Genomic DNA, 68,445 nt, shown 5'->3' on the forward strand with positions numbered 1-68,445 from the left:
GAGAAAAGAAAAAGAGAGAGAGTTAGAGAGAGAGAGAGAGAGGGGGGGGCAGCTCTCTCTTGTTCTCATGCTGCCGTCATCCTGCCAAGGTAACTTGGAAGACGACTGCTTCTATTCTTAGCAACATTAGATAGCAAGGACCTCACACACATACAGTATGCACACTCACACACACAGACGTTACACACAGTCACACCCATCCACCCTGACTCTCTCATACACACCCACACAGAGACACAGACACACACGCACACACACACACACACACACACACACACGCACACGCACACGCACACGCACACACACACACACACATAGAGACACACACGGACACGCACACAGAGACACACACACACACACACACACACACACACACACACACGCACACACTTACTTCTTGGCAGGGCAGTGATTTGCGGAGCGGTGACTATAAACAGCATGGTCAGCTGTTTCACACACACACACACACACACACACACACACACACACACACACACACACACACACACACACACACACACACAGGTCTCTCATTAGGTGGGGTTGCAGATTGCTTCTATTTATAGAGCCCAGCAGGCAGCAGTAGCATGCTGCTGTTTCAAGTAGCTCAAGTCTCCAGTGGGTCTCTTCTAACTAGATGCATCCAGAGCTGCAGCCATCAATCTCATCACGGGGGGACGGTGATGGCTCGCCACGGCTGGGATTGAACTTGGGATTGCCTTTGTGCTCCTGTCGTGTTCAATGGGAATATGTAATGTTCTCACACACACACACACACACACACACACACACACACACACACACACACACACACACACACACACACGGTATAGGCTCTACGGTTCTGGACAACCACCTATCCTCGACATGTGTGAACTACAGACACACACGGACAGAGATTTTGCGCTATTCATCTACCGTACCTGTAAATGCATGGAATCTTCAAACTTGGTATGTTGTGTATTGCCGAGGACCAGGGGGAGAGATGTGCCGAGTGGGGATAAGCGGTTGTCAAGAAATATCTATGGATGCATAAATCCCTGTCTGTCTGCTTGTCTGTCTGTCTATCATGCACATACTGTATAAGGAGATCCCTGATCAATATGACATCATAGTACTGATGCCATTAGACTGGCCTCAAGTACCATTATAATGGGTACTTGCACTAAGTACTCTGACAATGGGTATGGAATGTTCTTACGTTATGAGCTGTTATTGTCTCCGCCAGGCCGAAGGCATGGCGAGAGAGTATGTTTTACCCTCCGTCCGTCCGTCCGTGTGTGTGTCCGTGTGTCCGTGTGTCCGTCCGTGTGTCCGTCCTGTCTGTGTGTTACCAGCTAATCTCCGGCACCGTTGGCCCGTTGGCTCCGAAACTGTGCACACACACTCCCTGGATGCCAATTCAGAACCTCTGCCCCAATTTTTTCACATGGGCCTGTTATAGCGCCACCAGGAGGCTGATTTGTGCAAAACACATTTTTTTACATTACTCCTACAGATTTTATCCAAACGTCATGCAAATCGGTACACAGTATCTGTATAGTCATGTGATCAACACGGATCTGTCCGATTTCCCATATTCCATCCTCATTGCCTATGGTTGGCTTCCAAAGTTTGCAGGATTGCTCCGTTTTGAACAAAAAGCCTCAAACTATGCACGCAGCTTGCGATTTCCGTGAAATTTCACACGCACATTCCCACTAGGCCGAGGAAGAAATGCCACACTTTTCGCATTGGCCTGTTATAGCGCCACCAGCAGGTCTAATTTAGCAAAACACATTTTTGGAACAAAATGCCTCACAAAAAATCATGAATGCAGTGTCTGATTGCCGTGAAAGACCTAAGAATAAATGGCACCCTTTTCACATTGGCCTATTATAGCGCCACCAGGAGGCCACAATAATCTACCTGACCTGGCGGAGACATTGCAAATTACAACATGATGAGTCATCATGTTGTAATTTGCAATGTTAAACCCACAATCAATCCTCCATTTCAAGGCAACACAGAAAGGGGGGAACTTTTTTCTTATTTCCACACAACTTCTTTATGCTATATTAATGACATAGTTAAATATTGAAAATGGGTGGATTTCCCCTTTAAGTAACTGTAGCTGTTGTCCATGGTTCTGACGTAACTGTAGCTGCTGTCCATGGTTCTGAAGTAACTCTAGCTGCTGTCCAAGGTTCTGAAGTAACTGTAGCTGTTGTCCATGGTTCTGAAGTAACTGTAGCTGTTGTCCAAGGTTCTGAAGTAACTGTAGCTGTTGTCCAAGGTTCTGAAGTAACTGTAGCTGTTGTCCATGGTTCTGAAGTAACTGTAGCTGTTGTCCATGGTTCTGAAGTAACTGTAGCTGTTGTCCATGGTTCTGAAGTAACTGTAGCTGCTGTCCATGGTTCTGAAGTAACTGTAGCTGCTGTCCATGGTTCTGAAGTAACTGTAGTTGCTGTCCATGGTTCTGAAGTAACTGTAGCTGCTGTCCATGGTTCTGAAGTAACTGTAGCTGCTGTCCATGGTTCTGAAGTAACTGTAGCTGCTGTCCATGGTTCTGAAGTAACTGCCACTCCCACTTATTTTTGGGAATCAATCAATGACACACATCTTACATGTTCAAACAGCTAAATATACATATAATATAATAGATCCGTTGTGAGCTTGTAGATCTGCTATTTTTGGCAAAATTTCCCCCAGATTATTGATGCTGGGGTTCAAGTGGTTAAAGCATTAGTTCGCATTCCTAAGCCAATAATTTGATGACCCGCGTTGTCTCCGGTAGAGTTTCCTATTGACCGATGACCCGGTCAACAAATTATTGGCTTAGGAATGTGACCAAAAACCAATAAATCTCCATGAATTCAAGGCTTCATGGGGTGTGTACTTAATGGGTGAACTCAAAACTGCACATATATGCAGTGAGATTTGATCTTTTTCTGGGAGTCCCTTATTTTTCTTGGAAAATATTTGAATTACAGGCAGTTGGCAACCCTAGGCGGTTGTGTGTGTGGGGCGGGTTGGGATGCAGAAGCTGGGGTCCCTGACATGATTGCCTCCTCTGGTTTTGAGATGTTATCAATGTGAGCTGTTCCAGTCTGAGTTCAACACCATCCAGATATCTGAAGCGTTGCACGCAGACACATCCAAGATGGTGAAGAATACCGCTAACCACCTAACTATACCTACCGTGTGTGTGTGTGTGTGTGTGTGTGTGTGTGTGTGTGTGTGTGTGTGTGTGTGCGCGCGCGCGCGTGCTATCCATTGAGAGTCTGGGAGGCAATTACAATTTTCTTAGATAAATATGAATCCTGGTGGAGGCGAGAGTCATGCTCAATCTATAAAACATGTTGCAAATTTAAAGGAGAACACATGTGCACGCACGCACGTACGTACGCACGCACGCATGCACGCACGCACGCAGGCACGCACGCACGCACGCACAGCAGGCACAAAAAAAACTTTTCTTGTTATCATCTTCTTTTCAACTTCCACACTTTTACTACCCCTGAGCATCACCTTATGTAATACATTTTAGAGGGGGTGCACAGTGTGCACTTAAGGACAAACTCTTCTTTTTCATGTTCTTCACAGAAAATGAGCCAAGGCCAGTGAGTCTCTGGTCGAAAAACTTAACAAAACAAAACAGCCTAATCATGTCCTTTGTATTGAAGGATGCGCTCATGTTTGATCACTAATACAGCTCCTCAGAAATGCCTCCTAATCCTCGTTCCTCGCTCCCTAAGAATAAGAGACCTGTTATGACCATCATAATGGAAGACTGAGATGAACTTCTGGTTCAAGTGAGGATAGACGAGCGAGGACATATCAGGAGAGAGACTTGAGTATCAGTCACAGATTGATTCCCACACATTACTGACACACAGAAGGATGATACTGTAACAACAGGCCCCACAGACCTAAACACCAGACAAGCAAAGCAGCATGATAAGAGTGACACTGAAAGAGATTAGCTAAAAATGTGGAACAGAAGAACGCTATCACTGACATTGGTCATCATAAGAATGTATTAATAAACATGGACTCAGTACCAGTTATCTCTACAGTGCTCTATGTATTTCTAACACAACCACTAGTTTTGATAGATTGTTTGGCATTTATATTGAACATGATATTCAAAAGGATAAAAAACACATTAAAGCCTGGAGGCTTGTACCCATCGTGGTCCTTACATAGAAGTCATGGGCTTGCATGGGGCAATAACACATAATAAGACAGAGACAAAACAATAAAAGACACATTATTAATATAAATCCATTAGAAATAATAACATAAACTGTACATTTGGTGTTTTCTCAAAGAAAAAGAAAACGCACATTTAAAAGAAAGGAACCCAGCTTTCTTGGTTTAAAAATTAAGTCAAGTAATTAGACAACCTGATTGTTTAACTTTCAATAAGTAATCAACTTAAGGCTATAACAGGCAAACCAGAACACAGCACTGCTGCCGAGTAGGCTATAAGAAATAATCCTTTCCCACACAGCTCTTAAAACGGAAACAAAGTCAGTAGAGCTACCTCTGGTAGAATACCTGTGTGTATCACTAACCTTGGAAAAGTAGTTACCTAAATATCTGGACACTGAATCATTGACAGATCACAAGCTAAACTGGGATACTCTCTCTCCCACTCTGAGCCACGTACGGGTGATGAAGTCGGCAGGGAGAACATTGTGTTCTGTTCTGGCATGGGAGTTAGTTACCATGGCCCCTCACTCTACAGTATTTACCTTTTCCATTCCTTTCCTGTGTTCTCAAGTCACTCTCATCATTCCCTCGCTCTCCATCATTGTTTCTCCTCCGCTGGCTGCTCTCCTGTTGCCTGCAGACACACGCTGCCCTAGTTCACTTCTCACTCCTACTAACAAGTACACAGAACGTTGAGGCTCTCTGACCCTGCTTCACCACGCTGCAAAGAACAACAGGCCCTGGCCCAGGAGGGGAGGGGGTTGGGCACGGGGTGGGGCGTTGCAGACCAGTTGGCAGTCCACTGGGCATAGCGTGCTTGAACAGAGGGGGCAGCTGGAATCTAATCTACAGTTTTCCACAGTTTGCTACACCAAGGATCCCTGTAACGATTCCTTCTGTTTCTTGTTTCAACAGGCCGTGTTGCCATCCGGCAGATTTTACGGGGCGCTACGTCTCGCAACGGCTTAGTTCACTTTATTATCGTTTGCTTTGCTGCAGCACCGTTAAAACAGAAGCCAAGTGATAGAACATAACGAGGAGATACAGGATAAAGTGAGAAAAAAAACACAAACGTAAGGATGAGAGGTGCGATACACATTGTTAATTTAAATCTCCATAGACTTCAGGTGTTGAAAACTCAGCTTTACTCTTTGCCTTGAACTAACTTGAATACCGTATACATGAAAACGATCATTTTTAACTCAAATCTTTGCTTCTCGGGGTCCCTGGAACAAAATATTTTGAGATGGGGGTCCGCGGCCAAATACATATAATTTTGGGGATCCCTGACATACAATTTTTTTAACATCACTATAACAACAAAGTTTTTTAGAAAATAGTTTTTTTTTATCAGCCGCAGGTCTTAACGGGTTTAAAAAACAAAGTGAAGCATTGCGTTAATATTTATGCAGGACACAGGAGTCGTACGCCCCAGCTGTAATCATCTGTCAGCCTGCTAATTGAATCAGCGTTTCTAATCAGCCACGCATTTCTGCACATTCACAGCCCGGTATCACAACAAGGCGGACCATTTAAATATGGCTCCCTCCCACACTGATCCCTGCTACAGAATGCTGCCTCAGCCCGCTGCTGCTGGCAAAGCTTTGTCTCCACAGCCGTTTCTAGCTCAGAGTCTTACATGGCTCAAAGGTTAAACTGAAATTCTGTGTCTTGCTTTGGGCTCACTCATGTACACCATGCAGTGTGCTCCTTGGTTTGGCTTTGCGTTCTGCTTGGTTAATTGAGCAAGCATCTTAAAAGGATCCCTGGCTAATAAGCCAAATATGCCGGAATACATTATAATTGCCCTCTATAACTAAAATGAAAAACACCTTATTTAACACCTTAAATTATTTTATAAATAGTTAGTCTTTTACTCAATGGGGGGAAAACGCCCGTCGCAAGTTGATGATGTCATTTGTCCATGTGTGGTCCAGCCCTAAGCAATGTTATTAGCATGTCTTAATAAAAAACAACTTAACTCTTCCACTGCCAGAGTAAATCAATAAATAAAGCCCTGACTGCCAGCGATTTTTCGATTTTCTTACCTTTTCAAGTAGTTCGGTTTGGCTTGTCCAAAACTACAATATGACATCATTCAGAGGTTCGGGAGGGCTGGAGTGAGTTTTGTGTTGATGAATACGGTACATAAACACCTATCACTAAAAACGGCAAAACCCCCATACCCCGGTCCAGAAATTCCCCACAGTTGCAATATCCAGGTTTTAAATTGAACCATCTGTTTGTTCCAGCAGTGCTTGCTGCACGGCTCAAGCAGTGCGCAGCTGCAAAAATTACAGATTAAATTCCTTGTGTCAGAACATTGGGATTTGGTTTTCGAAATCGTCAAAGTTTCCTGAGCCTTCAGCATCGAGTATAACTGTATCCATTGTGATATTCATTTGAGGTCATGTCGCCTATAGCTCTAAGCTTTATGAAAAATGTAAAAAATCCTGGATTTTTACCCGTTCCCTGAAATACACAACTAAAAGCACAACACCTTCACAGTTCAATTCAAGTCCAAGGTAAAAAGTCTTCGGTGCTCACGGAACGCTCATGCTCTCCTGATGTGTTGGCCCCGTCAGGGGACCAAACAGGGACAATAAAAGCGGCTCCTTGAAATGAAAAAGTTTGAGCACCACTCATATAGCAACACAAGTTTTTCAGTTTTAGAGGTCATGTTTAGATTCGGCCTCAGGTCTTAATGGGTTAAAGAGACCTGGACTCTGTTGAAAGAGCACCGTCAATGCAGCATTTTGGTTGGGAACACAGGGACATAGAAGTTAAGGACAAATTGAGTTTCGAGAAGTACTAATAATATTGAATATTTTTGGTGTATTGCCTTACTTAATGTGATTGACAGAATTACTGCAAAAAAGCTGTATACTGTACAGGTCACATCCGCCGAGGCGGGGTAAACGCTGATGAAGGTCTGAGTAGCCGAAACGCTTCCCGTTTGTCAGAGACTGGTGCTGTGGTAAATAATAAAATCAAAATAAATATCACCTTGTGAGTGCGGACTGTTTCTATAGACTGTTCACTGAGAGTCTTTGAAACTATTGACAGTAGAGCACGCTCAGCTCGGGATTCCTGACCCTTAGTATTTGGACATTATAGAGTTATCAGGACCAGTGTTGATTTTGACAGCACATTTTGATTTAGTTTTAGTCATATTTTAGTCATCTGAAATGTTTTAGTTTTTGTCTAGTTTTAGTCGACTAAATGTACAGTTGATGTAGTCGACTAAAATGTATTTTGGCGGTGCCTTGATGGCGTAGCTGATTTTACACTTGGTTGCATGTTGAAAATAGCCAATCTACAAACATGTAGATCTGCAAGCTCACAACACCCGAGCGTAACCAAGCATATAATGACTTGTCTTTTATTTTTACTGGATCTCTTCTCCACTAGTCCCTCACCCAACATTTTAGTCTAGTTTTTAATTGTTGACGACAATATATTTAGTCATAGTTTTAGTTATCGTAGCTTAGTTTTTATGAAAAATTGTGATAAATGGTAGTCGACGAACATTTTTCGTCATAGTTTTAGTCGATGAAATCAATACTGATCACGACCCAAAATCATTAAAATAGCAACCACAGCGGGGAGGAAAAGGCAATACGTTGAATCCTATGAGAGAAGTCAGTGTTAGAGGCCTGAAGAAAAGAGGTGTGAAAAGAAATGGGCAAAAAAAAAAGCATTGAAAGACAGTCAGGAGAGAGAAGACAGGAAGTCTGGAAATGTCAACCTCCTGTGTGAAATACCAAGGGAGACAGTTAAGAGAAGACAGGAAAGAAAAAGAGAAGGGCGGATGAGGACGAGAAAAGGAGAGGAGGAAGAAAGTGGGTGGTGGTGATGAAAGGAGAGTGATGCGGTAGCTTAAATAAAACTAAATAAATAGAAATCCAGGTGAATGAAAGGTTGTCTATATGAAAGGAATTTAATTGACTGAGATGGGAAGTAAATGTCAGGATGGGGGGGGGGTCCCAACATCACCACTAATAATGTTCCTCTACGATGAGAGAGAGAGAGAGAGAGAGAAACAGAGGTGGGGTTGTGTGTGACTACAAGTATGTGTGCGTATGAAGCAGCCATTTTAAGCAGCGCATAAATCACCCTGGCACCATTACAGCGTATTTTCGTGGTGTTCAGGCCAGAAAGCCAATCAGACACACACACACACACACACGCACGCACGCACGCACGCACGCACGCACGCACGCACGCGCGCACGCACGCACGCGCGCGCGCACGCGCGCGCGCACACACACACACTTACACTCACACACTTACACTCACACAGTGCATTGCATACAACTCGCACTCGCAGCACAAGCATAATCACACAGCCACTTACATTATACAGTATGTAATGTATGCGTAGACACGTAGACTCATCCACGATTGAGACTCACATGTTTACAGAGATACTGGGGTGGGGGGGGGGGGTCACGGTAGGGAATCTTCATATGAGGAGAGTTTCCTTTTTTTTTTCCTGATTTGAACTATATAGCTTAAGTTTTTCAGAAAACTCTTAAGATTTGGAACATTGGTTTAGAACAGTGGTTCTTAAAAAGCTTGAAAGTCATTGAAAATGTTTAATTTTTTTATTTTATTTTCTAACACAAATCTTCTCTTCTGGGGGGGGGGGCAAATACATAATTTTGCGGGTCCTCTTTGGCACGAAAAAGTTTGAAAACTACTGATTTAGACTTCAGGTCTTTAATGGGTCATATGAGGAGAGCTCTATAAAGTTGGTCAGATCTCAGAGCTGTCGTTCTGGCCTTAAGCCAGCGCTCCAACTCCATGAACCGGGGGGGCAGATTGCAATCTCAGCGACCTGCTGTCTCCTAATAGTATTTACTTACTGGTACTCATGCTCTGCGGCCTCTAAGCCGCCACCTACACGCTGCTCAGCTCACTGCAAGCGCATCCCACAGCTTCCCGTCCGCCTATTGACAGGCGGTTGGTTTATCTGCCCATCTATCCCTTGGCTCCTGTCTATCAGTGTATTGTGAGAGGAGCTTTATACCTGGTGCTATATACAGCAGTGGTTCTCAAACATTTTCATGTCATGCACCCCTGTAACCCTATATGCCATATACACTGGTGAAGAAGTACTCACATGTTTTACTTAAGTAAAAGTATCAATACTCTGTTACAAGTAGAAGTCCTGTATTCAAAATGTACTTGAGTAAAAGTACAAAAGTATTGTTATCAAAATTTACCAAAAGTAAAAGTACTCATTGTGCAGAATGTCCCATTTCACAAGTTCAAGATGTATTAGAAAATTGCAGATCTACAGTAGAAGCTCACAAGGCCACAATGTATGTATGGTTGAAGTGGTTAATGAATGTTTTGTATAATCATGGGATTGTTTGTGTGTAGAGGGAAAGCGGTCGCGCTTTGTTGTTACTACGGATGAAGTTAGAACCCTGGCTGTTCACTTGGATTTATTGAATCTGTTTTTGTTATTAAATCACCAGCACGGTTCTTCTTTATCGAAAATAATTCGGGCTATGGGAGCTATCGTCGGCATGCTTACAGCTGTCGCCATGGTTACAGCCTCCCAAGCTATGGGAGGAAGGGGTCCTCCTTGGGGCCAAAAAGGTTTGGGACTATTGCTGTCCAGCACATAACCCAAAGTCTGTTAATACTTTGACTGCAAACATCCCCGGGTATGGACTAGTTAATTGAAGTGTTTAACAAGGCTATTGCGCAATCCTAGATGATTGATGATTAAGTCGGGAGCACACAGACATTTGCACAGACATGCATAATGGTGGGACGAGAAAGTCAACTCCAGCTTAAAATTCAAGTTCAATGTCACATTACAAGTTTATAATAGTGGGTGAAATTATGTTCAGTATAGCCTACAAGTACAAGCGTCCATGAATTGCAGTTACAACTTAGACAGTCAGTATTTGTCTCTTTTTTTCCTTCTGCAAGCAGCATCAGAAAAAAAAAACTAAATTATGTTTCTCCTAAAGAATCATGAATGAATAAATAAATAGTGCAAAAATTATGTGTCAATCTAAATAAATAAATCATACAATCGAATGAATGAAAGGAAAAAAGGAAATTGTCGACTAACGGAGCCATATCAAATAAACATAAGGTGTGAATCAATAAATGAAAAAAAAAACTAATAAATAAATAAAGGCAATGTACCAGCGGCAGATATGAAATATGTATGCAGTGGGATTTCCACCAATGCATAGGCCAAAGTTTCCAGTTTGCACACAATATCAAAATCTAATGGGCGGATTGCCATGAAACTTGCTGAAGGCATTCATTCTCCCTGGAGGATTAAACCGTAAGCATTTGACTGCCCCCATGACCTTTCCACTATAGCGCCACCTATTATTATTCATAATTCCCGCTTGCACGTAAAATATCAAAATTTCGAATGTGCACAATGCCATGAAACTACCTGGGTTTCTTTTTCCAGTCTCCGCTCGCAAGGCTTTTAGATTCCCAGGGCCCTAGCAGGGCTTTCAGATTCCCAGGGCCCTAGTTTGAGGAAACGGGTGAACCGGCGTGAAGTTTAATCAATGGCAGGAGGAGGGCCAGTGATGGAAGAAGTACTAAAATGTTTTAGTTAAAGTATCAATACCACTATGTAGAGATGCTCTGTTACACAAGTAATAGTCGGCTAGTGTTCAAAATTGACTTGAGTAAAAATACAAAAGTATCAGCATCAAAATATATTTAAAGTACCAGAAGTAAAAGCACTCATTATGCAGTATGTTCCATTCCATCGAAGTTCGTCATGAATACAAATCTTTGGAAAATAGCAGATCTACAAGCTCACAACGTGTCACAAAAGCGACGCGTTGTGAGCTTGTGAGCAACGTATACATAGGGCCGAAGTGAGTAATGTATGTTTTGTAATAATAATCAAAATCTACAAGGTAACTAGTAACTAAAGTATGTAATGGAGTAAAAGTACAATATTTGCCTCTGAGATGTAGTGGAGTAGTATAGAAAATTGGAAATACTCCAGTAAAGTAAAAAAAATACCTACAAATTTGACTTAAGTACAGTACTTGAGTAAATGTACTTAGTTACTATCCACCACTGCGGAGTACCCACAGCGAAATGGGGAGGAGGTTTGGAGTAGGCTGAAAATATTGTTATGTGTTGCAGGTGGATTCTGTTATGATCAATGATCAATCAAGTCATTTGCTTTGCATTGCCTTTTAAAGAGCAGTGTGCTGTTGCTTATTGGTAATGTTAACAGTGTCATGGAAGAAAAAGCCTTGGAAAAACATTATTTCTCCTGAGAGCAAATTGATGTACTTGTGTGGGTGTCGAAAAGTTTTCAAACAACAACTCTATGGCACCTTAAACAGCACAACAAGAGCAGATTATGTACAATTAGCTTGGGAGGAAATAACAAATTAATACTGTTCCATCTGACACTGATCCAGTGAAAAAGCATTTATTTGTGAAATGCTCAGTTAAGCCCATTTTGTATTTGCCAAGTAAACTATACGTGGATGCAGTGGTGGAAAGTAACTAAGTGCATTTACTTAAGTACAAGTTTAGAGTTATTTGTTCTTACTTGAGTAATTCCAATTTCCAATACTTTTACTTCTACTCCACTACATCTCGGATCCAAATTCGGTACTTTGAAATGGGACATTCTGCACAATGAGTACTTTTACTTTTGGTACTTTAAGTACATTTTGAAGCCAATACTTTAGTACTTTTACTCAAGTACATTTTGAATTCCGGACTTTTACTTGTAACAGAGTATTTCTACATTGCAGTATTGATACTTTTACTTACTTACTTACTTACTTACAAAAATTGATTACTTTTTCCACCACTGCGTGAATGTAATTCTGCGAAATAACCTCTGCTCAGGGGTCACGGTGGATCCACGCATGCAAATGACGGACCCTGAGCAAAAAATGCTGCCACTCTGACTCTTGAACTGGGTTTGATTTTTTTTTAAAAGCAGTCCACTTGTTGGACTGAACCATGTGTTTATTTTGAATGTTCATCGTCCTTTTAATTGTTTTTTTGTGGATAAAACTGATTCTGTGTGCAAGGGGCTTTAGTCTTGTAAATGTTGTGCCTGTACTACCACATGGATTTGACTGACTGACTGACTCGCTCTCTCTCTCTCTCTCTCTCTCTCTCTCTCTCTCTCTCTCTCTCTCTCTCTCTCAACCTATCTCTCCCTCAGTGGAAAGCTGCCAGAGAAACACAGGTAAGCTTGTTTTTTTTACACCGTTCCCAGCTTGTAAAGAAAAACACACACACACACACACACACACACACACACACACACACACACACACACACACACACACACACACACACACACACACACACACACACACACACACACACAAAGAGAGAGATTTTCGCACATGTCACATCTCATTTCACCAAGCAGAGGAGGAGGAGGAGGAGGAGGAGGAGGGGTGAAGGACAGAAAGAAGTGCACCATCAGAGAGAGAGAGAAAGAGAGAGAGAGGGGGGAGAGGGAGAGAGCGAGGAGGCCTTGTGTCAGATTGCTGTAATGTGTCCACAGGTCCAGAGACATGAGCAATCACCCGCCGGCAGGATAATGTGTGCACACTGTCAAATCCTGAGTGTTCATTTAACTCCAAGCATGAACAAATGTATTTATACACTCAGAGTTACAAATCTGTTTATCTGTGTTTGTCTGCTTGTGCGTGCGTGCGTGCGCGCGCGCGCGCGCGCGTGTGTGTGTGTGTGTGTGTGTGTGTGTGTGTGTGTGTGCGTGTGTGGGTGGGTGCGTGGGTGCGTGCATGAGTGCGGCTACATGCATGCATGCACACATTACCTACTTTGAACCTAGACAAAAAACATGCACTCATTTCACCCACACATGTGAGTGTAGTTAAATCAGCATGAGTGTAGTTCAGTGGTGTAAAGTAACTAAGTACATTTACTTAAATACAATGTTGAGGTATTTGTACTTTACTTGAGTATTTCCAATTTCCAATACTTTTACTTCTACCCCACTACAGAGACACATATTTTAATTTTACTCCTCTACAATTATTTGAAAACTTCAGTATAATAGAGTGGCTCATACTTTCCACATAAAACAATGTTTCTGATTAGCGCCGACAGCACTGGCTGCTTCTACAGTATACTGTCACGTTTATACAGTATAATACTGTATCATTTGTTTTAGCCAAGTAAATCAAAGTACAATCCAGTTATCTGAAATCTGTTTACCCTGATTGGTATTATGCGGTAACAATAATCAGGTTGGCTAATATGATTTGATTCAACATGATTGGATCTTGTTGTCACAAAGGTTTAAGAATCAATTTCATTTCAACCGTTGTGGAGCATTTTCTATTACAAACTTATTTCAATGGGGAATTTGACTGGAATTGTCTTACAGGAGTCTAATCTGACACAGTTAGAGCATTTCTGGATGTTTCCATGGGTTGCCTTAGTTTAGAACATGCAGGGGAATTTCCTGTTCCCCTATTAAACCATTTATTCACCAGTCTTGGTCTCTGACAGCCTGGACTCTAGCTCACTTTATTAACTATACTTGAGCCCTATTATACGTAGTACAACAAGAGAGAAATAGCTGATCTACAAGCTCACAATGTGTTGCATCGTGATACGTTGTGATCTTGTAGATCTCCTATTTTCGAATTTTGTCATTTTTATTTACATTGTTTGGAAAAAAGAAAATCTAAATGGGACCCGATGCCTCCCTGCTTGGCACTCAGCATCAAGGGTTGGATTGTGGATAATGACACGCCCCCAAAATCCAACATAATTCTCACAGCTGCTGCTGATTGTGCCTTTCCAGAACTTCACAGGCCCTGCCATTGGCAATTCATGGGCAAATCAGTGGGAAATCCACACCTTCTCATGGAGAAAGTGGGACATTTGGCAGGTGCAAGATGGTAGTAGGTGTGAAATAGTGTAAATTCAAAGGCTAATCAGGCGCAAATAGGGGGGGAAACGGTTAGCCTGGGATCCAGCCTGCTTCGCTACGTTCGGCGGACTTTTTTTTCTCTCTTCGCTTCTCAGTCTGGAAAGCCTCCTATCTCCAAGGGAGGCGGGACATGGCATACGGCTGGAATCGTGCCGTGGCTTCTGATTGGTCTGTGGTGCGGGGCGGGACAGAAAAAACGGTGTGATCGTTGTGATTCGTCATTCGTTTGAACAACATCCAATCAGCAACGACGTTGCCTAACGTAACATATGTAGTTCCAGTGTAGTTCTGCAAAACGAGTCAATAGGAGGCTTTCCAGACTGAGAAGCGAAGAGAGAAAAAAAAAAGTCCGCCGAACGTAGCGAAGCAGGCTGGATCCCAGGCTAGGAAACGGTGGCTTTTCAGGGGACTTTCAGGGAAAGATCAGGGAAATGTTGATGTCCTAAAATGGCACATATGTACGTGTGATTGTGTGTGCACCATAGATTAATACTATTGGGGAATTAATACTATCGGTTGTGTAGCTTGTCAATCAAATCATCACAAGGTAGCCACGCCTACAGCATACCCTACTTTATCATCCATTTTAAAATAAATGGGACCATAATTTACCAAAACGCATATCATGGTGATTGAAAGAAGACTTTAAACTAGCCACTGGAAGCATATAGTATTTATGACAATGTTTATTAAAGTAATAAAATCAAGTGTAAAGTTTGTCAAAAACCCATCCGTTTCAATGGAGAGTAATTCTTTCTGACACCAGCAGGGGGGAAACAGCGAAACTACAGGCCATTCATATGAACTGTCACTTCCTAATACAGCCTCTATTTACAACTCAGAAGCTGGCCCCTTGGTGTGCACGTACATGCGCAGGCTCAGACAGTATCGCTGCTGTAGCATACAATGGAACACATGCCCATGCGTCCTTCTGCAACAGAGTGACTTTCCTTTCCTTTCCTGTGTGTGTGTGTGTGTGTGTGTGTGTGTGTGTGTGTGTGTGTGTGTGTGTGTGTGTGTGTGTGTGTGTGTGTGTGTGTGTGTGTGTGTGTGTGTGTGTGTGTGTGTGTGTGTGCGTGCGTGCACCTGTCCACCATTAGTCCACCAGAGTCATGATAGTGCGGCAAAGATAGAGTGTGATATACTGTAATAATATTGTCACAGTCGGGCAGAAACCTCTTTTCTCCATATTTTTATGCTTTACGTTTTTCCTAGTACAGTGTCACGCAAAACTAGCAAAAACCGCCGATCTACATGCAATGCAATGTGATGCCTTTTTAGCTTGTAGATCGGCTTTTTTTTGTTACTTTTGAATTTTAATCCTGAAAAGTAACAGTTTTTTGGACATGTGAGGTTTCCACCCGTTAGCGACGATGTGATCTGGTGCTGTGAGGGAGCCCTTTCTTGTCTGTTTTCCTGTCATCAGTCTCTGTCTACAGATACACTAGATTTATGTACACAGTAATGCTCTACAGTCCGTATGGGACACGCCCTCTAGGTTGCATGGTTGGATGAATAAACACTACTTCTCTGGAGGAGAGAGATTGGAATCTATGAGGTGTGTGTGTGTGTGTGTGTGTGTGTTTGTGTGTGTGTGTGTGTGTGTGTGTGTGTGTGTGTGTGTGTGTGTGTGTGTGTGTGTGTGTGTGTGTGTGTGTGTGTGTGTGTGTGTGTGTGTGTGTCCGTCCGCGCGTGTGTGTGTGTGTGTGTGTGCGCGCGTGCGTGCGGGGCGTGTGTGAGAAACGTGTGTGTGCGTGCGAGGCATGTGTGTGAGACGTGTGCACGCATGCACGTGTATTTGCGTGCACACGCATGTGTGTGTCTGCTTTTCGGTACTTTGTGAGAATGCACAACAACTGTTAAGCTGTGTGTGTGTGTGGGTGTGTGTGTGTGTGTGTGTGTGTGTGTGTGTGTGTGTGTGTGTGTGTGTGTGTGTGTGTGTGTGTGTGTGTGTGTGTGTGTGTGTGTGTGTGTGTGTGTGTGTGTGTGTGTGTGTGTGTGTGTGTGTGTGTGTGTGTGTGTGTTTGCGCGTGCGTGTCTATCTGATTGATTGTGTGTGGGTATAGGTGGGTGGGGGGGTGAAGGATGGATGGACGCATGTGTGTGAGCCATGGATTATAAAAATGAGAAAAGACTTTGAAACGTAGAAATTTATAGGCTTCTGAAATGGATGGGTAAACAGGTGTTTAGCTCACTGCGGGCATGGATAACAAGATGGATGAATGGGCAGATAGATAAGTGACTGATGACTATATAGGGAAGGGTTGCATATGGTGGTGTTTTAGAAAGTGGGCGTGCAAAGCAACATGCCGTGTGTGGGTGTGGGTGTGGGTGTGGGTGTGTGTGTGTGTGTGTGTGTGTGTGTGTGTGTGTGTGTGTGTGTGTGTGTGTGTGTGTGTGTGTGTGTGTGTGTGTGTGTGTGTGTGTGTGTGTGTGTGTGTGTGTGTGTGTGTGTGTGTGTCCTATTTGTGCAGGAAATAGTTATTCCTGTTGCACTTATCCAGTCGGTGGAAGTACAGCATAGGTGTGTGGGTTAGGTGTTTGTCAGGATGAGTTCGGAGGATGGAAAAGCAGTACGACAAAACGGGCAAGATTCAAGAGGTTTATTTACTAACTTCCCAAAACATGGGGCAGGCAAAACAAGAACTTATATTACAGATGACTTGCAGCCTAAAACACAACACACTGACACTAAGCAATGATATGACAAACACTCACAGTAACAGAGGGGTAAAAATAGACGGGGAACTAACTATACAGTGCACGCTGGTGAACTCAAAGTACACTCAACACAGGATAGGCTAACTGGCAAACGAGCAAACAGGACACAGGTTACTAATAATTACAGGGAGGTGAGACAAGACAGGTAACAGCTAAACAAGGCAGACAGGAAGGCACTGAACATTACTACAAAATGAGATACACAACACCAAGGCCACAACAGAGAAACAGAAATAGAAGCCAAATACAGAACATACTGAACAACAGAACATAGACCTAAAGAGTCCAAAGACTAAACAACACAGTCAAAGTCCAAGGGCTGAAGAGCAGACTCTGACGGTACAGTTAAATGTCAGAGTTACAGGTGTAAAGAAAACCAGAGATCACTTCTTCTTTTTTTACCGCACACAGGGGCGACATAGTAGAAATAATGAATCTTAAATGATACACTCATCAACAAGGTAATCCACCTTGCGTTATATTTATCTCAACCAGGCCGAAGGCAGAGGCCACAAATGATGTTTTCATCCTGTCTGTCCGTCCGTCCGTCCGTCCGTCCGCCTGCGGCTGATAGATAATGACCCAACTGTTAATGTAATCAACGGCTATTAGAACACCTGGAGTGGAGTGATAAATTCAGTTAAAAGTCCCATTGCTGTAATACTTTATATCTGCACTCACAGGAATTCCTCCTGTCCATCAATCGATTTACTTGGTCGGAACTAACTGTCGTATAATTTCATATTTGAGCCAGTTCCAGGCTTGACTTTTAGATGAATGAGTACTTTTAGATGAATGAGTGCTGCGTCCAAGTAATCTTTGACCTTACAGCTTTTCAGCACTGTGCACAGCCCGGCAAAGATTACCCCATCAACCATGCAGGGTCATAAATAATAATAATCAAAACCGTGTGTGTGTGTGTGTGTGTGTGTGTGTGTGTGTGTGTGTGTGTGTGTGTGTGTGTGTGTGTGTGTGTGTGTGTGTGTGTGTGTGTGTGTGTGTGTGTGTGTGTGTGTGTGTGTGTGTGTGTGTGTGTGTGTGTGTGTGTGTGTGTGTGTGTGCGTGTGTGTGCGCACGCATGTGTCCTTTTGAGTAAAACTGGGCTACTAATTCCTGGCCATTTACCATGAGACAGTCACTGTGAGAGAGAGGAAGTGCTGAAACTAAGTTGTTACGTAACCAACTTATGTGGGCAATATTGTGTGAGTTGGGATGATGGAGAGAGGTACATAATGGAGAGAGAGAGAGATGACGGGCACACGGATGGGTGTGATAAAAAGGAAGGGGATGAGAGGAGAGGAAGATAGACAGACAGACAGGCAGTCGGGCGGGCGGGCGGGCAGACAGACAGACAGATATGTGAGTGTGTTCAAGGGGGGGAGACGCAAGAGGGGTCAGGATGAAAGGAATGGGGGATGAAGATTGAAGGCTTTCAGAAGACCTATCCACCACCGTTGATTGGAGCGGTAAGAGCGGCGAACAGCTGGCAGATTGGACGAAAGGGCTCTCGAAAAAGGCAGCAGACCGAGAGAGTCAAAGTGAAAGCATATATAATATACCAGGGAGATAGAAATGGAGGAAGGTATAAATGGGAAGAGAGGAAGAATGCTAAGGCAGAGGGAAATAGAGAGGCACGGGGAAGATAAAGAGATGGGACTGGAAGGGAGTGGATGGCAGCAGAGAAGAGGCGTGCAGGGAGCATGGAGGAGATGGAGAGAATGAAGAGTGACCAGAGAAACCCAGGGGAAATCAGCTCTCTTTCTTTCTTTCTTCCTTTCTGTCTCTCTTTCTTTTTCAGTCTCTCTATTCGTCTTTCTATCTCTGTCTTTCTATGTGTCTTTCTTTCTGTGTCTGTCTTTCTTTCTCTGTCTGTCTTCCTTTCTCTGTCTCCTTTCTCCGTCTTTTATTGTCTTTCTCTGCCTATTTCATTCTATTTCTGCTGTCTCTTGTCTCTTAAGGATCTGGGGGCCCGTTTCAAGAGCTAATTTGGGGCTCCCCATATTAACTATTACATTGATTAATTAAATAATTTAAATTGACTCCAGTCTGCGTTACATGAGCCACTTTCTTTAAAAAAAATAATCAGATGATTCACTTAGATGAGCCCCGATTTAAACATCTGATTAATTGAATACACAGGACCACAATGGAAACACAAGCCCTTGTGGCTTTTTGTGTTACTGTATATCCTTTTAGTATTGTACAGTATATCTGTACTTTTTGTGTACAAAGTGTTCTATTATCTATTCTATTAAATACATGGGCAAAGACGAGTCCAGGATGAACACATCAAAACACATCAGCGAAAGTTCACATATAATTTGGCTAATGAGTGCGTCGTTTAGCTGGAGATCAGATTGCGGTGCTTCTATAAGGCGATAAGCCGGCCCATGCATGACGACTGAATGCTGTGTTGTTTTCATGTAAACCTCTGAGGATGAGAGAGGGAAGGAGGGAGGGAGGGGTTGATAAAACGAGTTAGCACATAAACATGCAATGATGCATAGAGTGTACACACGCACGCACGCACGCACGCACGCACGCACGCACGCACACACACACACACACACACACACACACACACACACACACACACACACACACACACACACACACACACACACACACACACACACACACACACACACACACACACACACACACACACACACACACACACACACACACACACACACACACACGCGCGCACGCACAGTACACATACTCCTCCTCCTCCAGTTGGTAATAGGCCAGCAAGATGTTGATGTGTGCTCGTTCCTGAGGAGGTTTTCGTCCTAATTAGCTTGATGGCCAAATCAAAACGACACTTTACTCCCTAATTAGTGTGCACAAGGCTCTGGGTTATATCTGAAAGAGAGAATAAAAAAGGAAAAAAAGGGTAAGAGGGATGAAAAGAAAGCTTTGAAAACGTGCTTCGATCCACAGCTTTTTTTTGCACCAGCTTTTTATGGAGGCTTGATAATGCAAGCGTGTCCACTTAGCACATGGCTGAGCTCCGAGTTTGAAAGCTCACAATTGACAGTTTTAAGTTGAGTGCAAAAGTTTAAATGAAGGGCTGATGTTCTTCAGTGGGGCAATTATAAAAGTAAAGTTCCAATTGAGCTGAAATGCATCATACACCATATACTGTTGTCAACTGTGTTGCATCGTAACATGTTGTGAGCTTGTAGATCTACTATTTTCACTGTTTAAAAAATACATATATATTTTTTTATTTATGCTTTTATTTAATTTTTATGTTTTCACATTTTAGACTGGTCTACTGTACATCTCTACAACTCCATCAACTTTTCCAAAGCGTTAAAAAAAAAGGACCCCAAACAAAGGCATCATGAAAACAATAAAACAAAGGTATAGACCTAGAGACATGAATCTACTGCATTAACCGCTTAAAGAAGCACGTCACCCATTTTCCACCTATTATAGTATCTTTATATAATTGGTCCTCACTGCTCATTATAAGATGGCACCATTTCTCTCTACACAGTCAAGAACAATGGCTTCTATTTCAGCATGGTAACTTTCCAGGAAGAGGAAGGCTGCAGTTTCTATTAGCTCGGAATCCCCATCGATGATGTCATTGGTAGACAGGTTTCTGAATTGTCCATAGCCCACCAATGAGATGCAGAGTGAGTAGATGGAAACTGTTCCATCTTACATTGATAATTAGTGAGGACCAGGTTGAAAATGAGTGAAGTGCTCCTTTAACCACAAAGATTTTTTTGTGGTTAAAGGAGCCAATCTACAGGTTCACAATGCATCACATGGAAATGATAGGCTTTTAAATTACATGCCAACATTTGGGACGCCAGGTTTAAAGTTGTTAAAGGACATCGACAGTCCCCCCCGCTTTGACTCACTGTCAACAGCAACTCAAAGTGAATTATGAATGCAGGAATGGCTTATATTCTGACAATCCTATTGGTCTGGGCTGTCAGTGTGTGGGATGGTGGCAGTGTGTCTGATTCTGAATAGATACCCTTTGCATATAAAATGTTTTGGCTCTGTGTCTTCCACATTTTGCCTGCAATCTCTGTTTTTATTCTCAACTCTCAATTCTCGCGTTTCCCCTTTCAACCATAATTCTTCACAATTAGCCTCTTCATGTCTCTTTCCATCATAGTGATGGGCAACGAAGATTACATTCTGCTTTGTGAGTCATAGCATAAATAGTTGACAAAAAATCTGAAGTATTTTAATTGGCCAGTGCAGTAAATGTAGAGCAGGGTTTTTCAAAGCCCTACAAAGCTTTGTAAAAAGGCACACCCTCCCATGCTTATTTCATACTTACTGTATTTGCATGCTGGTGTCATCAGGCGAAAAACGTTTCGTAAGCTTGTAGATAGGCTATTTCTGCCTGCCACCAGCCCGCAACTAAGTACAAATCAGGCTTTAGTTTACTTGCTTAGTTTAGCTCAATTCCTAGATGCTGCTGGGATGTTATTTGATCCCATACACACAATTGAGCCATGACAGCCTAATATTGCAATTTGTGCCACTTTACGCGTGGTCGTGACAACGTGGTTGTGACAACGTGATCGTGACAACGTGATCGTGACAACCTGAGCGTGACAACCTGGTCGTGCGACCGCTGTGAGACTGTCTTGGCCATGTAGGAGGCTAGGTTTGAAAATACATGGATCATTGAAGCATAAAACACAGCAATCACTATACTCTAGTAGGTGGGTGTATTATTTCTTGGACTTATATCACCACTGTGGGGTGTTTGTCAGGAATGTGTAGGCCAGGATCTAGTTTTCATTTTCGTTTTTATTAAAGCACAAGTAATGGTACACAACAGCAATAAAATAACAGAAATACTCAGACAGTATAGGCTAAAAAGAAGGCTATGTGCAATGGCCGGCCCAGCCAACTTCTATAAGGACAGAGAATTCAACATTGATAACAGTGATCAGGTTTATAAAGTTATAAAGTATAAAGAGAAAGTTGTCGAGACAGTCCGGAGCTGTTATATGTTACTGTATGTCTACTCCGTGTCTTGATACTTTGTGGCGCACAGACTTTGGTGAGTGTCCTGAGAAAGTTGTCGAGGGTCCCGAAACAGTCTGGAGGCGGTCTTGGGTTGATAAAATTGTTCTAAGGTTGTGATTCTCCTGAGAAAGTTGTCTAGGGTTCCGAGACGGTCTGGAGCTGTATGTTATGTCTACTCTGTGTTAGGATACTTTGTGGCGCACAGACTTTTGGTGAGTGTCCCAAGAAAGTTGTCGAGGGTCCCGAGACAGTCTGGAGCTGTATCTCATGAGAGCAAGCTGATCTGAGACAGTCTCGAGGCTATTTTGCGGTGGTGACAAGTGTCCTGAGACATTTTCGAGCTGTCTTGCAAAAGTTGTCAACTTGGCAAGTGTCCCATGACAGTCTTGTAGCCGCTGTGCGACATATCATGCAACAGCGGCACAAATTGCTCTCACTACTTTTGCTTTGTTTTTTACATAACTTCAGAGTCAGACTACACCAAATACATAAAAAAAGGTCTGTCCTAAGGCAGAGACAGAAACGTTTGTCAGGGACGGGATTCCCACTGGCATCCATGTCCTTCTCCTGTGCCTCCAGGACTCTCACGGATCCCTGCTCTCCCTTTCTCTCACACCAGTAACTTTCTCTCTCTCTCTCTCTCTCTCTCTCTCTCTCTCTCTCTCTCTCTCTCTCTCTCTCTCTCTCTCTCTCTCTCTGTCTCCCTCCTTCTGCTCGGTCTGATAGAGATGGACACATGGCTGACTAAATGTTCAAGTGTTCAATTTAAACAAATTTACCACCAAGTCGTAGCCCCAGGGACACTCACAGTGGGGTTAAACTCATCACCAGTGATAGTGGAGAAGAACTGAGATGTGCCAGTAAACCCTGGGGTTTTTAATGCTATACAAAACTGCATTTCAATATGCAATAAAACTGACAACTTCAACTTTTGGATGTGTAGCTTTCAATTTACATATTGACTGTCGGTCTGCTCTCACTGGTGCCTTTGGCCCTAATATACAGTATATACAGACGATGTGCCATTTGATGGTGGTGTTCCATAGAGCAATGTGAAGTATGTTATGCCACAGATGAGTTCAAAAGGGACAGCTGCCAAACAGTAAAAACATGAATTTTTCATCTGGCTTTGCTCCGATATGTGTCAGTTCTCCCCAGTCGTCTCTTTGGCTCTTTGTACTTATTCTTTGAATGATGTGGCACGGTTATGATTCCAGGACCGACTAATGATGAGCTATGCATGTTTTCTTTTTTGCACTTTTTGCATATTATGCATCAGGCCGACATCAAGGCCACCATGAATATGTAAACGTGGCCTGGATCCCTCCTGTGTTTTGGATTATTGATTGACTGCTCACTGGTATTTCTGTTGCTGGGTTGACAGCTTCAACGGCTGTAGCTGAATTTATGTAGACAGTATGAGCAAAGTGTTTCCTCTTCTCTGAAGGAGCTTCCAGGGGCTCCCCGACTGAATGATTGATAGTTAGGCACCAAATAGACCTTTATAGGGCTGCACTGAGAGTGTGCAAACAGACCATTACGGGTCCATTTGTACAAGTTCAATTAGCACGAGGACTTTACAAAGATAGATATCAGATCAAATCAAACCAAACTTTATGTATAGAGCACATGTAAAGGTAATGTAAGTGCCATTTCTTTCTATAAAATGCCTCCTAAAATCAGTAGTTCTCAAACCTTTTCATAATTCATAATTGTTCAGCATTTTTCAAACACTTTCAAGATTTTTCAAACATTTTCTAAAATGGAAGATGACGAGCTTGCAGCGCGGCATGAAGTGACACGCTGTGAGCTTGTGTATCTGCTATTTTTGAACAGCCAATGCAAAAATCTAAAATGATACATTATCCTTTCTTGGTTTTAATGGGATAAAACAAAACGTTTTTTGTTGCAAAGTTGAAGCTCTACATTCTGATATGAATTATTTCTTTCCAGTGTTTTCTCAGTAACAGGGGAGTCTCTCTCTCTCCAGCTCTTTAATAAACAGATATATTTTTTTCAGGTGTGTTGCCAATTTCATCCAATCAAGAGAGAGTACCCATTTAATCAGCTTCAATTTTATAGCGTTCCAGTTCCAATTTTCTCTTCTCATTCCTCTGTGTCATCACTTCCAATTCCACTTGTTTATCCTGTATAGCCTACTGTGTGCGTTCTCTCTCCTGATTAGATCAAATTGATATCCTGACCTGAAAATACATTTTCTGTTTACTTAAACCGCTGGAGAGACAGGGAGACCCCTGTTACTGAACTAACACTCTATAGCCATGATTAGTATCAGAATATGGAGCTATTTAACACTTATTTAAATGCACTTATACACTAAAGAAAATCACTAACTGCCCCTTCAAAGCTACCATATAGTCGACCAAAGTGCTGCACAAGTTAAATAAGCATAAACATAAACAAACCTACATACACTGTGTATAGTGCATATATCCACATGTGCACGAGACACACACATACAGACTTATACATTTACACCTACTGTAAGTACACATGTAAAAATAGAAGATGGAAGACGGTGAAATGGTAGTCAGACTGACCTGATGCATATCGAACTGGGGCTCCTTGAAATTAGTTTAAAGGGAAGATTATAACCACAATTACAGTTTCAGTCTCTATTTTATCCTCACCTTTTGAGCTTAAAGACAGATGATCTTTTTTTGGGTTACGTGTGTGCAGGGATGGATTTTGGGGGGGGCTAGTGAAAGTTACAGGTATGGTGTGTATGATAGGAAATCCTTCATCATATTCCATCACATATGGAGGGGCACCAGGAGCCCTTGGAGCCCAGGAGCCCTTGAAGAGCCCCAGGAGCCCTTGTCAGGGCCTCAAACCCAACGAGAATCACTGCTCTAAATACAGAGGAAGATTTGATTTGTTTAACCTATATATTTCATTTTAGTAAATTGTCGATGGCCGCGCGGCCCAGTTCCCCCGAAGGGCCCCTGAGAGCCAAGGGCCCCTGGGCCACAGCGGCCCATTGCGTGAGTGTTTTATCAAAGCTCTACATTCTGATAGTAATCATTGCTAGAGTGTTAATCTGTTCAATAACAGAAAGTTCATTTTCAGCTGGGTTGCCAATGTCAGCCAATCAGAAGGGAGGGAGTACCCATTTACCGCTTTAATTTTGAAGCATTCCAGTTACAATTTTTGTTGGCTCACTTCTTCGTGTCATCACTTCCAATTTCACTTGTTTATCCTGTATCCAGTGTGAGCTCTCACACATTCAACTAATCCCCCCTGAAGAAATGTGTTATACGGTAGTTAGCTGTTTAAAAAAAGATATATTTATACAGTATGATTATGATAATTTCTGCTGTTTTGCCAAAATGCCCTTTAAGCGTTGAGTGGGTTCTGTGGGCATTTATAAACGTAATAATTATCCTATTCATTGCTGTGGTGAATGGATTTGGAACTTTGTCCACCTGTTGCCGTAGGCAGTTGGCACATCTTTACGGGCACACCTCCCTCCACTAACAGGTCCTTTTTGAGGATTTAATGCTAGCTGGATTAGATTTAACACCTGTGACTGCTCCGTCTGTGATGCAGTCAGAGCTCCAGGGGATGTGAGTGGAATCTTGTGTGTGTGTGTGTGTGTGTGTGTGTGTGTGTGTGTGTGTGAGAGAGCGTACATGCATATGCCTCTGCGTGCATGTGCGTGTGCATGCATGCACACGTGCCGGCATTTGTGTGTACAGTATACAGTAGTATATATTGTGTTTGCTCTTGCGTTATCACAGCGTATACATGTATGTATGAGTGATGATGCATGTGCATGTATTCCTTGAAGAGCGTCTTTCATGCAATCGCTGCAGCAGCCTATGGAGCATAATGTGATATGATGATGTGTAATACCTTGAACCTCATATATAAAATGTATCCATGGGGTACAGATACACAGTGGTGGAAAAGGTACTCAGATCTTTTACTTAAGTAAAAGTATCAATACTGCAATGTAGAAATACTCTGTTACAAGTAAAAGTCCGGAATTTACTTGAGTAAAAGTAAAGAATTATTGCAATCAAAATGTACTTAAAGTACCAAAAGTAAAAGTACTCATTGTGCAGAATATTCCGTTTCACAAGTTCATAATGTATACAAATCTTTTGAAAATAGCAGATCTACAAGCTCACAATGCGTCGCATCGCGACACATTGTGAGCTTGTTGATCGGCTATTTTCAAATGGTCGAAATATATATAGGGCTGAAGTGGTTAATGTATGTTTTGTAATAATAATCTAAATCTGCAAAGTAACTAGTAACTAAAGCTGTCAAATAATTGTAGTGGAGTAAAAGTACAATATTTGCCACTGAGAAGTAGTGGAGTAGAAGTAAAAGTATTGAAAATGGGAAATACTCCAGTAAATTAAAAATTCCTCAAAAGTGTACTTAAGTACAGTACTTGAGTAAATGTACTTAGTTACTTTACACCACTGGTACAGATACATATCAGCCCCCTTGCACCCTTGAAGGCACTCATCACCAAACGTGGAGTCTAAGATTGCTTTCTCCATAATATTGGAACTGGAGATTTCCTGTGGATATGTAAAGTATATATTCTGGATTCTGCATGTGTGGGTTTGTTTGTGACAATCACACAAACACTTATTGTATGCACACATAGAGGTGTGCATGCACACCTACACACACATACAGTACAACATAGACACAGTACTACTGTAAATGGTGATAATCATCTAACTGTCGTCTGAAAGGGGAAGCCGTTTTCTGTAAATTATCATCGTTTATGTAAGATTTGTGTAAGTAGAAAAGCAGAACATATGGCATAACCTTCTGAATAATAATGAAACTGTTGAGCAAATACAAGTAATTGAGGAAAGTGAAGCAAAAACTACCCACAGATAAATGTGAAAAGCCTGGAAAGGAAGTGGAAAATAACATTAAAGGGTAGCACCAGGCGTGTGTCTGTTATTAATAGTAAACCAATGCATGCAGTAGTTTAAAGGTTTGACCTGTTCTCTGAAATTTTAATGGCTTGCTTGAACAAAAAGGACTGTGTGCAAAAGCCCTTGTTGTGCTGATATGCCTGTCCTTGTAGCATAGCATCCACAGTGGATGTTAGTCTAATCTAACAGTACAGGCTCACACATTGACACAAAAAGTACAAAAACGAACAAGAAAAAATAAAGACAGTGTGAGAACATCACACTGTAAAAACTGTGTTAATTTAAACACTGAGATACTGTACAAATTCACAAAAGGATTGTGCAGCTTTTGTGGCCACTAAAGCCGCAAGCAATTGAGACAAAAAGAAACAAATACTGAAAGCACCCATGAGTGCACATTCATAAGAGGTTCCTGTGTGGTGGTGGGCCCGTGGGATGGACAAGTTTCTCCATGTCGTTGCTTCAGGCTGTTGGCTGACGGGCCCTTCTTCTGGGCATGGCTCCAGACAGGAGCCCGCAGGCTTCCTTCGAGCAGGGCAGCTATACTTCTTATAACTTGGGGTCTTCTTGAAACATTCACAGTCTCTACTGGCTCCTCGCCTGAGACCAATTTGCCCCGGGAGATGCTATCAGAGGCGCCAAGCTCCAGAAAAACTCCCAGGTTAACTGGGACACACAACCCCTCTCCAGGTTTGGTGATGGTTCCCTGGATAGTGATTTAAATTAATACAGCCCTGTGTCTATAGGTTAAGCGCACACAAATATGCAGTTTAATTGTTGATAGCACCCATCTGACCTATATACTATATGATTTAGTCTCAAAATGTACATTTAAACGACAAATTATATAGTATACTTGCATTGTTTGTTTAGGTCTCTTAGGACAAACACAACTCATTAAACATTTATATTATGGATGCAAATGTCAACTCCATAATGATAATATACATCACATGCAGCACATCTACCACACACACACACACACACACACACACACACACACACACACACACACACACACACACACACACACACACACACACACACACACACACACACACACACACACACACACACACACACACACACACACACACACACACACACCTCACGTAATGCACATACATCATATGCATTAAGCAAGACACATACTTTCCATATTCATGAAGTCCTGGGTAAGCAATGCAAAGCGATGTTGATATTGCGCCGTTCACACATGGCTGAGAGATGAAGACAGGCACGCAAACACACACACACACACACACACACACACACACACACACACACACACACACACACACACAATGAACACTGTCATGAAATAAACATGAGACAGATGTGACAATTCAATGCCATGCAGCTCTGATAAGCGTGGCAGCTACATGTTGTTGGCCTGTGAAGATAAACAGGCCAGAGTAGGGCTGGCTGTGACCTGAATAGGATCATAATTACCTCACATCTAGCGCAGTGTTCCTGGTTAAGAGCTTTTTCCGCAAGCGCAGTGTTGGCAAACCACCTTCCACTCAGTAGTATGACAGGATTACATGGTCTTGTTAGGTGGATGAAATCAGACAGTGGTACTGTAGGCTAACTATCATATGTATGGGTTGTGTATATCATTTATTTCACTCAAGGCTTCAGAACATGGAGGGATGTTTTTCAGTAAAGGCGGTGGTATTATTGCTTGGCTTGTTTGTTTGTGTGTGCCTTGACAAAGCAGGTCAGTAGGGTATCTGCTATCTGCGTGCCAGTTGTGGTGGGCCGGACTGGGACAAAATGTCAGGCCGAATTTTTGCCTCAGCCCTGCCCTGCCATCCTTAGAGCCCTGCTGCTAGCGGGCCTACAACGATGAGAGAGAGAGAGAGAGAGAGAGAGAGAGAGAGAGAGAGAGAGAGAGAGAGAGAGAGAGAGAGAGAGAGAGAGAGAGAGAGAGAGAGAGAGAGAGAGAGAGAGAGAGAGAGAGAGAGAGAGCAAATTGCCGTCCGACAAGTGGTAATGTTTTCAATCAAACCCAGTTTGATTCCTGCAGTTTTTTCAATTGTCTTTAAAACGGATTAACTGACTAATAAAAAACCTTAGGACCTTACGAGCCTCATTGCTGGACAGCCACGTTGGTGTGAGGCAGGCAGCAGAATGGCAGCAAAGTAGCAGGATACAAACTGAGGCAATGTAGTGATGGGAATGGGAAATATTGTTGTTTTGACATGTGTGAATACTCTGACATTCGTGATATTATTTTATGTCCGCAATCTGTCAGCAGCGTACCAGGTAGTGTTTTAAAGAAAGGAAGGCTACTGTCATAATCCACCTCCGGGCGTGCTGACCTTCACTGCTTTTGCACGTCGCCAACAATCTACTGTAGCCTACCTGTAAGCGTCATGTACTGTAAATGTGTTAAGCTACAATAAAGACAACCAGATGGCAACTAATTAATGGAGAGAGATAGCACACACTTGACATGGATGAAAATAAACAGCAGTAGAAGCGATGAATGTTATTCCAGAGCCACTGACAATCTGACAAGAGTTGTGTGCCGATGAGGGGTCAGAAAGGCTATGTCTGTGAACGGAGATGTCACAACTCTTTCTATCTCAGTGGCTCTGTACAATGCTGCAGCCAGCAAGCAGTGCTGTTGATAGGCAGGAGTGGGAGGGGTGTTACCGCTGGGTGCCCGTGTGGCCAGTGTAGCCTGCCTACACAAACTGGTCAAAATGGTCAACTGGTGTTCTGGGAGAAGCGGCACAAACAAACACACAAAATCCACCCTTCTCTAATTGGAGAAAAAGATTTTACTCCAAGCTTAACCAAATGGACCCGCAGGGGAGGAGGAGAGGGGGGTGGACTGCATTGGAAGGGGGAAAAACACATGCAGTAGAGAGAGATGGCAAAAGGGTTGCAGAAATGAAGATGCAGACAGTCATGGGAGTGAGAGAATTTCAGGCTCCATTACAGCTTCACAGCCACAGTATATACATGGCGACTGTCAACCCCCATTTCTGATCTCACCGTCTTTCTCTCTCTCACACGCCTTTCTTTAACACTCTCTCTCTCTCTCTCTCTCTCTCTCTCTCTCTCTCTCTCGCTCTGTGTTGTGTTCCTATCACTCACTCTCTCTCTTTCTCTCTCGCTCTCCCACTTTGATGTTTCATTTCCCTTTCTGTCCAGAGACAGCTTCCTATGTTGAGAGAAGGTGTGTGTGTGTGTGTGTGTGTGTGTGTGTGTGTGTGTGTGTGTGTGTGTGTGTGTGTGTGTGTGTGTGTGTGTGTGTGTGTGTGTGTGTGTGTGTGTGTGTGTGTGTGTGTGTGTGTGTGTGTGTGTGTGTGTGTGTGTGTGTGTGTGTGTGTGTGTGTGTGTGTGTGTGAGAGAGAGAGAGAGAGAGAGAGACAGAGGGAGAGGAAAAGGAGATGTGTGTGGGGATGTAGTATGTGTGTGGGTGTGTGTACTGTATGTCTTAACTGTCAACGTGATTTGAAAATAATAGTATTTCTTTTGAATACCAGTGCACGTTTCATTTCCATTATGTTTTCTGTAAAGGGGGGGGGCAACTTGTGGTGGTGGGGAGTGTGTGTTATTTGTTTTATTATTTTTTTTTTCATTGTCTTACTTTTAAATGGGATATTACAAGAAAATATTTACATAGGAGGACAGCGGGAGAAAATGCAAAATATGGGAGAGTCTCATATTCTGAATCCCAGAAAAATGGAAGTGTATGGTCGGTTTATGTGCGTGCGTGCGTGTGTAGGTGTGTGCGTGCATGCGTGCGTGCGTACGTGCGTACGTGCGTGCGTGCATGTGCGAGAGAGACAGAAAGACAGACAGAGACAAAAAAAGGAGAGATGGAGCAAGGGAGAGAAGTTTGAGAGAGACAGCGAGACAGAGCGAGACAGAGCGAGAGAGATAGAGAGAGAGTGACAGAGACAGACAGAGAGAGAGAGAGAGAGATGTAAAACTGTAAAGATGAAAGATACAGGAGGAGAAGACAGGAGGAGGAGGACGAGAGCAGGTAGGTTAAATGCCAGCCCTGGTTACAGTGATGAAAGCCAGTCAGACAACCCAGCCCCGCCCCCCAGCCCAGACCAACGCTCACAGAGGTGATTCTTCATGCTTCATGCCTAGTCTATGATCCTAGATAAATAGATCTTTATTAATCTCGAGGGCAATTCAGTCGTTATAGCAGCACCGCTGTATGGATGAAACCAGCGTGATCTAATATGAGAGTGACGACACTATCGTTGCCTACCATTGTAAGAATGGAATGTGGAAATGCTCGTTCTATAGTTCCAATGTTTGAAACTAGCCCATAGCGTGTCATACTGTAACTCTCTCTCTCTCTCTCTCTTTGATGAAACAAAGAAACAAAGATACAGATTAGTACAGAGAAGTAGTAACGCTATAGTAACAAAAACGTGTAGCAATGTCCTATATTAAAATGAATTGCCTAATGTAGTGGTTTTCACCCCTTTTCATATCAAGGTCCATTATTTATTCAACATTTGAGCCACGGAACCACCGTTTGATGAGATCTAGACTCTCTAGACTTAGAATATTTTGTTATCGTTGGATAAGCTTTTGTCCACAATTCCATGCTGTATTGATGTTGGTAACAATAGGAGAGATGACAGGCAAACGTTGATCAAAAAAACAATTCTTCTACATTCTCTAATGTAGACTTCTTGGAAATTAAGTAATGCAGATGTTTAACAACAGTTTAACTCTTGACAGCGTAAAATGTTACACTCTCAAGAGTTAAAGATCTATAAGGGTCCATTAGGTTACCAAACTCTCCATCACTTAGTTGGGGACCACCTGGAACCCCCTCAAGGACCACTGGTGGTCCCGGACCACTGGTTGAGAACCACTGGCCTAATGGGTGGACAGAGCGGACGTCACAAACGTAGCATCTGGACTTGCAAGGAGCACCGTGTTTGCTCTGATCTGCACCAAACCTACCACAACCACTGTTCAGGTTCTACCATGGGAGTATAGTCACACCAGGGCCACGTGGTGACACAGGCACACAGTTGCTCCAATCTGCACCAAACTTGGCACAAATGATGTTCAGGGGCAGTGTTGCCATATTTTGCGAGAGAAATAAGCAACCAGGTCTAGAAAAACAAGCCCAAAAGAAGCAACAAGGCGACATGAGCACTTTAAAGCATCTCTATTCTGAGGAGAACTTAGGCAAAAATAGCAGATCTACAAGCTCACAACGCCTCGCAGCATTGTGAGCTTGTAAATTGCCCATTTTCGGCAAAGACGTTTGGAGTAGAGGGAAAAAACTAAAAGAGCAGACCAAGTACAGAGTGATAGGTCAAGTTTACTATGTATTGACAGTTTAAGTGGTTAAATGTCCGAAAATACACATTAACATGAATCTACATACCCTGATGATAGTGCTGTCTGTCCAACAAGTCTATGAAGATACAATATCTATGAAATCCATGAAAAAGTTGAATCTGCAACACAATTTTATACAATATGTAGTGGGGGTCCCTGCTTCATCTCTCTCTCTCTCAGCTAAGGGGTCCTTGGCCTGTAAAACATTGAAGACCCCGGGTATAAAGATGAACTAACCTCTGACCTGGCTTTTTAGGGCAGGACTGGACAGGTGTGCATAGTGATAGTGTAGTGTTCCTGCAGGAGGATCTGTCTGCCCCCTTGCACGCACGCACGCGCACCCACGCACATACAAAGGAAGGCAACTATCGCCTCCAAACAATAAAGGTAAATTATTATCCCTCTCTCATTCTGTTTTGCCGTCTCTCTCCCTCTCTTGGTGTTCCACAGCAATAGCCTGCAGTGATACCGTACTGTATACATACATCATACATAGGCCTCCACACACACACACACACACACACACACACACACACACACACACACACACACACACACACACACACACACACACACACACACCACACACACACACACACACACACACACACACACACACACACACACACACACACCCACACACCCACACTGTTGGCTCAGACCAATAGGATTTTCAGTATAAAAGAAGGATCCATAATTCAGTTTGTGTTGCCGTTGACAGTACTGTGAATGAGGCTTGGATCAAAGCAGGGCCTTGCGATGTCCTTTGCTCTACGTGCCCCACATCCCCTAACACCACGCACGCGGCATGCTGTCTTTATATAGGGGTTTTATTTGCGTCATGGCTGTTGTCCCCAGTTGCTCTCTCTCTCCTCTGTCTATCATCCACTCTATTTGTTCCTAATCTGTTTCATCTACTATGTATGTTCCTCTTATCTCCTCCACTCTGTTCCTCACCACCTCTTTCTATATCTTCTGTTCAAATATCTCTTTGTTCTGTCATCCACTCGTATATGCTCCTCTGTAACTATCACCCACTCTATCTGCTCCTCTGGAAGTATCATCCACTCTATCTGTTGCTCTGTAACCATCACCCACTCCATATCTTCCTGTGGAACTATCATCCACTCCATCTGTTGATCCGGAACTATCATCCACTCCATACGTTGATCTGGAACTATCATCCACTCCATACGTTGCTCTGGAACTAGCATCCACTGCATACGTTCCTCTGGAACGAGCATCCACTCCATACGTTCCTCTGGAACGAGCATCCACTCCATACGTTGCTCTGGAACTATCATCTGTTCCTCTGTAATCCACTCCATACGTTGCTCTGGAACTATCATCTGTTCCCCTGTAATCCACTCCATACGTTGCTCTGGAACTATCATCTGTTCCTCTATCATCCACTCCATACGTTGCTCTGGAAGTATCATATGTTCCTCTATCGTCCACTCCATACATTGCTCTGGAACTATCATCTGTTCCTCTATCATCCACTCCATACGTTGCTCTGGAACTATCATCCACTCCATCTGTTCCTCTATCATCCACTCCATCTGTTCCTCTGGAAGTATCATCCACTCCGTATGTTGCTCTGGAACTATCACCCTGTTCTGTTCCTCTGTATCTATTATCATCCACTCTATCTCTTCATCCGTATCCATTCCATCATCATCCATTCTATCTGTTCATCTGGAACTATCATCCACTCTATCCGTTCCTCTGTATCTGTCATCCACTCTATCCGTTCCTCTGTATCTGTCATCCACTCTCTCTGTTACAAAGTGTCTGTATAGTCTCACCATACGTGCTTTCAGCTTGTGCTACATGATTGTTTACTCAACCAAACATAGTGTACATGTTCGTTGTTTCTTTTACTTTATGAATGCATTTATCCAGGGTTTGTGTTAAGCGTTACCAGTTTCCAACTAGCATAATTCCTGTTCAAGAGGAAACGGTTAAACATAGTTCCAAAAATGTGATGTGCGCCGTCCAACATTTCTCCACCTATATAAGACTGGTGACATCATTGCTGATGTCACTTGACCAATCGTACTGAAGGGGAGTTAGTTATTGGTTTAGAGCAGGGGTTCTCAAAGTGGGGTCTGGGAACCCCCAGGGGTCCTTGAGTGGGTGCCAGAGGGTCCCCAGCAAAATCTTGTATGGGGTCTTTCTTCCTTGGCAGAAAAATATTTTCAGAAAGTCTCCTTTGTGTCTCCTACCGGAACCGCTGCCTACCGGTCCGCTGGTGATCAAATTATGACTTAGGAATGCGACAAAAACAAAACAATATCCATAAATTCAAGTCTCCAACGATGGGCCTTAATTGTTTCAGCCTCAGTGTGTGGTTGTGTGCAGTTGATGTTCAACTGTGTTGAGGCTAGCATTGTAAATAAACAATATCACCTTTTGCAACGTCCAATGCATCCCGATTCCCGAGTCTGCCTTCCTGGCATCTTACTTGACAATTCAGCGAAGTATTTTCACACTGTTACCCTGTATCAGTCATCCTCCACACTCTCTCTATTCCCTCGTATCTATCACCCACTCCATCTGTTCCTCTGCATCTATCACTCTGCCTGTTTCTCCGTGTCTGTCATGCATTCTCTCGCTTTCCTGTGACACTAATGCAAACACCCTCAAATAATATAAACACGCAGATGATGCCACCACAATCTCTTTTTACCCGCCGCCTCTCTCTCTCTCTCTCTCTCTCTCTCTCTCTGTCTCTGTCTCTCCTGTCATCTCTCCCACCCAGCCCTACTCTCCCTTTCTCACCTTGTCTGCCATTCTCTCTCTCTCTCTCTCTCTCTCTCTCTCTCTCTCTCTCTCTCTCTCTCTCTCTCTCTCTCTCTCTCTCCCCCCTCCTTACCAGTCTCACACTCTCTCTCTTCCTCCTCTCCTGCTCCGCCTCTCTTTAATCCATCTCAAACAGAGGTGCGGTGCGTTGTAAAGAATGATGTGTTTGCATTCACTACTGTCGCACGTTTAGAAGGACAAGACAAAACACCTCAGTCTGTTTAAACGCAATTACGATGACTGATGATGACACTGTGTGCGAGTCCCTGTGTGTGTGTGTGTGTGTGTGTGTGTGTGTGTGTGTGTGTGTGTGTGTGTGTGTGTGTGTGTGTGTGTGTGTGTGTGTGTGTGTGTGTGTGTGTGTGTGTGTGTGTGTGTGTGTGTGTGTGTGTGTGTGTGTGTGTGTGTGTGTGTGCGCGCGCGCGCGCATGGATACATACGTGCATATGCGAGAGTGAGTGTGGTGTGTGCCTGTGTGTGTATGAGTATGAGTGAGTGCCAATTTGTCTCCATATGTGATTAACTGTGTGTGTGTGTGTGTGTGTGTGTGTGTGTGTGTGTGTGTGTGTGTGTGTGTGTGTGTGTGTGTGTGTGTGTGTGTGTGTGTGTGTGTGTGTGTGTGTGTGTGAGTGAGTGAATGTGCCCACCTTTCTCTATGATTTGTGCTGCTGCCTGTCATTGTGTATCTTATACCGAAACAATCCCTTCTGCTCCTCTCCAGACACCGTGATTTGTGATGTCTTGTGGAGAGAGCTTTGTTGTGCGTCGTTTGCCACTCGCTTGCTGTCAGAGGGATGTGTGCTGTGGACAGATGATTGTGTCCAACAGGCGGGACACATAGGTTACAGCACTGGAGGACAATGAAGTGAACATTTAGTACTCTCATTGGTGAATGGATGTTGTTGTCTTAGTGACATTACTGCACACAATGTACTGTACCTACAGTCTCCATGCACCTTTTTCATGCTCTTGTGAAAAAAGTGGGCATGTTAATTTAGGGGGGGGGGGAAACAACATGTTGTTATTCTTCGTACGACCAAGTAGGGCTTAAGTGGTTCCCACATACTGTAACCCTCTTGTGCTCCACACTTTAGTTAAATTTAATGGTTGAATCTCTCTCCTCTCCTCTCCTCTCCTCTCCGCTTCTCTCATTATCATGTAGAGGACACTGTTGAAAAAAGCATTCCAAAGTCAATGGAGCTAACTTGTTCCTCACTTGATCTCTTATTTATCTCCCCTTGCATGTCACTGTCCTGTATTTTTTGCTGTCACAAAAGTTACATTTGTATTGGCAAAGCATCAACTCATGAGCAAATTAAATTAGCAGAACAGGTGATCATTAATACAATTAAAACATGTGTTTCAGACAAATACAATTCATCGGGATGAACAAAGGAACATTTGTGACTCAAATCTTTGCTTCTGGGGGGTCCCTGGAACAAAATATTTTGAGATGGAGGCCCGCGGCCAAATTCGTATCATTTTGGGGGTCCTTGACATGAAACAGTTTGAGAACCACTGATATAGCAACATAGTTTTTTTTCTTTTTTAACTGTTAGGATTTACACCCATCTCAAACATTTGATATATATATACATATATATACCCATATACACATCTCAAAATATTTTGTTCCAGAGACCCCCCAGAAGCAAAGATTTGAGTTACAAATGTTTGCTTTCAAAAATATATATTCAAAGATTTGCACACATTTTCACGATTTATCAAAAATAGCAGATCTACAAGTTCATAGGACTTGCACTTGGTGCTTGGGGCTTGTATATCTGCTATATTTGAATAGCTAAAGAAATCTAAAATGACAAAGATGCGTTCCCGGATTGAATGGGTTAAACCACCACAAATATAGCCAATAGGTTCACGATATTCTTAGAGGATGAGAGATATTCTTTTAGCAATAAAGTATATAGGCTACTACTAGTTGAAATATACTATGTATCTACATGTATCTTTCTCTCCCTTTCTTTCTCCCTCCCTCTCTCCTCAACACAGACAACGTGCATGGACTCCCTCAAGGCAATATATTAATAATCTGGCCCAGATCATTACTTTTTAATCTCAATGTGGAGTTCCTCAGAAATGTCATCTGCCATGTTGAACATTAGTGTTAATGTGTTGAATATCGATGGATTTTGATTGAAACGGGTGGAACATAATGGCCGTGCTGCTGGTCAGAATTCATGTCTTCCTCCTGAAGCCTAATCTCCTCAGAGACATCTGTGTTGTCTTCACGTGTTATCTTCACATATATCTTCACCATATCGCCTGGAGTGGAGGTGGTAGGCAGGCTGAGGTTGAAGGCAAAACAAGTGGGCAGGGAGGCAGGGGAGCAGGCAGGCAACCGAAGCAGAGGAGAAGTGGAGTAAGTCAAAAAGCTAAAAACACTGGAACAGGAACACAGTAGAACAGGAATGCACTCAAAAACACTAAGAATAACTGGCCACAAGCGTTACCGCAAGGAGACTGTGAAACGATCTGGCAGCGCGAGAAGACCAGGGCTTTTGTGGAGGTTGATGGGAAGATGGGCAGGCAAGTGAGTGAGATGAGATGACCAGAGACAGGTGCGCCAATCTGGAAAGCCAGGAACCAAGCCTACGCCCACACACACACACACACACACACACACACACACACACACACACACACACACACACACACACACACACACACACACACACACACACACACACACACACACACACACACACACACACACACACACAACAAGGAGCTGGTCTAAATCGCAATCGCTTTTTTAAAATCTTCTTTATGTGTGTAAGGCAGCAATGCGCCAAACCACACCTCATTTTAAGACCCTGGGGCGCTAGATGGGCCCGAAATCATTTGGTATCTAAACAACATGGGTGCCATGGGTGTATAAATTACAAGTGCATTGGTTCGACACTAGCCATTATAATTGTGCTGCCTTTTAGCACTGTCTTGTGCTTGGTGGAAGATAGGGCCCATGAGTGCTTTTCTAGGCACTCAAAGGTGCTTTACAAGTGTACGTTTACTGTACATTGTATCCATTCACATCTACAGTAATGATTGTATGACAAAGAATAGAGCAATGACATTGTGAAAAGTTTTCACTTCCTGTGTCTCCAGTCAGGGTAACGAAGCATTTCTCCCATGCAGAGCTGTTTCTTCAAAACACCTGCTGTGTAGCGCTTGAGGGAAGGGACTGTTTAGGCTCCAAAGTAATTAAGACACAGAGGTATAGCAGACGCACATTATGCGTGTTCATAAAACCACACAACCCCACACACGTACCGTACGCCATACTGTGGGCAGTAATTAACTAAAAAAACAACTAATAGATTAATTTGCATGTACAGAATCTCAGGCGTACACACCAAGCCCCCAGAACCGAGAGGGAGCAGTGAAGCGGATTGGACATGGTGGCCGATCATAGGTACTGCCGTTTATTATGGCACATTTTCGTTACCTCTCTATTATTTTTAACTCTATAGTACACACAGTAGTGTGATGCTTATAACCCCTTGAGCCCTAACTTATACAAAGTCATACGACAGTGTCCTTTGGCTCACAACACTTCGCATCGACACAATGTGAGCTTGTAGAGCTGCTATTTTCACTGAAACTCTTTGACACAATGCCTCGGAGGAGCTCGGGATCTAGCCGATCGAGACCTTCTCTCTGTCCTGATCCACCGCCACCTGAATAAACGTCCAAGTAAACTTTTATGGCACTTTTAAAACTGCTTACACAACTAGAAAAAAGGAACAGCTGAAGGAACGGCGACAAGACTTTCTGAAAGAAGAAGAAAAAAAAGTGAAACAATAAGCTGGGCAGTGAGCCAAGCTTGGTTGGAATATGGTGTCTTGCTCCCTCGTGCCTTGGCAGGGACTATCTCTGGCTTTTATAGCCTTCAAAACGGCGACCTTCCCTTGTCACTCAGCACCAGAAAACAGCCCCTGCTCTCTTACAGTTTGCACTGACAAAACCACCTAGCTGCACAGAGCACTGTGAGCGGATGAAAGCCCACAGCATCGGCAAACACACTATCTGTTATCCGGGTTCCCTATGGGGGTTTGGCAGGCAGACACGGCAGACAGAAGCAGCAAGCAGATGTTGTGAACACACCGAAACAACAGGGGAGAAAGAGATGACGATTCCACAGATGAGCAGGGAATGAGAGAGAGATGGGATATAGATTAAGTACAATGAAAGAGAGAGAGAGATGGAGCGAGAATATAAGAGAGAAAGAAAGGACATATAGGGCTGAGAAAACCAAATGGGAGGGAAAGAAAAATGAGATAGAGTAACCATAGAGAGAGGTACTGAGGGAAAAAATTAGGAAGACTGAGCGAGGGGGGCATAGAGAGAGACCCCGAGGGAGAATACGAGAAAAGAATTACTGAAGAAGGTTACGAGAGATGAGAATGGAGAGAGCAAATTAGTTTGTAGGAACATTGCAATGCTTTGAACATGTGCTTATAGCAGTGCTATAGGTGGCTGGCATCGTGGGTCTCTTCGATAGCACTAATGGAATTAATGCTCTGCTCTGCTCCCATTGTACTTTGCACAGAGGTACACCATAGGCTGGTGAACTAGTTGGCTGCCTGGCTGCCTGGCTGGCTGGCAGAACAAATCAATGACTGGACAATATTTACAATTTAGGCATTAGCAGACTCTCTTGTCCAGAGAGACTTACAAATTGCAAGATTGGAATAACTGCCACGGACCTTTAGTCAACCATCACAACACATTAGGTGTTCCAGTGCTAAGTGCTAAGAAAGTAAGTTTGTGCTTATTGTCCTACAAAGTACTGTAACTAGGAAAACAAGTAGACATGAATCCATGGGATCTATCGTATTAACATAAACAACATTAGCCTGACACTCAGCCTGAATTTTCATTTCGTTTCACTCCATTATTCAGTCTGAAAGCCCTCTCAGTGCAGCCGTTTTCTGAGATGGGGGCGTGGCCAAAGTGGGACTCTGTGGCGATTGGTTCTTGGATTATCCAGATCCCGATTGGGTCGTTTAGATTTGGAAACGAGAAAACCCCGCCTTCTACAGTGTCACCAGACCCTGAATGCGAGGCTAGCGATCTCAGGGGCTTGAGCCAGACTAAAACAACATAGCACTATCTATATAGCATAACCAAGCTTCTGTCTACATAGATAACAAGCAGGACATGCACAGAGACAAAGATAAGAAATAAGCGCTAGGAGATAAGGTCTGGGCGTCTGAAGAGAAGATTTTTTTTCAGACTGAGACTGATTGGGACAATATTGGAAGTGATTCTGCAGGCTTGACTGATGAAAGGAGGTCATTCCACAGCTGGAAGAACAGTCTAGAGTCTAGACCACCTGGAGCTGAGGTTGTCATAAAGAAGAGAGGGACAGATGACCTGTGTTTACTGATTGTAGAGGGCAGGGAAGTTTAGTATAGGCCTGGACTATTATAGCTTTGCTGGGTATTAACTTGACTTGGCTGACCGCAGTGGTGTAAAGTAACAAAGTACATTCACTCAAGTACTGTACTAGTAAACATTTTAGGTATCTTTACTTTACCAGAGTATTTAGCCGAGTAAATAGCCGATCTACAAGCTCACAATGCGTCGCATCGCGGCGCATTGTGAGCTTGTAGATATTTTCTAATGGCCGAAATGTATATAGGGCTGAAGTGGTTAATGTATGTTTTGTAATAATAATCAAAATCTACAAAGTAACTAAAGTTTTCAAATAATTATAGTGGAGTAAAATGACAATATTAAAGTAAAAGAACCGGAAATTGGAAATACTCAAGTAACGTACAAATACCTCAAACTTGTACCTAAGTACAGTACTTGAGTAAATGCACTTGGTTACTTTCCACCACTGCAGTCCAGTGGATGAGTTCATGACCAAGTCCCCAGGGCTGTTGTGGTATGTATTGATGTCTTTGATATGAATCTTCACCCTGTGGAGCTGAATGGAGCCTATATATATATTTACACTCTACCTGCTGCTCAGAGCCTACATAATACATCCACACACTCCATCACATGGAGAGAGAAACATCACGCATGCATGCAAACAAACATGAACCACTGCTGTTACACATGTGAGCACAGAATACAGATGACCACCACACAGACACCGACACGCAGAGATACAGCAGCACAGCAACATGTTGTACACACACACACCAGTGGTGGAAAAGTAAAAAAAAAAAATGTACTTAAGTAAAAGTATCAATACCACCATGTGGAAATACTCTGTTACAGGTAAAAGTCCGGTATTAAAAATGTACTTGAGTAAAAGTACAAAAGCATTGTTGGCATCAAAATATACGTTCTAAAAGTAAAAGTACTCATTATGCACAGTATCCCTTTTCACGTGTTTCAATTGTATAAAAATCCTTAAGCAGATCTACAAGTTTGTAGATTGGTATTTTCAAATAGCCATGGCTGAAGTGGTTAATGTATAGGTTTTACAAAGTAACTTGTAACTCAAGTTAAAGTACAATATTTGCCTCTGATCATGTAGTGGAGTTGAAGTAAAAGTATTGAAAATTAGAAATACTCCAGCAAAGTAAAAAATACCTCAAACTTGTACTTAAGTACAGTACTTGAGTACATGTAGGCCTACTTAGTTACTTTACACCACTGACAGTTGCACAGCAACATGTTGTACATGCACATGTGCACGCACGCACGCACGCACGCACGCACACACTCTTAACTTAAACTCCAACTTACTGAAGGAAGCCAATTCATCACTTTTCCAAACTTCATGCTGCTTATTAGCATTTCTGTGAACTCTCACTCAATTAAGACAGCTGTGGGTCCCAAGTTGGCACATCGTTTGGGTGCAGGAATCCCTGGGTATTATATGGACCAGTAGTTCACGAGAGAGAGAGAGAGAGAGAGAGAGAGAGAGAGAGAGAGAGAGAGAGAGAGAGAGAGAGAGAGAGAGAGAGAGAGAGAGAGAGAGAGAGAGAGAGAGAGAGAGAGAGAGAGAGAGAGAGAATATTTCACATCTTTTATGACTCTACCTACTGTATCAGAAAACATCAACATTATCTCTCAGCTGATTTGGTTGCATCTGGGCAAAGAAATGATTGTGTGTCAGGCCACAGGAATGAGTGTTCATAATGGCAGATTTCCAATGGATTCTGCCCTTACTCAAATAGAATATATATTTCATGGATTTATTCGCAGTGACTCTGCTCACAAAAGGAGAGTAGAAATGGAACCCTGCCAGAAGCCGCAAGGAGCCCTTTCAGTGTGTAGCTATCATCAGGTCAGACCTGGAGCTGGAATTCTCTTCAAAGAGATTAGAGAATGGAGGAGTAGAAAGAAATAGAGTAAAACTGTGTCAGTGTGTGTACCCAATGCTTATGATTACTGTTTTCTTCATCCTTTCATAAAGACAGACTCTGTTGATCCATGTACACCCACTCCAGGAATACAATTACAAACACACTACTGTATATTGGTATTCTCTTGGTATTAACTATTAATTTGACATCTACGTCAGATCCAGTTGACTCCTTTTGGAAGGGAACTCATAGCAATTCATGACTTTATGAATTCAAACGTATCAAGGTGACACTGGTCGCAAGCGTTCTTGCCAGTAAATTGCTTTTTTTGGTCTGTGCATTAACCACACATGCATGGCTGTGATGACAACACCGTTGGGTCAAAGACAAATGGAATGCCTGCGGTGGAGGAATTGAATTGTCAATGTCACTTTTCAACGTGTGATTTGAAGAGAGTGTGTGTGTGTGCGCGTGTGTTAAAGAAGAGATTTGTCTTTATCAAGGTCAGGCCTGGCACAAAAAGTATATAGTCAAGGAATTTCTATGTTTATTATGTATGCATTGGCATATACAGTATTATGTCTTGGTTCTATCATTCATGCAGCTACACAGAGATACACGTAACTTTACGAATGGGAAAGGATTGAAACTTTGGAAACAAATTAAATGGGCTACACCTGTGTTTATGAGATACATAATATTTTACGCCGGTTTAGGGCCTAATCCGCGGCTAATCCCCCGAGAGAGGTAATAGCTAAGTGTCAGTTAGCACCCTACAAAGACATGCAAATTACAACGACCATCATCTGTTCCACACTTAGCCTGTGTCTCCTTTCTCTCTGTATAAACTGCACCTGTGAAACTGTTATTGTTTCATTATGTAAAGGTGAAACAGGCTAATTTAACGACTATTGTAAACTGGTGAACCTTGTAAATATGACAATGAAAAGCAGTGCGGTTTTCATACTCTACCCATTTCCATTTTTATTGGTGCATTGTATGCAAATGTCTGAGCCCGCAATTTATCTTTATAACGGGTTGTTTTTTCCAAACATGAATAATTACAGGGCGGAAAAAGCCCGGTTTCATTTGAAATGTCAAAATATATGTCTCTGCCTGTTACAGTTTAATGAAATAATCATACCAGCTAATAGATTTATTACTTTGGTGCATTACCTTCAAGGGATTGGGGTGGCACGAGCATTAGATCCGTATCTTTTTTTTTCATGCACAAATGAGACTTAAACTCAATTAATTCAAAACCATCTGGGGAATATATGAAGGGTATTACAATGTTCTGCCTATACTCTTAATCATAATGTCATTACCACCATTAATGTTAATATCTTCCTCGACTTGCCCTTTCCTTCTCTCTCTCCCCCTCTCTCTCTCTCTCTCTCTCATCTCTCTGTCTGTCTGTCTGTCTCTCTGTCTGTCTGTCTGTCTTTCGCGCTTCTCTCTCTCATATGCAGGTCTCCTATAACTTTTATGAGAACTACCCTCGTCTATGTCTCCAGGGGATACCGCCGTCGGGGGAACATGAGTAGTTGCCGGGGTGACCACCTCCAAAACCCTTCGAAGCGAAACACCTAAAACATGGGGACTGACCATCCTGCCGTGCTGCACGCTCAGCTCTAATCCCAGTGGAGAGACGCGCCTTTTTTCCGCTGACCCTTTCTCTCTGCTTTCTGCAGCACCGCTTTTCCCCTTCCTTCTCCTCCTTTTAGCTTAGTTTTAAACACTTCAGCCCTCTCCCTTTTTACCTCCTTGTCCATCTTAGACAACCCTGAGACAATCCCTACCTTTTAAAACCATGGTCAGCAGACTCCATTCTCCCTCCCTGCTCCTCTCTCCTCTCCTGATCCCTATGCTGGTGTTCCTCCTCCGCCTGCCCGGCCTGGCGAGAGGGGACTGCTGGTTGATAGAGGGGGATAAGGGCTATGTGTGGCTGGCTATATGCAGCCAGAACCAGCCCCCGTACGAGACCATCCCCCAGCACATCAACAACACGGTACAGTAAAATAGAAACTCATCTATCAATATGCGAAAGGCCCATTAGCCCATTAAGACCGGGAAAGCAATCTGTGTCGTTTTCCCTGGAACAACGTATTTTGAGATGGGGGTCTGCGGCCAAATACATATCATTTTGGGGGTCCTTGACATGAAAAAAGTTTGAGAACTACTGATATTTTTATATATATATTTGTTAATAACTGTTAGGATTTAGAAGACATTTATAGAACCCCCAGAAGCAAAGATTTTAGTTAGAAATGTAAATCTGCTATTTTTTAATAGCCAAAGAAAGTGACACAGATGTGTTCCCGGATTGAATGGGTTAATGTCTCTAGGGTTTTTTAATATTTACTAGTAACATTAGCATGACATTAGGGGCTGAGACCATGACGGTACAGTGTTTTCTATTTCGGGTCGCTTACACCATTAACCCCATATATTTGTCAGTGTTAGTCAATGGTACCATGCACCCCATGTTTATCATTTGCATAATTATTGCAAAGGGTATTCATAAAAGCAACATGGAATGGAAAGATGCCGTGTGCCCCCCCACCACTTTGTTGAAAATAAATGTTTCACACTCGTTACAAAAGTACCCACAGATGTGTCATCATCAGGATGCCATCAGTTTGAGACACAAGCAAATTGATCAACACTTTTAACCACTTAAACCCTAATTGACCCTAATTGAGTCCCCTACGGTTCTATATTAGGCCTGTTTCACTTTACATTATTTCATGTCTGCGGCACAGCGCTGAAAATAGTCAATCTACTGTACAAGCTCACAACATGTTCCGACAATGAACTTGTAGATCTTCTATTTTCGCTGAATGTCCATCCCAGCATAGGGAAGCTATAGGGTTCAATTGATTAATGTTCTGCAGATTAGCTTTCATGGTATCCTGTGAATGCAGCCCACTTAAGTTACACACTGACATGAACACAGCCAGCAGTGTGTAAGCTCTACACTCCATTTAGCATACAGCAAGTGTCACTGCCAAGGTGAATCCATTCCAAGTAACAAGCCGTGGATTTAGTGTGATGAAATGCAGTTCCAGTGCCATTGTGTTTTATGAATAATAGCAACCATAATCAGTAGCATGTGCCCGTCAGGGCTTTTGAAGCTATGATGGTGTCAGACAAAGGACATATTCCACATATTTGTGCAAAACTTCTATGGTAGCTTTTGCTAAGCTGCCACTTTAGATGACGTGCTTGCAGTCTCTGGTCAAAAGTGTGGTGATGATGATGATGATGATGATGATGATGATGATGATGATGACGACGATGACTATACACACTGTGTTAATTTAACCCAATGGACAGGTGCATGTTTACTATGTGATGACCGATGATGGTGTGACAAAATTACATGATGACGAGGACAATAATGATGGTGATGGCGTTTGGTGGTGGTGGTGGGGGGATTCCGAATCACCTCATCTGTCTATGTTTTATCCTGTAGGTTCATGACCTGAGGCTGAACGAGAACAAGCTGAAAGCAGTGCTCTTCACCTCCATGTATCGTTTCACCAACCTGACCGACCTCAACCTAACCAAGAATGAAATCAGCTACATCGAGGACGGGGCCTTTGCTGGACAGGCCAACCTACAGGTGTGCAGAACTCAGAGAGTGTTTATTTGATTACTCTACTGTGTGGCTGAGTGGATGGCATGTTTAGAGGAGTCTTCTCCTTTTTTTTTCTTCTTTTTTTTAATGTATTTGTTTTATTCTTTGTGAGTATGTTGTCTTATGTGTCTAGTGTTGTGCACTTAATTGTTAAAAAATCAATACAAATATTGAAAGAGAGGAGTCTTCTTAACTCGCAGGAACTTTCAAATGTATGTGTATTAATGCTCAAACAGGATTTGCTGATGCAAACTAAGAACAATGGTTCACACAAAACTTGCTTCGAGATATTGGCCAGTTAATTCACTGTGAGGAGCACAGACGACTGTAAGGAGCACTGCTAAAACTGTCCAATATCTCTAAATGTGGTAAGAGTGAGACTTTGTACTGCGCAAAGTGTTATCCTTGTGAAATAAAAATAAATACTGCACTGGAGAGTTTTGTGTATGTCGGCAGCAAGAGGTAAGGGTTTTGATACTCGTGCCACTGGTCGTACCAGACGCTCATTGATGCTCATGTAAAATGCAGTAAATATGCAGCAGTTTAATTAGGGGTGATGGAGTGGTATTATGCATTTTAAATCCCTTATTTAGATTGATGACTTGCACAGTGCAGCTTTAAGGTCATTGTCAGTAACTTTAGGTAAGAGTGTCAGCTAGCTCGGACGGCTGGCGTAGCGGTCCGGGCTCCTAGGCTCAATGTAGCTTGACAGCGTGTTGCGGGTTTGAGTCCCGATCCCGACGACCTTTGTTGCATGTCACTCCCCATCTCTCTCTCCCCATTTCCTGTCAAACTACAAAGCCAAAGTGCAGTAACTACGTTTTTGGACACACCGACTTATTTGTGTATCCCAAAGGTCAAATTAGCCTTCGTGATAAAAAATTACCTCAAGACCATATATACAATTAGTGTAATATCATTTATATGCCGATATCTCATTTGGCTGACCAGTTGAAACACTTTTAAACCCACTTATCAGCTCTTTTTTTCCCCCGCAGTGACTGCACTTTGGCTTTGTAGGGCTGTCCTATCGATAAAGGCATAGAAAAGCCCAAAAATACATCTTTAAAATAAAAGAATGTCAGCTAAATGCCTCAAATTAAAAAATATATTATGTGCTGTTTCGACAGGTTCTCCAGCTGGGCTACAATAAGCTGACCAACTTAACCGAGGGCATGCTACGAGGCCTGGGCCGCATGCAGTGCCTCTTCCTCCAGCACAACCTCATCGAAGTCATTGCCACCAATGCCTTCTGGGAGTGCCCCAGCCTCAGTAGCCTCGACCTGTCCTCCAACAAACTGGCCCGCCTGGACCCCTCCACCTTCACCGTTCTCAACAGGCTGATGGTGTGCGAACTGGCAGGGAATCCTTTCCACTGTGGCTGTGAGCTATACAGTTTCCTGTCTTGGCTGGAAGCTTTCAACAACGTGACCCACACCTATGACCGGCTTCAGTGTGAGACTCCTCGGGAGATGTTCGGCTACCCGCTCCTGAGTCCCCTGCCAGGGCACGGGAGGAACGCTCGTTCAATTCTTTCGACCATTTGTCGGGACGGCATGATTATTCCCGGGATACCCTCCCTGCGTCCGGACATGGATGGCTCCGGGATGGGCCTGGATAACCCGGATCAGGGACTCTATCATCAGCCCACTCCGTCGTCCACAGCCGACCCTACCTATAACCACCAGATCTCCATCAAGCTTCAAACGGTGTCATTCTACACCGCCTCTCTCATGGTTCAGATCCCCTTGCCGTACAGCAAGATGTACATCCTGTCCCAGTACAACCACACTTTTGTTGCGGACATCATGCCCTTGAAAAACAAGAAGGAGATTATCACCCTGGATAAGCTGAAGCCTCACACCAACTACACTTTTTGTGTGGTTTCGGCGAGTAAATCTCAGCGATACAACCACACCTGTCTGTTCTTCTCCACGAGGGCACTGGGTCCGGAGGACCTGCGCGCCAATCCCTCTACCACTACCCACTACATCATGACCATCCTGGGCTGTCTCTTTGGCATGGTCATTGTGCTGGGATTTGTGTATTACTGTCTCCGAAGGCGACGCATGGCTGAAGAGAAGGAGAAGGCCATTAGTGTGAAGAAGACCATCCTAGAGATGAGGTAAGAAGCTGTTTTAAATATTGCTTTATTATTTGACTCTCACAGAGTTGAAAAGCAATAGCAGTTTGAAATGAAAGAAATAAAACAAAAATCAAATACGGTTTAGTTTAGTAGGCATTTATAACTTAGGGAAATCCATGGAGGAAGTAGAGGAGATCACAAGTTAATAACTCATGGTTGTTTTCCTGTGATTGTGAGATGAAAAAGTCATTATCAAGAAAACAAAACGTTTTGTTTTGTTGATATAAAGATAAATAAACATATGGACTGCCATATGTTTCTCTGCATGCTTGAAGTAAAAAAGAAAAACACTAACAATTCTGTGTATCAATGCGGTTGTGAGCAACAACATGGTCGCTGAGTCAAAATGAGCAGATCAATGTGCTTGCTGTTTGAATAACAAACATTGAAATTTAAAGGACCACTTCACCCATTTTCAACACATCTTCATATAATTGGTCCTCACTAATGCTCACTAATTACAAGATGGCACCATTTCTGTGGTCCGTGTCTCAAGAGGGCTATGGACAGTGAGAAACGAGAAAACAACTTGTTTTCTCGTGATCACGACTTCAAAATATTAACTTGTATGTTCTCTATGGACTGCCATAGGAACTATATATTTTGTGTGGTCCATGTACTGGAGTTGAACCAACACATCACCACTTAATGGCTGAACTGAGGGCCAATAATACTGTCACTGACATTGATTTCCTCTGAAGGATTTATGCTGTGGGCTTCGGCAGCTCATTAGTTGTTTGGTTATTGTGATTCATAGAAAGGAAATAACTGGAAATCTATATTTCGAAATTCCCAATAGTGCACTTGACTTCACTGAGGCTTTAGGCCTCTATTTCTCATGTCAGTCGTTTCATTGAGCTTTAATAAGCCAATCAAATTCAATGTCGTCCCGTGGCCTCACTCAGAGGGCAAAATCAAACTCATCAACACTTAATGGGCCTCTATTAAGAGTTGATTTAGTTACGCAGTGACCCTATAAGAAGTCGGTCCTCGTGTTTCTCCAGGTACGGCCCAGAGGCGGCAGCAGCAGTGGTTAACGACGCCGGCGCCATCCAGGCACACCACCAGCACCACCACGCCGGTGGTGGGACGGGGGGGAAACTACCCACGTCCGCCTCCTCCAGCACCGGCATGCTCCACGGCTCCACCAACACCAGCTCCTCCCGCCTCTCCACCCTGCCCCAGGTGGAGAAGATGGCCAGCGCCTTCTCCGAGGCCATGAGCGGCAAGGGCAACTACATAGAGGTGAGGACGGGGGCGCTGGCGGGGGAGGGAGGCATAACGGCAGGCGGGGGAGTGGGCGGGGGCGGTGGTGACGTGGTGCTGGACATGCGAGGCGGAATCGAGAACGAGGCCGGCGTGGATTCGGACGACGACGGCCGCGGCTCGGCGTGCGAGATCTCCACCATCGCCAAGGAGGTGGACAAGGTCAACCAGATCATCAATAACTGCATCGACGCCCTGAAGCTGGACGCCTCCGCCTGCGCGGTCAGCGCCTCCGAGCCGGTCTCCTCCTCTCAGCCGCCGGCCTGCATCACCTCCCTTCCCCGCAACCTCCTTCCCCTTTCCCCGGGCCACCCCGGGGACCAGGTCATGTCCTCCTCCCCCAAGGTGCACGTCCCCAAGCCTCATCCTCACCCTCAGCCTCACCTGCAGCCTCATCCCCAGCCTCACTCGCCTCACCCTCACCCTCATCCTCACCCTCACCCGTCCATGGCCCCTGTGCCGCTGGTCTTGCCCCTGTCTGAGCGGCCGGGCATCAGCGGCGGGGGGTTCCTCTCCCCTCCTTACCGGGACCCGCCGCCGGCCAACGCGGTGCGGCCCCTCCAGAGGCAGTTGAGCGCCGACACGGCCGTCGCGGTGGTCATGAAGAACCGCTGCAGCACCCCGTCCTCCGCGGGGTCCGCCAAGAGCGCCCGAGTGTTCGACATGCCTGAGCAACGCAGCCCCGAGCCCTGCAAGTATCCTCCAGAGAAGGGAAGCCCTTGCAGCGGAGGAGGAGGAGGGGGGTGCAGTGGAAACGGCATGGGGAACATTAATGGGGGCGGGGTGGGCGTGAACGGGGCAGGGCTGGGGTGCAGCAATGGGGGCGGGGGAGGGGTGGCGGGTGTGGGGCCGCAGCAGCAGCACCACCTGGAGGTGCAGCCGGACTACCACTGCTCCGAGCACCGCCACTCGTTCCCCGCGCTCTACTACGAGGGTGCCAATGACTCGCCCTCGCAGGCCCAGAAGGTGTCGTTCCTCAAGCCGCTCGGGCGCTCCAAACGCGACGCCACGGCCGCCTACTCCCAGCTCTCGCCCTCCCGACACCACAACTACAACTCGGGCTACTCCTCCAGCCCGGAGTACTCCTCGGAGAGCACGCTGAGGATCTGGGAGCGCTTCCGACCTTACAAGAAGAACCCGCGCGAGGAGGCCTCCTACATAGCGGCGGGCCACGCCCTGCGCAAGAAGGTGCAGTTTGCCAAGGACGAGGACCTTCATGACATCCTGGACTACTGGAAGGGCGTGTCTGCCCAGCAGAAGCTGTAAGCTGATGGGGAACAGGGTTCAAAGTTGAGACGAGAAGAGAACGGCAAGGTTGGAATGCAACAGCGGACTTAGGTTGTGGAGACGATCGCAAAGTAGATTCATATATGTAGCAGGATTCCAGTGAGCTCTCAAAATGATGGGGCATTTAGAGTAGAGTGGATCCACAGTTGTAGAGGTTATATCCGCCTGGGGGTGTTTCTATTGTTGTTGTTTTGGAAGGTATTCAAAAAGGTATTTCAATGAATCCGGAAGGAACGAGGCTCCCTGTCCCTAGGCACTTTGGTCCTCGCAGGCCTCCATTGACAGTTTGAATCTCCTCTAATGAACACGCGAGAAAGGTGGTGATGAGCAGGTGCCTTCTACCTCATTACCAGCATACAGTAGCTTAGCTATCGCTCCAAACGCAGCCCCGTTGACTTAAGCCCCGTCCTTCTCTCCGTTAATCCCATCAAAAGCCCATTCACAAAACAATCATTCCAGCACACCGCCAGCACCTGCTCTCCTATAGAAGCATCATTTAGGGGGATAATAAGGGAGGAATTAGGCACCTTTGTTTTAGAATAGCCTGCATGGGAGGCCGGGAGGGCATTACAGGGTGTGATACTTATCGTGCTAATTGTTCTTCTTGGTAATTAGCTGGTGTAAGAAGAAGTAGGAAGTGGCGGAGGGGGCTGTGTGGAGACGTAGGTATGGGGAGGGGAACCTTGGACAAGGCCTGGAAAGTGCACGGTTGTGTGTGTGTGTGTGTGTGTGTGTGTGTGTGTGTGTGTGTGTGTGTGTGTGTGTGTGTGTGTGTGTGTGTGTGTGTGTGTGTGTGTGTGGGGGTGGGTGGGTGGGTGGGTGGGTGTGTGTGGGGGGGGGGGGCTTGGTCTGCAGCATGCTCATAGATTCGATACAGAAAACCAGCCAGGTTTAACTGTAGGGGTGTGTGTGTGTGTGTGTTTGTGTGTGTGTGTGTGTGTGTGTGTGTGTGTGTGTGTGTGTGTGTGTGGAGGGGGTTGGGGGGCTCCGTTCTTTTCTATCTGCTTCAAGGCAGCGATGTGGATAGTTTAGTACAGATACTTTGCATATAGATAACAGCCCAGTCAGGGAAACTGTGGGCTTGTGAGCGTGCGCGCTGTGTACAACGGGGCATAGCTACGTGCACACGCTTTCCTTGCCTATCCAGATAGTGTGAAGTAAGCCATTTCCAGGCTCGCAAGCGTTTTTTGTCTCCGAGCCCATTTCTTATTTACAGGTGTAGCACATTTCTTTTGATAACGGAAGCTTCGAAGGGGGACATTTACATTTCAATAGTGCTAGTCACGCAGAATTCACAAGACAGGTGTCGGCTTCCATATTAAAGAAGTCGATAATCACGTTGAGGGAGTTGCGGTTCTCTGGCGAGGGCCTGAGAGGAGGTCAGGGGGTTTATGTATAGCGGCATGAAGGGGTTTGTGAGTTCATTGTAGTTTGTAGTATTTTGCTGGCTGAGATGTATCAGCCTAGGGCAAGACTGAATAGAAACCTAAACTCTGTCAAGCATCCACCGCACTACACAGAGATATATAACTAACCGTAAGAGCGACAGCCAAAGGCGATTTCCTGAGTCAGACCAGAAGAGTCTTCACTCAGCTCTCTGGCCCACTCTGGTCTCTGGTAGACGGGCTGTGTTTGTTTGAGAACGGAGATGTGCAAGAGAGACGTGGGTGTCTGCCGTGAACCAAAGTGCCCTAAAGGAAATTGACAGAGAGGTATGATTTCACCGGTTTGTTATTTCAGTTTCTTCTGCAATGGTCTCAAAGGGAAAATTGGAAACCTTGAAATGATGCATGAAAAAAAGTAATTATGATATAATTATATTTGATGGTTTGGATTTGGATTTATTTGTTTTATTTTTTATCGGCATCTTTTGTTTTGTACTTGTAAAATGGAGCAAAGCTTGCTGCTATCAATTATCCTATTTTATACTTAGATCTAGATCTGTAGATCCACTATTTTTGCTATTTTGGAAGATTTTTCAAAAGGTTCTAAATTATTTGCCTATACAGTATGTGGCATGTCCAAAATAGGAACGAATGGTTGAAAGTGGTTAAATGAAAACCCACTAATGTTATTTTTTTTACTTAATTAGTGAATTCAACTTAGTATGTATTATTTTCAGATGTGTTGTGTCATGGATTTAAACAGATCTCCCCATATTATTTTACCTAACAGCTGTCAAAACACTAGTTCACTCATCTACTGTATATCCTCCCTGCTGATATCCTGCCCAGTTACCTCCCCTGCAATTCAACCATCTCCACTGACAAGATAAAAATGCAATTTACAATGAAACCTGTAATTAATTCATTCCTGCTTGCTCGTGTTATTTCCCTGCCCCACAACCTGTCCAACTTAATGGGGTAAATTAATTGAGTCATTTGCGTAGGTGGTCTTGTAGCATTGTCTTAGGTCAAGGGAGCGTGCTGATATTATTAACTCCGGCAGATTGAGAGCTTGATTGAAATTAATGATTGCCACAGCCAGCCCCTCTCTGTTTCTCTCGCTTTTCCCATCCCTCTTTCTCATTGGACGATTAACCTTATTTCACCTCTGTTGACAGCAACCGCGACTGCCATCACACAGTCGGTGGTCCACCGAGGCCCTGCCTGAAACTCTAACGTTAGATTCCCATGCTTTTTACCAGTTGACAGTTTGGGTTGAGACATGGCCACGGTGAGCTATATAGAAATCAGACCTGCTGGGTTCTACCATACACAGCTTGAGTCTGATTGGTCAGGAAAGACCTGGCCCCCCAGTGTCTTTGTCTCTGGGAAGTGCAGTCCCATTTCATTTTCCAAAGCTTTAACCTTGGTAGGGTTTCCAGACAGGTCTGGAAACCCATCCTCCGTTTGAGGTGTGAGCTCCATGGAGAAAGACGGAGCAGAGCATGGCATTTCCTTTTGACCTATAGATAAAAAGTTATCCATTTCTGGAATGGGCTCTTTTCAAAAGGTCACTCTGTGGAGATAAAGCTCTCTTGAAGTATAGCATATCCAACAGAAAGAACTTAACTTGGAGCTTTCGTAAGTATTTATAAATAAACACTATAGTATTGTTCAATGCTCTTCACCACCAGCCATACTAAACTGTAGCCTTTTACCTGATCAATGAAGTACTTCAATATGAGTAAATTAGAAAGGAAAATCATTATTTTATTTTCCGTACCCAATTCCTTTGAAGGGCTTTTGACACCTGGTGGAATGTCAAGGGAACGTCATTACTCAGCTATCAGATCAATAGAACTTAATTTTGGAACTTAAAACTCCCTCAGGCTCACAGTTGGACAGCTGCCACCTTGATAAAGGGACCGGTTTTCTATTTCGGCCTTTTGTTCAAATTTCACCGGCAGCTGTGCACGGTGTTGGGCACGGCAAATTTCCAATCAGTCTCTGATTAGCACCAGCTTAGTGCAGACTTTTATTGAGGCATGGCTTAATTTGGTAGGCTGGAGAAATTGGACCGTGGGTACCTGCCCTTAGCCTGAGGTATTGCTCTTGAACGGAGGGAATAATAACATTAGTGCAGATATTCAGAAGCACATTATGCACCAATTGTCATAATTTACTCTGGAGTATATTAATCACCCATGTCGAATACTCGCCATGGCAGCGCTAATGATATTTTTTTCATTTACAGTACCATGCAATTATGAATGTCTTATAGCAGGTTTGTTGACTTTTATTTCCATTGACCAAACCAAATAGCTATGGTCTAACAGGTCTGTTTAACCCATTAAGGCCTGAGGTTGCGATTCTACAAAATGACAGTTTTCTGAAACGCTTATGTTGCTATCAGTGGTTCTCAAACATTTTCATGTCAGGGACCTCCATTTTCATGTCAGGGACCCCCCCTCCCCCCCGACCCTACCCAGAAGCAAAGATTTTAGTTAAATATGTATATTCAAAAATTTGCACACATTTTCAACACGGGACACATTTTCAAGATGGCAGATCTACAAGCTCATAGTGTGGCACTCAGTGCCGCGCTATGAGCTTGTATATCTGCAATTTTTTAATAGCCGAAGTATAAAATAATGGTTTAAGTGGTTACACAGATGCGTTCCCGGTTGTAATGGGTTAATGTCCAAGCACATTACTGTATGCCTGTTCAGTTTAAGCGCACTGTGTTTGATCAGGTGCAGCCATGGTAACCAAGCCTTGCTCCACTTTCTCACAACTTTAGAAAATTATTTTTTCATGTGTTTTATGCATATAATTTGTTCACCTGCTGTGCGCATTTTCAGCAGTAAGGCTTTTAGTTCCTTTGTCTTCACTGGTTTTCAACAGTCCTCGGGGACTAATACTGCCTAACAGTGGGTCCTCAAACCTTTTTATTTCAAGGAGCCCCTATAACTCTCAGAGTTACAAGACCCTGAAACCCCCTCAAGGAACTCTGAGAGTCCCTGGACCCCACTTTGAGAACCACTGTGCTAGAAAATGTCCAGATACCCTGGTTTGTCTACTCTCCTTAAGGCAATTAAAGCTACAATCCGCAAGTTTTATGCCTATTGCCTCCCTGTCCCAATTGAGAGAGGTGCTGTAATTGCAATGATGTCCAAAATACAAAGATATAAAGATGGTGGCACATCTACTTTAGTTTCCAATCCAGTGTGCCGTCTAGTTCAAATAATAATAATTTCAACCATTCAGTGTCCTACAGCACCAAAAGATACAGCAGATACAGTGCTAATTACATTGTATTAACAAACTCTACCATGCAGACTGGTTAAAATGACATTCTATTCATACTAAAATATGTCCCGGATAGTAGCTTTAAGGGCTAAAAAGAGTGGATGACAGTCTCAGTGGAGATACTGCTGAAGAATAGGAATAGTCTTGTGTCTAGTCCAGTGGTTCTTAAAGGACCCCCATAACTCTGAGAGTTTACGAATGAAACCAAATGGTTCCATTTGTACACAGAGTTACAGACCTGTATGGGTCCATTTGGAACCCCCTCAAGGAACCCTGAGAGGGTCCCCGCACCCCAGGTTGAGAACCACAGTGTGCTTCCCAAAGCAATGTACATTTTTATTTTTATTTTTTCATTTGTGCTCTTGGGACGCATTTAACACAATGAGCATAGTAACACCGATATTAGTATTGTAGTGGTTGTATGGTGTCAGCTATGAGAAAAAAAAAATTACAATTCAATGCAGGTCTCTATTGACTTACCAGGTTGGGAACAAAGTCTCGGCAACAAACTCTTTGCATTTAATGTCAAGCTTATTTTCCTTTTGATGAAAGTGTTCTTTGGGCGGAACATCTGTGGCAACAAGCATTTTATTCATATGGGAAACAGAATTGAATATTATTATCCCAAAAAGTGTATTCATGTGGGTTTTATACTGTTGTAGACAATAATGGTAGCTGCCTCGGGGAGTTATTGTTATGAAAGTTTACTTTTGAAGGTTTTTCTTTTTTAAGACTTTGGGGTTTATTGAAAAACACAAATCAATAGTCATGGAAAATGGTGGAAAAGCCCTTTGATTGCCTCCCTTCGGACATGTAGTCTCTGTCAAATCGAGCCTCTACAGTTCAAGTGCAGATGTGCAAAAGCTCCCTGGGAACAGCAGAGCGGCTCTTTGCCCCCGTTTAATTAAAGTTCTGAATCCAGACAATGATGTCTATGGTGGGAACAGTCATGATGTGAGTGCGATGCTGCAATGATTAGACGCCACTGCTCCTTGTACGGATAGTCTAGTTTCACGAAAACAATGCACCCGAATCCCCTTTCCTCATCCCGCACAATTAAAATCTTAATGGGATTTGAGAGCCAATGCTGTGTGAATATAACTTCACATTTATGTCTCCCGCGATTCCATATCAGTGGAATGGTGGGTGAGATATTAGGATGCAGTCACGTTGAATGTCTCTGCGTGAGTCTGCGCCGTCAGAACTTCACCCTAAACTGTAGAAATACTGCGTGGCCCCGTAGCAGTTATTCACCCAGAATTACCTTACTGACATGTGAAGCACCACAGTATATCCCCACCTAAGAACAAGTGGTTTTGAGACACTGCAGAAGGCTACGATTTAATAAGGAGCAGTGGTGTGCTTTTCTGGGACTAGAGACTAGATGGGGGGAAAACTGAAAAGCAGAGCTTTCATTGCAGAGCCAGACCAGGCAGGGCTTTATTTTTTTATTATAAATTACCATTTGGTTGCCAAAAGAAATATTGTTCTGGTCTTTCGTTCAATTGTTTTCAGAAAATAGCAATTACCATCGTGGCTCTAGTTTCAAATATTGCTTATGAAAATGATGCTACCCAGCATTCATTAGAGTCTAATGACTGTATAATGGTGGGTGGCCCCCAGGAGGAAAGGGAACACCTAACCTTTGTTAATCCACTTCTCCGTCTTGGAGCTGTACCCTGGCTTGTCCCAATCCGGCCCTGGAGAGGAGACAAAGCTGTAGTTTTGCAGGCGGAGGAAGTTCTGCTGTTGACACTCAATTGTAAAACTGATTGGTTGACTGGACGCTTAATTAATCAATGGATCATTCTGTGTGCCCTTGTGAAACCGCACACACATCGTGAGAGGGTTTCTACCGGTGGCCAACTGTGACAACACACACACACAAACACACACACACACAAACACACACACACACACACACACACACACACACACACACACACACACACACACACACACACACACACCACGCACACGCACACACACACACACACACACACACACACACACACACACACACACACACACACACACACACACACAAATACACACACCATGGACACGCAGACACACACACACATTAATGTAGAGAATAAATGAATATACTGTACGTGTTTGAATAGATACTAGTTACACTATGATTGTCTCATGATAATGAGACAACACGCACACATACAGTACACTCAATTGCACACACACATGCGCTCTCACTGGGGGCGTGCCACATCTTCGCGTGCACGCACACACACACAAACACACACACACGCACATCTCATATAACATACTGACGCCTTCCTACACAAAAGATGGACTGAATCTTTCTATCTACGTTTACAGACACAAATGGTCTTATAAAGTGCCAAAACGGCGTGTGCAACAAAGTGTTATTCAGAGGTGGAATGGAGCCAAACACCTGTAGAATTGAATTGAATCATTCTATGTATATTTATTTTAATCAATGTATTCATTTAGTTGTGATGAACGTGCATATCTTTACTGCATAACTTTACTTTTGTTTTTTAAGTCATGCAATCACTGGTTTATATGCTACAAATGTATCATATGTTCAGATTTTGTTTGTAATGTGTAATGCCCTGTAATGCTGGGAAACCAATGTGTTTTTGTTGTTGCCATAGGCCCCTCTGATCTGCCATGAGGCCATCTGACGCCCACAGCTCACTAACAACTGTAATCTACATCCATTATTTTAAAGGCTTTCATGCAATTTTGTCTTTAGGAAATTGCAGACAGGTGGGCGAACGAGAGATGATGGCATACTTTTTGGTCTAAAGGACCCCCACAATCTGATATCCATTAGGCCACGGACTCCCATTTGATAAAATGTTTATCTCTGAGACCCTAATCTTCACTGTAAAATCCTCTCAAGCGTTCATTTAACTCAGAGAGTGTAAAAACGGAACCAAATGGACCCGTAAGGGTCCATTTGGTTCCATTAGTACACTATCTGAGTTACAGACGTACTGTATTCAAGGATCCATTTTGCGCCTAACTCCCTCAAGGACCCCTGGAGGTCCCCCCAGACCACACATTGAGAACCGGTGCTGCAGGTGTTTGGTATTGCCTGAGAGTGATCTCTGAAACACCAGGATGCCGCATGGCACAGAATGTTAAAATGATAGCAATAACGTCCAGCTCTGGAGAGTCATAAGATAGAGTACAGTATATAGGCTTTTTTGTTTAAAGGTCCTCATGGGGTCTATTTACAGAGTTTTACTCAGCATTACACGCACACACACACACACACACACACACACACACACACACACACACACACACACACACACACACACACACACACACACACACACACACACACACACACACACACACACACACACACACACACACACACACACACACACAGACAGACCATTTTGACCAGTTGATGACATGCCTGTCACGTCTTGCCGGCTACACTGCATCTCAAACCCTCGTAAAGGGAGACAGGGAACGGGAGCCTACACAACTGTGTGTGTGTGTGTGTGTGTGTGTGTGTGTGTGTGTGTGTGTGTGTGTGTGTGTGTGTGTGTGTGTGTGTGTGTGTGTGTGTGTGTGTGTGTGTGTGTGTGTGTGTGTGTGTGTGTGTGTGTGTGTGCACGCGTGTGCAGTTTACACTCTAAATATTTTCTGGTGTCTGACAGCAGTTTTATATGAAGGCATCTAGGACGTAAAAAAAGAGTAGTAGAGGTATTTATTGTATTGTGTGTGTGTGTGTGTGTGTGTGTGTGTGTGTGTGTGTGTGTGTGTGTGTGTGTGTGTGTGTGTGTGTGTGTGTGTGTGTGTGTGTGTGTGTGTGTGTGTGTGTGTGTGTGTGTGTGAGAGAGAGAGAGAGAGAGAGAGAGAGAGAGATTTTCTTATATTACAAAATGTACATTCTGTTTTCATACTGTTTGTTTTAAATGAATCTGCCTGCAGGCCCCTGCAATAAGGTTACAGTATGCTCATTCACTTGCACACACACACACACACACACACACACACACACACACACACACACACACACACACACACACACACACACACACACACACACACACGCACACATGCACAATGTATTTCTCTCCCATGAAAGTTAATCGTAATTACATCCAGACTCTCTACACTCATACTCCTGTTCATACCTCTGTCTCTCTTCATAAATCACTCTCTCTTTCCCTCTCTTGCAAGCACACACACACCAATATTCTCCCCCTAGCTCCAGGTAATTTCCTCATCCTGCTAAGAGCTCTCATGTGAGTTGAGACCTACTCCCTGCCTCCTTTAATATGTTCACATCTCTCCTCACTGTGGTGTGATTAGCGTGGGATCAGACAGCAGGTTGCACTGGCTCCTGCACCGCAGTGTGGCGGGGCCGTCACCTTGCTGCGTGCATGCAGGTCAAATACATAGACAGTGTCACACTTAGGCCTCCTGCAGCAGGTGACCCGCAGCAGTAAGAGAGAGAGAGAGATAGAAATGTGTTAACTTTGTTATCACTATTTAAAAAATAGCTAAAATAGCCAATCTACCAGTGGTGGAAAAGGTACTCACATGTCTTACTTAACAAATGGGGTGCCAAAACCGAAGGGTGTTCGGTTTTGCTAATAATTACGCAGAGTGCCAAAACCGAAGGGTATTCGGTTTTGCTGTCTTTTTGTTTTTTTTGTTTTTCTCCACACGGGCGGGGGGCTGGAGCAGCTCTGGGAGTACCCATTGTGATCCTAAGAAGGATAGGCCAAATGGATCACCGGAAACAAAAACATGGCTCCCATCTGCTTCCTGTCTATTTCCTTCTTTAAAACGGCTATATCTCCGAATCTATTTCCGGTGGCGAAAACAAGTCATGCGCGATCCCCCCCCCCATTGTAACTCGCGAGTGAAATGTTATGGTTCCAGGCTGTAGCCAGGGTCGTCGCGCTACATGAATGGATGCTTTTTTTACGTGGATTTGCTTGTCGTGGAGTCTAGAGCTTTAAACAGCAAGGCGCAGTCAATGGGGAGAATGCTGGCACCCAACGTAAGTTGTTATGAAAAAATGCTGGCACCCAATGTGTTAAGTAAAAGTATCATTACTGCAATGTAGAAATACTCTGTTACAATTAAAAGTCTGGAATTCAATATTTACTTGAGTAAATGTACAAAAGTAGTGGCATCAATACTATGCCGAATGACCCATTTAACAAGTTTTCAAATGTATAAAATGTCAAAAACATATTTTAAAAATAGCAGATCTACAAGCTCACAATGCGTCTATTTTCAAATGGCCGAAATGATAGGGCTGAAGAGGTTAATATATGTTTTGAAACAATAATCAAAATCTACAAAGTAACTAGTAACTAAAGTTTTCAAATAATTGTAGTCGAGTAAAAGTACAATATTTGCCTCTGAGATGTAGTGGAGTAGAAGTAAAAGTATTGACAACTGGATGTGCAATAAAGTAAAACATACCTCAACATTTTACTTAAGTACAGTACTTGAGTAAATGTACTTACACCACTGCACAACCTTACAACATGTCACGATATGACACATTGTGAGCTTGTAGATCAGTTTTGGCTATTTTTGAAATATTGACATGCCCATAATAGGGATGCCATCAGGTTGAAAGTGGTTTAGACCCTCAGGACGAGGGGTTAAAAGAGAAAAGTGCCACACGAGGACAGAGGACAGCTTTTACTCATTAGTGGGCTTTGACACTAGTGGACACTGTAAAATGTTACACAGCTTAGCTTTTCCACCTATACCTCTGCCAGGCGTTATTCTATAGGTCACTGTTAAATCCCTGTGTGGGGGAGTGATCATGACATATAGTACTGTGGAAACACTTGAGCCTATGTGAGGCTGTCTTTGGGATCCCAACACTATCCTGAAGATTAGGAAGAAGCAGGCCTGTGAGTGATTGAGATGTTTCCCTCTTAAATCCCTGAGCTTGTTGGTGAGATGTTGATCGGTGGAGTGAGTGATTTGTTTGCTCTCTACCCCTCCTTTAAGAGTTGTCTGTGTTCCCTAGAGCAGTGGTTCTCAAACGTTTTCATGTCAAGGAACCCCCAAATTGACACTTATTAGCCCACGGACCCCCATTTGAAAAGATATGCCAGGGAGGGACCCCCATAAGAGAAGATTTTTACGGCTCTAGCTGTGATTCTCAACCATCTTAATTTCAAGGACCCCCAGTTTGACATGCATTAGGCTACGGGCCCCCATTTAATGGCATTTCTATCTCTGGGACCCCAATTTATATGGCAGAATCAATGTTAATTTATCCTCTGAGAGTGTACAAAATGGAACCAAAGCAGCATGTCCCTGCCAGAGCATGAAATTATTATAATGTTCTAAAACCGCAATAGTGGCACGCTTTATTCCCCTTGCTCCATGAACATCACTTAAATAACAATTGCTGTGGCAATTACTAACTCTGCAACATGATCTGACTCTGCAGCATGATCTGAGGGAATTGCATTTAGGCTTTCAGTCGGGTCCCCGGAGCAGGGAAACGCTACGAAAATAATAACATGCCTCCAAATACCCAAACCAGCTAACAGCAGCAGAACACGAGGTTGCGGGAGATGTTTGTGAAGTCGAGGACTGTGTGGGTGTGTGTGTGATTGGGGAATCTGCATGTGAGTGTGTGTAGCTGTTGTTTATATGTGGGCTTTTGTTGTTGTACGCGTGTGTTTTGTTAAGGGTAATTTAGACTGCTGTGATTTTTCTCTGCAGCGTTTTAGTGCTTACATTTATGCTCCATGTGCGACAGTGTCACGCACCAGAAATAGTTGAGCTACAAGCTCACAATGCGTTGGCGGATGCGAGCTTGGTGTAGGTCGGCTATTTTCAGTGCGTGACACCGTCGTGCGTCTACGTATAAATTGGGCTTCAAATGGCTTTGTCTCGTCATGAACTGGGGTCTGAATTAGGTTTTACCCGGGAGTGTTTCGAGAGTGTGTGTGGGCGCGTGCATGCACTAATGTGTAGTGTGTGTGTGTGTGTGTGTGTGTGTGTGTGTGTGTGTGTGTGTGTGTGTGTGTGTGTGTGTGTGTGTGTGTGTGTGTGTGTGTGTGTGTGTGTGTGTGTGTGTGTGTGTGTGTGTGTGTGTGTGTGTGTTGTGTAGTAGTTGAACCTTGTTGTACTGAACATGCATATTTATCTACCTTATCCTTGAGTGTTGTATGTGTGTGGCTGGACAACGTGCGGTCCGATCGATCACAGGCAGCAGGAGTGGTTGCTGGAAGCGACAGGCGGAACAGTGAAGGTTGCTAGGTAGCGGATAAGAACACACGCTCCTGCTAATTGCCTTCTGTCGCCATGGCAAAAAAAACCTACAGAACTCTGGAGATTGCCCCAGGTATACACACACACACACACACACACACACACACCCACCCCCCCCCCACACACACACACACACACACACACACACACAAACCTACTGTAAATTTGCATACGTGGACACACATAATCTTGTAATGACCTTTCTACACTTGAATCTATAAAGCCCTCTGGGAGAGAGAGAGTGAGAGAGAGAAAAGGGAAATTGGGGGAACATGCAGACAGAATGTGAGATGTAGGGAGGGGTAAAAAGGCAAAGAGGATGGAGAGCTAAATAAGGAGAACGCAGCATGACAAAAGAACAGGTGGAGAGAGAGAGAGGGAGAGAGAGTCATTGTGTTATGAGAACGGCATGTGTTATCACAGAGCATATTGCCTATTGCATCACAAGCACCATTCTGAACATTGTGTTTCACATTAGCTATGATGATGAGTACACCATTATGTCATCCCGCCAGGCAGGAACAGTTACTTTTCAGGACAGAACCTGACTTCCAATGTAATTATTAAGTCACACAAGTTTGTTGTTATTAATAACTTTCATTATTTAAAAGTTTATAAAACCCACCGACAGACAGACATATTTTGGGCATGTCATATTAGACGAAAACAAATTGTCAATTTAAAGAAAAGAAAACATGCCGATCTACAAGCTCACTCAATTATAAACTTCAGTTTGATCGGTTATTTCCGCTAAGTTTGAGCGAGACATTGTCGCTCCCAATGAAATACAGAGATACTAGCTAGGTTTCTGCCCAGCAGTAACACTATCTTCTACCTGTAGCTTATCACATGCACAATCTCAGCAGTCATTATTTCTACATTTGCGGGATAATTTTCAGGGCTCAGGTGGAAAAGTAACAGCTCGGCGCGTGCCACCGACAGCAGCAAGGTCAAAGAAGCATAAAATCTGCGTGACGCAGAGAGGACTTTGATCGTAGCAAGCACTGCTCACAAACAGCGGGCAGAGAGGCAAAGGCTACCTCATTAAAAAGTGTAACTCTGTGGCATGGCTGACTCCCCGGCATTCATCTGGCAAACCGTAGACATTATGTCTGGAGTGTGTGTCATTATGTAGTTCGGCAACAAAGCCCCTTGAAGTCAAAAAGGAAACGTTGGTTTGTCGCCGTTCAAAACTCTGCATTAAAGACACATCAGTCTCGCATGTCATTGCATATGAAAGCAACATGTCTAATGTTGGCCGTACTCACGGCCTGAGTTGTGTTTGAAACCTTATATACGGGAGGATAGTGCTGAAGGTGTGCTAGTATAGGGAATGTGTCATGAATATGCATTCAAAGAGATGAGGTAAGGAGGAGGGAGGAGGAGGGGAAGAGTGGCAGTAGCAAAGCAAGGGATTGAGTGAGAGAGACAGACAGACAGAGAGATGGGAAAGCGTAGATGAGAGGGACCAAAGTCAAGGAGAAAGGAAGAGAGGATAAATGAAATGGGGAAGGCAACAAATTCAAAATAGACGGATGAGTTGGAGTGGAAGGAAAGAAGAGCGAGAGAGAGAGAGAGAGGACTATAGAGGATTTCACTAGTAAGAGACCACACCTTCTGCTCAAGGTAAACATTATTTATTGAACACAATACAATGAAATGAATGTGTGTTGCTGGGGAGCCCGAGGCGGGGCGAGACTCGGGGTGGGGGTATAGTCTCGGGAGCCAGGCGACCGCCGCAGTTGCTCTGCTCAGGAGCGGTCTATATGCTCAGGAGCGGTCTGTCGCCTTCGCTCCGACACTGCCCCGCCCTGGGGCTCCTGGAGGATGGAGAAAAAACGAAGTTAGATGAGCAAAATTGGTGAGAAAGGAGGTGGTTGGGGAGGAGGAGGGAATTTAGATTTGCGAGCAGCCAAATCAAACAGGTAGGTGATACAATCGCAGGTGTATTTATACTGTGGTAATTGCAGCGTGGATTGGCTGAGAGATAATCAGCGCAGCTGAACTTGGTAAGGTGATTGCCTTACCAAGTTGAGCAGAGGTTGAGCAGAGGGAGGTCTCCACTCCTGAACATGCGTTGAATACAACTACATATATCAGTGCTCAGGCATATGTTTAGCATTTCAAAAGTGTATACGTTTGTTTGTACGCGTGCATGCGTGTGTGCGTGCATCTTTGCGTGCATGTGACATGCCATAGGTTTGAATCCCTCTCAGAACCTGCGTTGCCCTTGGCTATATGCTTCTCTGTCCCTCCCCAGTGGGAAGAAGTGGAAGCACTTCAAATGCAAATATATACACAGTGAAATCCGCTGTGTTAATTTAACACAGCAGATTTTGCTGTGTAAGATGGTGGTGGTGATATTGTGTGTGTGTGTGTGTGTGTGTGTGTGTGTGTGTGTGTGTGTGTGTGTGTGTGTGTGTGTGTGTGCGTGCCTGCGTGCGTGCGTGCGTGCGTGCGAGCGGCACGTTAGTTAGAAAGAGAGAAATAAGCAGAGGTGGCAGGAGAGAAGGAAGGAAGCGTCATAAAATGGCAGAGAAGGAGGGGTGAGGAGAATTAGCATATTATTAGGAATCAGCTTTGCATTGTGACAGAGGCAGCTTGTCAGGCCTGAAGCAGAACAGTACACTTAGCAGGGTGTGTGTGTGTGTGTGTGTGTGTGTGTGTGTGTGTGTGTGTGTGTGTGTGTGTGTGTGTGTGTGTGTGTGTGTGTGTGTGTGTGTGTGTGTGTGTGTGTGTGTGTGTGTGTGTGTGTGTGAGAGAGAGTGGGAGAGGGGGGGAGAGAGAGAGAGAGGGAGTAAAGCCTACTTCGCTCACTGAAAATTACAGGTTTCGAAAGTCAGACGAAGCATAAATTAGGCTTGAGAGGAACGGTATTTGGGGACAGATGGAATGTGATTTTCCTCCAGTCATTCTGAGTTCCACTTGGGCGAGCAGCATCCGGCCACTTAATTTTTTGTCTTCTAGTTTTATCAATCTATCGTTCCATTTCGCTCTCGCTCTCTCTCTCTCTCTCTCTCTCTCTCTCTCTCTCTCTCTCTCTCTCTCTCTCTCTCTCTCTCACACACACACACACACACACACACACACACACACAGACACACACACGTGCTGAAAATGGCACCATATCCCTGGAGTTTTATCTGAATGTGCTTGGCATCTCCGACATGTGACCGCATGTGACCGTGCGTGCGTGCATTTGTGTTGATTTAAACATAGGAGCATGATCTTGACTAAAATATCAATATAGCCTGATCTGCATGATACTGTATTGATCAACACAAATGCGCACATGTGTTTATGGGGACGATTTATGTGGATATGCAAAAAATCATTCATTATTATTGCATGTGCATGCGTAGGCATAATGTGCTTCTGACATAGCATGAGCATTAATAATAATCAGGTGCGCATGCTGGACTGGTGCCTGTGCAATATCACTTGCGTATGAGTGCGTGTGAGTGTGCATAAGTACTGTACATGACAAATGTGTGCTCTCTCACTTTACAAGGTTCTGTAGGCATTTGCATTGATCAATGATTCTCCCCTATGCTCTGCCACTGTGGCTTGTTATGAGAGCCACTCTCCAAGATTGCCCTAGATATGAGAGAGAGAGAGAGAGAGAGAGAGAGAGAGAGAGAGAGAGAGAGAGAGAGAGAGAGAGAGAGAGAGAGAGAGAGAGAGAGAGAAAAATGCTGACATGGTAATGCTGACACAACCATAGGGTAAAATAAAGGTTGGTCCATCCATATGGGTTGAGTTTAGGGGCATGGAGGTAGGCAAAGGTCCATGAAAATGATTTGTGATGTGAACGATATGAATTATATACAAAATGATAGTGCAGTATAATCTGAAAAAGACTGCACAGTGCATACAAAATTATATATTGAGGCTTTTTGAATGCAAACATATTGGTTATTTATTTACAAAGTAAAACACTGCAAGGTGTGAACTCTGCAATATCTGCAAGTTTAGGAATTTCTATTCATATTTAAATGTTTGAATATTTGGCCAAAATAGGGACTCCAGGGTTAATGTGTTAACCATATCCATTAGTTATCTCTATGGTGGGATGGCTACCATGGAAGTAGGCTATGTATCTTCTATTATCTCAGCCTTTTTAAAGGGCAAGACCACTTTGCTAGAGGTCTGGGTTGTGTAGTTACCTTGCCATGATGTAACTCCAAAGGTGGACAAGAAATCAAAAATAATTGCTCCATTGATTTGAAATTGATAATTCAAAATATGCTCCTCATTGACTTACATTGTATGGTTAAACAGCTCTCAAAGTCACTCGTTTAGCACTTAAATGAACCCAAACAATGCTGATTCAGACAATATAGAACATCACCAAACCCAATACCGTTTATTTCTTTAATGAAAAAAATAACTTCCTGTTGATTTTGCTATTTTTATTAAGAAGAAAACCCGGACTGGATCTGCAGATCCGGATCTTCAAATAGTAAAATCAGCAGGAAGTTGACATTTTTATTAAAATAATTAACAGTACTGGGTTTGGTGATGTTCTATATTGTCTGAATCAACTTTGTTTGTGTTTGTTTATTTGCTAAAAGAGTGACTTTGAGAGCCGTTTTACCGTAACACTTGTAAGTCAATGAGAAGCATATTTAGAATTATCAATTTCTAATCAATGGAGCAATTATTTTTGATTTCTTGTCCACCTTTGGAGTTACATCATGGCAAGGTAACTACACAACCCAAACCTCTACCAAAGTGGTCTTGCCTTAAACAAAGGGTAAAGCCCCACCCTCAACCACTATGCTGTACAGTCACGTGACGTATGTGGTAGACAAGCCAGGTTCAGAAAAGCACAATACTGTTGCATTATGGTGCTAAATAACCCACTAAAGCTTGACATTACATTGCTTTACAACAAACAGTTGCCTGCAACTGCAGGGCTTTACAAGCCTTAGTACATTTTTCCTCACACAAATTCAGAGCATTTGCATTTTTATCATTGCAAAACATGTAGGCCATATAAGTTAATTAAATACAAATTAGACACATTTTTTTATTTAATAAAAACAGGGAAACAAAATAACACTACAATGCATGCCTGCCCTCACAGCACAAGTCATGCACACAATGTAGCGTTTCAGCACCACGGACAGCGATCATGTCATTTTGGAGCGCGCTTCAACCAATAGAGCATCGCAGTTGCGCCACTTCCTGGTGCCGGAAGCAAATACTCGATGCATTTTTCCCATTGACTTTTCCCAAAATATTTATATCAATCAATTTAAGCCTAGAATCAAGCTATCCAGGATAGCGGTGAATCATGACCATAAAACCTTTTTTTCTGTGATTTTTATTTTATTTTATATTTAATGATATGATATACTATATTTAATAAATACCCTTTGTTTTGCCGTTTTCAAAAAAGTTTTTTCACAGAATCAAACGTTTTATGGTCATGATTCACCGCTATCCTGGATAGCTTGATTCTAGGCTTAAATTAATTTATATAAATATTTTTGTAAAAGTCAATGGGAAAAATGCATTGAGTATTTACTTCCGGCACCAGGAAGTGGGCGGGAACTGCGACGCTCTATTAGGTATGTGATAGATAGGCCCGTCTGATATGAACAGTCCTTACATAAAATGAAGGTCTATGTGATGGGCCGATCCGGTAGTCCCTGGTCCGAGGGCACCCCTCCTGTATGTACAGTATGTCTGTATGTCCCCACAGAGGTAGACAAATCACAGCTCATGTTGCAGTGCATGACATCATGGAGCAGAAATTTGACACACCATGAACAACACTGAAGTCGCTCACAAGCACAGTTATTAGCCTATGCGACGTTTAGGGTTATAGGTTATAATGGCTAGTTTTGTGTTGATTCTGCATGATTTAGATGCTGCAGCCTCTTCGAG

At 43.6% G+C, this 68,445-nt stretch overlaps 1 protein-coding gene across 1 annotated transcript; it reads left to right on the forward strand.

Annotated features, from left to right (window-relative positions):
• Positions 1-44,055: 44,055 nt before the first annotated feature.
• On the forward strand, positions 44,056-50,563 carry LOC311063937 (protein phosphatase 1 regulatory subunit 29-like; the record flags this gene model as incomplete). Its single annotated transcript, XM_084083567.1, has 4 exons — positions 44,056-44,253; positions 45,721-45,870; positions 47,016-48,010; positions 49,036-50,563. The coding sequence occupies 4 exons, from the start codon at positions 44,056-44,058 to the stop codon at positions 50,561-50,563; spliced, it is 2,871 nt and encodes a 956-aa protein (XP_083939693.1).
• Between the last annotated feature and the right edge of the window lie 17,882 nt (positions 50,564-68,445).

This window comes from Gymnoscopelus microlampas, assembly GCF_963454915.1.
Source record: "Gymnoscopelus microlampas genome assembly, chromosome: 2".
NCBI lineage: Eukaryota > Metazoa > Chordata > Actinopteri > Myctophiformes > Myctophidae > Gymnoscopelus > Gymnoscopelus microlampas.